The 72089-nt window shown below is 36.3% G+C and overlaps 1 long non-coding RNA gene across 1 annotated transcript; it reads right to left on the bottom strand.

The window, feature by feature from the left end:
• Positions 1–13823: 13823 nt before the first annotated feature.
• LOC141410215 (uncharacterized) lies at positions 13824–44131 on the bottom strand. The gene is made up of 2 exons (XR_012434424.1): positions 43946–44131; positions 13824–15467 (listed from the first exon to the last, which is right to left on the bottom strand). It is a non-coding gene; the product is annotated as an uncharacterized lncRNA (long non-coding RNA).
• Between the last annotated feature and the right edge of the window lie 27958 nt (positions 44132–72089).

Here is a 72089-nt window from a genome sequence, read left to right on the forward strand (position 1 = left end):
CAATTAAGGAATACTTAGAAGTTTTAAATAAATACATTAATTAAAAATATAAGTGTGGGTGGGAGGGAATGGAGAGCAATTGTCAACAGGAACAGAGTTTTAGTTTGGCAAGATGAAAAGACTTCTGTGGATAGATGGTGGTAATGATAGCACAACAATGGAAATGTACTTAATGCCATGTAACTTTACACTGCAAACCACCATGGCACATGTATACCTGTGTAACAAAACTACGTATTCTACACATGTACCCCAGAACTTAAAGTTTAATAAAAAGATAGTTAAGATGGTAATTTTTATGTTATGTGTATATTATCAGGATGAAAAAAAACAAACGTAGGTGAAGGCAAGAGTAAAGGAAAGAAGAGGAAGATTGGATTGGGCCGGGTTTGGGTTATGCATTCCTAATGAGCTTAATGGTTAGCAATTCATTTTGTAGCAGAGACACCACCCACAGTTTACAAAGCGGACAGCATTTTGCTTCTATTTGAGACGTTATTATTCCTTCAGTAGTTGCTTTTGAAGAAGATGTATTGAGGCACAGATGAAAACCTTCTGAATTACTTTTTGTCAGTTCTTTTGTGTTTTAAAGCTGCTTCAGGCTACCTTCAGACCTCTAGACCTGGTACTAAATACAGCAAAGCTGTCTTGTCCGCGTATGGATTTAACCCATATAGGATCCTACATCGTGAAATTCACACTTTGAAGATAATTTTGTCTTTGTTTTTGTTTTTCCTTTTTCTTCTCCAAAGTGGTTTGTTTTCTCAATCCTAGGGATTGATCAGTTACAACTAGAGGCACTTAAGGCTTTGTTTTTAGAAACCCCAAAATGGATACTTGTTCATCAGGGGTCCCTAGTGTAGAGAGTGAATTGATTCTGACCATGAAGGGAAAAAGGATACCTACAGCCACAGATTAGTAAAAATGACCATTCCAGATAGGCGGTGGGGCCAAGAAGCAAAGAGAATCTTGTAGAAATCCCATGCTGGAGGCAAGGTGCATGTCTCTTTCATTCTGAATTCTTCCTAAGATTCCTTTCTCTGTTAATGTAACTTGAAAGTGAATTTATAATATCATCAGATACATATTTTACAGAGAAAACATAATACACAGATTCCTTGTTTGGAGTAGCTGATTAGAAACTAGCTCTATTTAATAGAAATGAAGAAAAGTCCCTAAATATATCTTTTTTTTTCAGGGTGGGATGAGGAGGCAGATTTGTGAAGCCATACAGAGTCCTTTAACTCCTTAATCATTTAGACAGGTAGTCAATTTTCTCAACAGAGGTCATCTTTTGCCCTTAAATTTGTAGATGGGGTGGGTGATCAGGCAGTAAGGCCATAATCAAACTCTTTGCTCTAAGAGACGATGGATACAACACAAAATTTTTATAAAAGCAGAAAGTGAAGACAAGAAAAACAAAAAGAAATACTCGTCGGATATCCCAATCAAGTTAATCTTCCATTATATTTAACTGCATTACAAATAAAGGAACGGCTTGTGGATAACCGAAGTATTTTCCATGCATGCTTTAAACCATAGTTATAAAATATTCTGTATTTTTCTTATCCATACTAAATATACAATGCTTGAAAAAATGACTGAGACCTTATTATTATAAATATCTTCTAAACTGAGACTTCCCTAGTGCACGCTTTTCTAAGAAATTTTAGGATATACTAGATGCTCTGCTATCTCATTGAACAGATGGAACGCAGTATCATATCTCAGGTAGTGTGGCCATATTCTCAGTGCTGCATATCTGTTTTCATATCCACTGCCATTTCTTATGATTTGAGGTGGTGTGAAATTTTGGTTAGATAGTAAATTGGTTGCTTTTGAGGGTCAGGATGTACTTCTTGGAGTTTTGTCTTGGTTGTAAAAGTCCTTCAAATATGTTTACAAGGGAAAAGATGTATATTTTATGAAAAAAATATAGAAATCTGTTTGTATAAGTTCAAATACATTCCTGCATAAAAGCTTGATGAGGTCAGAAGAATTTAAACTTTTGTTGGACAATGGACACCTTTGGGAATCTAGGAAAATTGTGTAATTTATCTTACAAACCTGGACACTTTGAGAGGGTAAGTGGGGTCCAGTGAATAATTATGCTGAGAGAAAAGACGTAAACAAGATTTATCTTGGGAAAACTGGGGGATATTGTTGTTTGAAGAATTGGGAACAATGTGCTTATGTCTGCATACTACCTATGTTTTATACATCACTTTGCGGAGTTCACATCTTCATATTAAGAAAGCTTGGATTAGATGCACTCATCCAACATTTATTTGTTGCCTATCTACTTTGTCCCAGGCATTATTTTTAGGTTCTGGAGATACAGCACTGCACAAAACTGAAATATTTCCACCCTCATGGGATTTATATTCTACTGTGATAGTCTTACAACATGGGAGTGAGTCTGTCAAAGTAGAATTCTAAAAATGGTACTCAAGATTCCTATCTCCTGGCTAATCAATCAGACACAAATTATGTACTGCTGTGAAGGGATTTGCAGATGTAGTCAAGGTTAAGAACTTCAAAATAGAGGGAGTAGCCTGAATTACCCAGGTGGGCCCAATCTAACCACTTGAGCCCTGAGACTCAGAGAAATTTCTTCAGCTGGAGTCAAAGAGATGCAGCAGCAGAAGAAAGCAGGAGAGATGAGGCGAGAGGGGAAGTCAAAGCGATTCAAAGCCTGAGAAGGGCTAGATCTTCCCGTGATGACTTAGAAGGGGGACATGAGCCAAGGAATGTAGGCAGCCTTTAGAAGTTGAGAAAGACTTTGACTGACACGCAAAAAGGAGATGGAACCCTCAGTCTTATAATCACATGGAACTGAATTTGGCCAACAATTGAAATGAGTTTGGAAGTGGATTCTTCCTAGAGTCTCCTGATAAAAGCCCTGCAGCTGACACTTTGCTTTCAGCCTTCTGAGAATTGGAGCAAAAGAAGCACTAAGACCACTGGACTTCTGACCTACAGAACCGTGAGTTGATAGATTTGTGTTGTTTTCAGCAGCTAAGCTTGTGGTAATTTGTTGTGGTAGCAATAAAAAACTAGTAATGACAATAAAGAAAAAGAAGCAAAATACGTGCTAGTAGAATATAAATGCTAAGGAGTAACAATACAGCAAGCAAGGTATTAAATGAGGGAAGAAATGGTATTTTAGGGTTTCCAGGAAGGCCTTACTAAGAAGGTTACTTTTGAGAAAAAACTTGAAGGCCATGCAGGGCAAGCCATGAGGATATTGTGGGAAAGGCTTTTCCATGCAGAGACAGCAGTAAGAGCAAAGGCCCTGAGGCCGGAGCAGGTTTGTTTGATGTGTGAGAGGAGCAGCGGGGAGGCCAGTATGGTGAGGGCAGAGTGACTTTGCCAAAGTGTGTAGGAGATGAGGTAGAGAATGGGAGTCATTTTCCGAAGGCCTTATCAGTCGTAGCAAAGGCTTTTGCATTTATTCTGAGTGACAGGTGCTGTGGGAGGGTTTTAAGCAACGGAGGGAGTAATAGGATTTGCCTTGTGCCTCAGCAGTCACTCCAACTTGTGTGTTGAGAAAGACTTCAGGAGGCACGAGTAGAACCAGGGACATCAGCTAGAAGTCTACTGTAAAAATCCAAACAGGAGATGGTGTTGGCTTGAACTTAGATCTGGGTAGTGAAAGTGGTAAGAAATGGTCATTGCTGATTCGTTTTGAAAGTAGAGCTGATAGGATTTGCTGAATGACCAGTGGTGGAGGATGTGGGCTAGGGAGAAAGACCACCTTTCACAACTCTTTCCTAAAATGCAAAGTCAAGATTACAGAATACAGTGATCAAAAACAGGGGAAGTTGCCCGATGTTTTGGAATTTTAAAAATTATTTCATTATATATTTGTTTGGTGAACTTGTTCGGTAGATGTAATTGCATGTGTGTAATTCTGGAATGTCTATGTCGTGATTTGGTTCCTGTGGCAACTGCCCAGAGGTGCTGGAGCGTACGGTGTCAGGGCTCCCCACAGGACTCTCTGCATGCCTTCAGGAATGATCGAAGCTGCTGAACCCTCAGACCAGTACTGCCCCCGCAGAAGGTCTCGGGGGTGTTCCCCGAATAACACAGAGATGAGTCAAATGCCTCACAAAGTGGAGTAGACAAACAGAGTTGCGACCAAAAAAATAAAACACAGGCAGAGCAAGTTTTAAGCAGTTTGGAAACTCAAGAGCTGGAACATACGAGTAAGGTGGAAATGTCAGATAATATGAAACTTTTTAACCTGGAGAAGTAAAGTCACCGGCATAGTTTGATAACTTGACTGAGTATGCAAAGCATTACAGCTCAATAAATGGTGGCAGCTCTCCCCATATCTTCAGGAGATAACCCGGGGGATTTAGGTCAGCTATAAGGCAGGGCTTATTTGCAGCAAAGATTATTAAATAATGGAAGGAGTGCCTGAAGAATCTCCAGAGGCGTTTTTCAATACCTCAGGGACATATTTTGACACTGTAGTGCTGGACCTCTCCACAAGATGGCAATCATGGGTTGACTGCAATTTTTGTTTTGATAAAAATATCTATAAAGCTTACTTTGGCAGGAAAAAGTAAAGAACCGTGACTTATGCTTCGCTGTCATATTTCGTATTATATTATCTATGGATGAGTTATATTTTTCCAAACCACCATATTCACTTATGGAATTTTAAAACATATTGTTTTGTATGGCTGGGGGAGGCATGTTGCAATATTGGAGTGGCGAATATCTCTCTCTGTTCTCACATCCCAACATCAGAACATTGATCTTCTTCTTGGAAACATTGCACAACCAAGTTTCACATGCCTTAGAATTCTGAAATGAGGTTTGTTCTAAAACCTGGTAAATAGAAGAAAGTTGGTTAGAAACCTAGATGTCTCCTCAAACAAGAAATTATGATTTTGGTTAAGGGATATGGAAATAGTGCATTTTGCAAAATGATCTTAAAGCATTATTGCTGCTTTAAGAAGCAAGAATTTTTATTCTTTATATTTGACATGGAATATCTAATTTAAAATTCAGAGGACAAATGCCCTCTTCCTTTTTCTAAAAAGAAATTACTACTCATCTTGTGTAGATGTTTTAAAGCTTCAGGTCATGTAATCAAAGGTACCTGCTGCAACTTTATTCATTTATAACAAATGTATTCTCTATTTTGTACCTCTATTTTGCCTGATGGCAAAAAAACATGTTCATTACCCGCATATTTTATCAGTTCAGAATTTTGTCTCCCCTCTTTCTCCCTGGAATTAGTTCTGGATGTAGAAGCAGCCTCAGGATGGCAGGGAGGATATCTGGTTCTGGTATTTGTGCTGGTGGTGTCTCTAACATGGACATTCATATATTTGGGCCGGGAGCATGGCCAGTCCTTCGGGCTGGCATCCACTGAAAATCATGCAGTTCTCACTGCTTTCCTTGTCACATAAACCGTTACCTACCTCCTAGTACGGCATCCCCTCACTGCAACCACAAAGCCAATGTCCATGATCTTTCGTTGGCGTAGGATGCTACTCCACGCTACTCAGAGACCTGTTGAGAGTCGCTGGTCTGGTCTGGTGTGCTCTACTGGACTGCATCTCACTGCAGTGTCTCCTGTGACACTGCTGTTTTCCAGCCTGCACAGTTGGGTTGCTATGTGTGTTGCAGCTGAGGGGCATTTGGGTCCTGCCTTTATAACCTCCACCTGAGGACTTGAGGTTTGTGATGTCAGGAATACAGGTCTCTCTGATGCTTTTTTTGTTTTGCCTACCTCTCTCTACCTTTGTTGTTCATTGCATAATACCGGTATCTACACTGTAAGATCTCTATGTCAGTTTCAGCTACTGGCTCATCAGTTAGAAAATCTAGAAGACTGTGTGTGTATAGGCAGGGTGTTAAATTGATTTGTCTGTCTTAATGTATCTGAAGAATAGTTGGCAAACCAGTGTTGATGCAGCACACTTTGGGGTGGTGGGGGGTGAGAAAAAGCATAAGTTATGGCAGATAGCCAAGATACACTAGGATAGATCCAGGGTCCTCCAGCGACTAGCTGTGTGAGACCTTGAATAAGTCACTTAACCCAACTGAGATTAGGTTTCCTCATCCATGGTCTAGAAAGCACCATATGAGATTCAAAAGATGTATTTGATATCAATTTGTGAAAAGTAAATGTATATTATACCTTTTTCCTGTTTAATTTAAAACTAAGTAGGTAAGAACTAAATTAGGACAAACATATTTAAAGCTTTGATTTCTTTTTTCTAAACTCTGAGGTTTAGGGGTATATGAGCAGGTTTGTTATTTAGGTAAACTGTGTCCCAGGGGTTTGGCATATAGATTATTTCATCACCTGGGTACTAAGCTCAGTATTCAATATTTTTTCTGATCCTCTCCCTCCTCCCCTTCTTTACCCTCAAGTATACCCTGCTGTTTGTTTTTCTCCTTTTTGTGTCCATGTGTTCTCATCATTTAGCTCCCACTTATCAATGAGAACATTCAGTATTTTTCTGTTCCTATGTTAGTTTGCTAAGGATAATGGCCTTCCGCTCTATCCATGTTCCTGCAAAGGACATGATCTCCTTGTTTTTATGTAAAGCCTTGATTTCAATAGCTTAATTTTATAAGGCAGTTTATGTACAGTTGATACATGGTTTGAAAGAAGTATGTAAAATTTGCTCATTTTCAGTGGCCTGAATATAAAAATTATGTGTATAAATAAATTCAAGGATATCCCATATTATTTTACATCTAAAATTAATGTCATAAAACTACCATGTTGAAAAAAAATACACTTTTTATTTGGCTAGGAATACTATCAAATCCCTCTTCATTAATAAGGGTTTTAAAAAAGGGAATAAAGAAGAGGGAAAGGGAAACATGGATAAATTTAGGCAGAATGGATGAACAAATGTTATTGGAAACACTGGAAAAATTATTTCAGATGGCATCATAGATGTCAGAGGGTTTTCAATACAAGTATTTAAGTTTACATGAAATGCAGACGGCTAATAATACATCAGAATAATTAAATTATAGATTGCAAATAGCACTCATGTGGGTAACTTCCCAGTTGTTCTTTACACAGCATTTGGTGCAAATCTCTCCTTCTTTGGGTTTGAAAATGTCAACTTAGGTTTCAAAAAAATATGCCAAAGGGGAATTTCATGTGTGCTTTGCAATATGCTGGTTTCCACCGCAGTTCCCTTCCCACTGTGGTTATGCATCACATGTGTGCTTCCCTCCGTGAGTGCATTGGAGCTGCAGTGGTGAGGGAGAGAGTTGCCTGCCCAGCTTGAAATAAGTGGCAGCTCAACGGGGTTTCACTGGAACATTTATAAAGTTTTAGATGGTGGTCACTGCCAGCTCAGAAGATAATTATAATAAGTGAATTTTGTCTGGAAGCCAGGGAAAGAAAATCTATCTGGCGTTGTGATGAAAGAAGATGACTTTATTGTTTTACCAGCCCCTGTACTTGCAGTTGGAGTCTGTGGCAACGGTCGGGGATGGAACTCAGGCTCTCCCTCTCATGCCTTTCTGAACCCAGAACAAAGCAATTACATTTTTAGACAAAACCATTTAGAGGACAACCAATTTCACTGCAAGCATCCTGGAATCCAACAGCTTAATATGGCTCTGGTTGGAATGACATCTCTAAAATCGTATCTTTGCTACTGTGTGACTCCTAGTGTTTCCTATAATTTGGTAGCAGAAACCATATGACTTTGTGCCTACTGTGTGCAGTCCCCTGTGGCGGGCTGCTGCCATCCTAGCCATGTGGCTGCCTGTGATAGGAAGTAAGCCTCAAAGCAGGCTCCTCTAGGAGGCAGGGAGAGGATGAGTGAGAAATTTCTTACTAGGTAGAGAAGTGGCTAAGCTCATTATATGGCTTCGTCCACTGTGTCTCTTTTGAAATGAGATCCTCATTCTTTTAAGCAAAAGACCAATTTTACTAGTAAACGAGATTTTCTCTGAAAAGCTGGTCTCAAGCAATGACATATAAGTAGCCCTGTATTAAATTCTGATAACTTAATTAAAGCTAATGCAATATGCAATTTCAGTGCATTGTCAATCTTGGTCGAATGTGTGCTTCATTCTAACTGGCAGTGCAAATCACTTGTGAGGGTACAGGAATAACATGCAATCCAAAAGAATCCACATAGCAGCAGCTTTTTATTGATTTGAATGGAAGTACAGCATATTTTGGTGGGGCTATATATAAAACCCTCATTTTAAGGGTAATGAGAATCATTTAGATATCACTATAGATAAGCAGCATCAGATATTCATGTGTCTGAAAAGTTGTCTGTTGTTTTAATTCTTATAAAGTAAATCTTTTCCACATCAATTTGTTTTATGATCTTGTGTTATTGCCTGAGTGCTCAGTCTTAAGATAATTTTACTGGTTTAAGAATTTTAAAAAATTTACTATTAAAAATATAAAATGTACAAATATATTTTCTGTATTTTTTTACATGGCTCTTTTTATGACAAAATCCAAACATAAGGAAAGAGGAAAATATCTGTGAGAAGTGAAAGAAGTATTATTGGAGTCACAGACCCTTCACAACACCCAGGAAAGCACACTGTTAGAACTGCATTTACTTCACCTCCTGGTGTGTCACATACAATGTCAAGAAGATATTTTTATGAAGTAAGTCCTATCATTTTCACCATATTACTAAAGTTTTCCTGAACTGCTCAATGGGAATGTTTTAATTCTCACGTAGACTTTCTATGGCCATCTGTGAAATTGGAAGTAGGCTGGTAAAAGTACCAAGAAACAACACCTGCTCACAAATATAAGAGCCAGCCTGCTCCTCCCTGCCCATCCCCAAGTCCGGAGCATGATCTAATAGTTTGAGTGGTATCACATTAGAAACAGACAAGCTGTTTACATAGACCAAAGTAGGCAGTAGGTAGGATGAGAGCAATTGGTCATTGGTCGCTCATGGACAGATTTCAAAAGCAAAAAGTTAAGAGATAGATCACATAGGTGGTTCTGTTTCAATAGAGTCCATTCTTGCTGGATGAGACAAAGAACTTTCTCAATAAAAATTAAGGGCCTCACAGGATAGGCAGAGGCCTGCAAACCACCCCTCCAAGGAGTGACCCTCCAACCACACCTAGGAGCATTTTTAGCCAAGTCCTTGCTGCTGTCTGGGATGGATCTATACACAGAGATTAGGTTCAAAAAGCTGTGACCCTGAAAACCAAATAGCTCTGCTGTCATCTTCACCAAAAGTGAAACATGCAGGGTTCCTGCTTTCTATCCCCTGTCTTTCATATTGAAGCGAACCTTGTGGTTAACTTGGAGGCAACAAAGTCTAACAGAAACCTGGGCTACCACAGGCACATACCTACCTTGACCTTGCCAAAACTCTACAGTCCTATTTCCTTCCCTTTCTCCCTTCCTTCCTTTGATGGAGTCTTGCTCTGTCGCCTGGGCTGGAATGCAGTGGCACAATCTCGTCTCACAGCAACCTCTGCCTCCAAGGTTCAAGTGATTTTCCGCTTCAGCCTCCTGAGTGGCCGATATTACAGGCATATTCTCGCCCTGTCACCAGGCTGGAGTGCAGTGGCGCGATCTCCGCTCACTACAACCTCCGCCTCCCAGATTCAAGCGATTCTCCTGCTTCAGCCTCCCGAGTAGCTGGGACTACAGGTGCGCACCACCACGCCCAGCTAATTTTTGTATTTTTAGTAGAGACGGAGTTTCACCATGTTGACCAGGATGGTCTCAATCTCCTGACCTCATGATCCGCCTGCCTCGGCCTCCCAAAGTGTTGGGATTATAAGCCTGAGCCACTGCGCCCGGCCGATTTCTTGTTTTCTTAAAAGGTTTATTATTATTTTTTAGTGTGGAACTTTAATAACAGTTTAGTATTTAACAGTATGTAGAAATTCTTCACATACTATAAGAAAATTCCATTTTTATATATGTATTTTTTGGAAGTCGCCTTTTCATTTATATATGTTATTTTAGAAACAAGTTAAATGGACAACTTAAATAATTTTAAAATGCCCTATTGTATAAATGTTTAAAATATAACTACAGATAGCTTTAAATACAGTGAAGACCTGTTTTATAGAATTAGTAATTATGGTGTTAAGAAAATCAGTATAAATTCTGTAGGTTTATGTTCATATCAAAATCTTCTGAATACTAAAACTCATTGGCCAGGCGCAGTGGCTCATGACCATAATCTCAGCACTCTGGGAGGCCAAGATGGGAAGATTCCTTGAGTCCAGGAGCTTGAAGCTGCAGTGAGCTTTGACAGTACTACTGCACTCCAGCCTGGGTGACAGAGGAAGACTCTCAAAAAAAAACCTCACAAAACAAAAAATAAGCAAAAGAGAAAAACATAGCTCATTTTCTATGGTATACCTTCATCCTAGATAAAATTTACTGATAGTCAGTATGAAATACTTACACTGGAATCTCTCTCCTTATTAGTGAATTTGGAGGGATGTTTGATGCAAAGAAGTTTCATGGCTCCATGCTTTGCCATGACGGAGGGAGAGAAGATGGAAAACTCTATATAACCCTCTTCCAAGAAGCACAGATAAAAAGCACGAGGCAGCAAATAGTGTCTGCAGCAGAAAACACACATGTAGTACAATGAGCACTCTGAACCACAAGAGCACAGTGGGACTAAGCCAAGGATATAAGTTGCTTGTGCTTAGCCAGCAGAGCAGGAAGTCGGATTATTTTAGGGCATATTAATGCATTCATAGAACCCAATTTATTTCTGTATTTAAAGTAAATGTAAACACTTGCAGATGAAAAAGTCAATCAGTTTGTACAAACAGAAATGAGTTCCTAAATGGACTAAACAATCAATAGAGAAGAGTAGAGGATAAGAATATTGTGGGATGTTGGATTATAAATAAGAGATCTTGACTATGTAACAAGTTCTTAATAGACCAAATTGGATGAATGCTTTCTCCAATTTCTAATGATAAACTGGAAGTTCATCTTGGGATCCAGAGTATGGTACTTTTTAATGTACTTATTTATTTAAAAATAGTTACTAAGCACATCTTTGCAAGGTAAAGAAAACAGGTAATGTCTTGAGGAAGACAAATATTAAGTAAATGAACCTATCACATGTGTGATAAGAACGCTGAGAAAGAAAACCGGCTAATATGTATAGAATGGGTATGTACCAAGGACAAATGATCATAACTGATCAAAAGAAGACACTGGGAGGCCGAGGCAGACAGATCTCGAGGTCAGGAGATTGAGACCATCCTGGCTAACACGGTGAAACCCTGTCTCTACTAAAAATACAAAAAATTAGCTGGGCGTGGTGGTGGGCACCTGTAGTCCCAGACTTGGGAGGCTGAGGCAGAAGAATGGCATGAATCTGGGAGGTCTAGCTTGCAGTGAGCCGAGATCACGCCACTGCACTCCAGCCTAAGTGACAGAGAAAGACTCCATGTCAAAAAACAAACAAACAAACAAACAACAACAACAACAAAAAAACCGTAATAAATGAACGTATCACATGTGATAAGAATGCTGAGAAAGTAAACAGGCTATATGTTTAGAATGGGTATGTACCAAGGACAAGGGATCATAACTGGGCAGACAGAAATCTGGAAGAGAGGAGGGAGGCTCCGGGATCTCATTGCACTAATTTTGCCAGTGTTATAAAAGCAGCCTTTTATACCCTAGATCTTTCTCCTTCTCTTCATACACATCTCAAACAAGTTGTGGCAGACAGGGCATAGAGAGCTTCGTATATTTGCCATGATCTCCGTTCTTCTCCCTTTGCTTATCTCTTGAGTATCTTGTTTAATTAGGGATGTCTGGTGACCCTACTGTCCTGGAGAGAATAAGGATTAGTAGAAAGAGTGCTTCTCTTTCCAGTATTGATCTATGTGCTAAGGGGATATTCAAAGTCCTTCCAAAAGAGTCAACTTTATTTATTCTTACTTCCCATCTCCACTCCCACCTTAATGCCGATGCGTGTGAAGAAGCAGAAATGGGAGGAAAACACAGTTAAGGACAAAACTAGAATGGAAGCAATGTCTAGATGCTTGGTGCACTAGGAAGATTGTGAGGAGTCTAGTGTGACCAAAAGATGAATATGATTTTTTAAAAAATCACCTTATTTTACTATAAAATATTTGAATTTTTTATTTGGATGGTAAGATTTTCCTGGATCTTTCATATTTGGGTGACCTCATCTTATTGATAATTTATACTCTAAACATCTTTAGCGGTATTATAACAAATCCTTGAATTTACTCATAGTAACCTTAACAAAAGGTATACAGTACTTTACCTCTTTAAGTTTATTTATTCATAAAATATGGTAAGTAGCAGATACTGTGCTAGACCCTCACAAAAGTGAGTACAACAAAAATGACATTTTCCAATTTCTTTAAGCTCAGAGTTCCCTAAAAACAAAATAAAACACCCCAAAAATCAAACAAGCAAAATAATGGAGCAGTTGGATATAGACTTTACTCAAATGTTATTCTGGAGTAGGGGATATTTACTTCTTTTTAAGAGATCGACCCAGAAATCTCTTGATTTTATTAGCCCAAGAGATGAGAACAAGAAGAGAGATCACTGGCTATGGAAAATTTTAGCGTGGTATCCATGCTGGTTATTTGTTCAAATTCTTCTCTCAGTTTCTACTTGTGGGCTCTATATTGCTGTGGGAGGAGTTGGTCCAGCTGTGTCTGCTTGTCTCTTGAGTTATCTGGTTTCCGGCTGGCTCTGGCCACTGGGAGACACTGGAGAGAGAGCTCTGAGGCAGTGAGGACAAGTCAGGGTATTTCCCCCCACCTCATTCTACCTCAAGTGGTATCTCCAGCAGCAGCTGCATCTCTTCTGTAGCTCCAACGCCTACAAGTCAGCCCGCTTTTCCACAATTTAGGTTTTCCTGGGTAAACCGCATTACAGTTCTAGCCCTTGCTGGATGGATTTGACTTCTGTAGTCCAGCCGTACCACCTCTGCTGTTGCGTCTCTAGAGAGCTGTAGAGATGACAGTCAGCTTGCTGTTGCTAATCTTTGGGTTGCCTGTTCATCCCCTATTTTGCTTCCTAACTCTTTAATTACTGGGAAGCCAAATCCCTGTGTTAAGTGTCCCCTGTTTGAAATGCCTCAAGTGATGACTAACAGAGTATCCAATGCTGTCTCAAAGCACTGTGCCTTTCCAATGAGTAGAGACAATATTCTAGGGTTGAGAAAATGGACCTTCAAAAGAAGCTCTGCCTCTGGCAGAACACTTTGAGCAATGTTATTTCTGTACCGTTTGAACAGTCTTCTTGATTTTTTCCTTTTGTATCTTCATCAACCCCTGCTGCCTTGTCCTCAAAATGCTCTTAGACTATGCTTCTTTTACTTACCTTTTCTAAAATATTACTTTCCAATTGCATCTCCTACTGACCTCGGTTTCATATTTATTTTAGCCAGCTGAGACTTAGATGGCCTGTCTCCACTGTTTCTGGGATCTGACCATAGTCTCCTTTCACCTTTGGCATTCTCAGTGATAGTATTAGTATTTGGCTGAATGCTTTCCTGCTTCTCTACAGATCCTAAGTGTTGATACAATAAAGACAAAAGACTGCTTGATTAGCTCATGAGTAACTCAGTGCAAATCTGCCTACTTCTTATAAGTTTGCAGCCATTTTAGTGACATTATCATAATGTATATGGTAGAAGGAACCCAAAGCATGCTGTGGGGAGACTTACTTTCCTGGCTCTGTCTTTGAACATATGTGATATGTACAGAAAAAAAGAACCATGGTACCAGCCCTCCCACCTGACTGAATTTTTCAGAAGGCCAAATAAGAGACTCAAAGTGTAATAAAGTTAATAGTCAGCTGCTTGATTTAAACATGTGTTACTTTATTCCAATGATTCTGTGAGGTGGTTATAATTCCAGCTGAGAAAACTTAGGCTAAGGCCAAGTGACTTGTCCAAGGTCGTGTATAGAATAAGTGGCATATCCAGAATTCTAACCCTGTTTGCTTACCTTCAATGCCCATGTTCTTTCCATTCTACCTGCCTCTGGATATGAAAAGATTATTAATCAAATTGCTTTAGGAAAAAAAGTGTTATATGTAATACAAATTCTGCAGCATACCAGGAGACGTTATCCTTTTTTGAATTAAGGTTGTTACATATCAGAGAAAATAACCAACACATTAATTGTTCTTTCTACACAGCTGATGTACTTAACAACCATCTGAGCTATTTCATTTCTGAGTGAAAGCATTTTATTTTTTAAAATAATCTGTGTTCATATCTCTGTCTTTGGCTATACACCCTTTCATCTTGAACCTTTAGCTATAGATCCTGGTGGCAGAAGGAGTGCATTTGATCTCTTGAGCCTGCATAAAGACCCACAGTGCTGTGAACAAAAAGTGATGCATGCAATAAACAGTGTTAGCTGGCAGTTCTCTGCAAATTAAGGTAATCTAACTGTCGGCTGTTTGCTTTAAGAGTCCAATGAAATGCATTGGTTTAAGTTTCGCTTTTGTTGTATCACAAAAAGGACTCTAAGAACTTTCAAAGACATGCTGAAACAATCCTTCAAATATTTTCCCCATATTTTTACTGCATTCTGAGTGTTCTGACAATGTGTTATGCTGCATTTTGCCACATTTTGACTATCATTCTGCTTGCTCCATGTTATGTTTATTGCTGCTCATTCAGATTACAGATTCAAACTGAAGTGCACCATGCTGATGTCATGTGTAGACATTAAAAGAAGGAATATTTTTCTTCCCTGGATTTCTGACATCGATGAAAAGATTCTAATTCTGTATATCTATCTATCTTTTTCTGAACATGCCGAGAAATGAATAAAGATGACCTTTTAGCACAAAATTATGGAGGATATTTGGAGTTTATCCATGACTATGCACTGTCAAAAAACACCTGCCTATTTTGTGGCAATAAAGAGCATCCTAGCTGTCAGCCTCAGCTTGATAAGAGCACTCTACTTGCTTCTTCATTTGCCAGGGAGGGAAAATAGCTGTAGATTCAAGGGCTCTGTAATAAAACATGGATTTCGTTGGGACATTTATTAGCACAGTCAGCTAGCGACGATAAAATTGCAAGTCTCTTGAACACATACTTATTTTCTTTTTGTCTTTTGTTGGGATAGGGTGAAACACAATTATTACCATTTTCCAGTCTTATGTATCATTAGGAGTTTTATCAAAAACTTTGTGTTCATGCAGTGAGGTTCTGAAGCAGGATGAAGGGGGCTGCAGAAGGGAGCTGTGTGGGCATGAAGCGTGGACAACTTATTTTGAAATTCTGTTGAATAGTCCTGGAAGTGTCACGGCTCCACCTAGACATGTCGAGTGCATTTTGATTTATCTTCACAGGTGACCAAAGCAATCATAGGATCTGAAGTGTCCACTTGGCCACTCCTGGCTGACAAGATGGCAAGTTGCCTCTGGAGCAGTCCCTCTCCAGCTGCTGCACAGGAAATAGAGAGATGAAAAAGGCAATGGTGACCTAGAAAGGCAGAAGGAAGCTAGTGAGAAACTGTAAGGCATTTCTGGAGTGATTGTTTAGGGAATAACAAAGAAGCCACCCTCTAGAAGCAGATAGTAGCTTAGCACAGGGGCTGGCAAACCATTTCTTAAAGGGCCAGATAGTAAAAGTTTTAGGTTTTGAAATTACAGTTTCTCTGTTGCAACTGTTCAACTTCATTTTCATAGCCTAAAAGCAGCCATAGACAATACATTATCTTTGGCAATTAGCAGAGTTTAGGTTTATTTTTTTTTGGTAAACATTTTCTGTACACTTATATTAGACTGTTTAAGGTGGTAGAAACAAAGGAGAATAGTGCCTAATATATAGTCATGTACCACGTAATCACATTTTGGTCAACGATAGACTGTTTATACAGTGTTGGTCCCAGGAGACTAGAATTGAGCTGAAAACTTGCTATTGCTGAGTGACATAGTAGCCACCATAATGTCATAGCACAATGTTATTCACATGTTTGCAGTGATGCTGGTGTAGAAAAACCTACTGCATTACTGGTCCTATAAAAGTCTGGCACATAAAAGTATGCAGTACATAATAGTTGATAATAAGTGATTGTTATTTGTTTAAGTATTTACTACATTTTAAATTATTATTTAAAAAATAAATTCCGTCTACTTATTATTATATTATATTTATTTATTTATTTATTATTATTATACTTTAAGTTCTAGGGTACATGTGCATAATGTGCAGGTTTGTTACATATGTATACTTGTGCCATGTTGGTGTGCTGCAGCCATCAACTCGTCAGCACCCATCAACTCGTCATTTACATCAGAAGTTAACTGTAAAGCAGCCTTAGGCAGGTCCTTCAGGAGGTATTCCAGAAGATGGCATTGTTATAAGAGAAGATGAGAGCTCCATGCATGTTATTGCTCTTGAAGATCTTCCAGTGCAACAAGAATATGGTGGTAGGACAGAGCAATATTGATGACTCTGACCCTGTGTAGGAGTCATAGTTTTTAGAAAAAAAATGTAAAGTTTAAAATTTTAAAAATAGAATAAAGCTTATAAAATAAGGATATGGAGAAAAAATAGTTTTGTATAGCTGCGCAATATGTATTTTAAGCTAAGTGGTTTTACAAAGGAGTCAAAAGTTAAAAGTTTATGAAGTAAAAAAGTTATAGTAAGCTCAGGTTAATTTATTATTGGAGAAAGAAATTAAAAATGAGTGTAGCCTAAGTGTACAGTGTTGAAAAGTCTACAGCAGTGTATAGTAATGTCCTAGGCCTTAATATTCACTCATCACTTACTCACTGACTCACTCAGAGCAACTTCTAGTCCTGCAAAGTTCACTCATAGTAAGTGCCCTATACAGGTATGCTATTTTTATTGTACCTTTTCTATGTTTAGGTATTGTTAGATACTCAAATACCATTGTGTTACAATTGCCTACAATATTCATACAGTAGCATGTTGTACGAGCTTTTCTCCTAGGAGAAATAGGCTATACCATATAGCTTAGGTGTGTAGCAGGTTACACCATCTAGGTTTGTGTAAGTGCACTCTATGATGTCTGCACAAAAATGAAATCACCCAAAGACATATTTTTCGGAATTGTCCCCATCATGAAGCAACACATGACTGTATGATAGTTCCCCTAGCTACTTTGAGTGGAGGTTTGGCAGTAGACCTACCACATCCTAAATCATGAGTGATGTGGGTTCTTGTAGTAGAGTGATGTGAAAGTTATAGTCGTTTATTGTTAGAGTATCCTATTTATAACACATTCATTAATATGCAATTTATCCTTAAATGGTTTTTTTCCTGTTTTGTGCCTGTCTTCCTGATATCTCGTATTGTTTCCAGAGTTTGAGAACTGCTCCTGCTATATCACTTGTCTGCTTTAACCTTTAGTGTATCTTTATTGCTTAAAGAATAAAATATAATTTCCTCAGCCTGTCATTCAAAAACTTTCCCAATTTGAACCCAAACTATTTTCCTAGTTTTGTCTCTACCTCTCCCCTGCATCTTGTGTTCTTGCCATATCTTATTTTTGCCACTGCCCTGAGCATAGCCTGACTTCTCCATCTCTGGGCTGGTATCACACGGATCCCCCTGTGCCTTCTGCTTTATCTCCCTTTGAGAAGTCTACCTGTGTCTCTTAGTCTCCAAAGAAGGTAATGATGCCATAATGCCACATATAATTACAACTAATTTTTAAAAATATTAGGAAAGTTATCTTTTCTTTGCAAATATAAAAAATTTTAGGCTTGTATTTAATAATAAAACCAGAGAGCTTCAAATGATAGCAATTTAGAGTGTCAAATTTGGCCCAATTGTGCTCAGAGGGTATAATAAAGATATCATGCCAATTTCAGCAAATTGCACAGTTTATATCTATTAACACCTTCCCAGTGTGAAACTACCTTCTTGTGAGGTCTATTAGCTCTTTCCATAAATGATTCAGACTGTGGAAGATGCAATATTACTGGTATTTGCAGTTTAAATAATGGTAATAATAATATCTAAAATATAGCTATATTGAGCAACAACACAACCAGAAACATGTAGACCTGTGACCATAAACCACCTTATTTCTGCAAAACAAATTTGAGCTGATGATAGATCCCTCCTTCTCTTCTCTTCCATTTTTAAAAAGCCTAAACATACAAAGGAATCCCAAAGAACAAAATGTTAGCATTGAACTCCAGTATCTGTTGTAACATGCAATATCCCTTCCCATGTAGCTAATATAATTTTGATTTTTAATCTACACATGACTCAGTAAAGTCATGATTGAAATATTTATTATACTAGGGATGGACTGTCCTGCCAATTTGAAACTAAACTTTAGTCCATGGGACAGGTAGCAGAAATCAGGCCTCATGTCATATCTCAGTTTCTCCCTCGCTTAAGATGTTCCTAGTAAGAGCAGTATTTATTTTACTATATCGTTTTTGTATAAAATATGATAATTTATGTAATTTGGAGTAATATATGAATACCATCTAGGATTTATCCAAGATAATGTACTAAGAAGTATTTTAACAAAATATAGTGGCTGTAATAAAAGAATAAAATATAGTCCTCCTATTTCCACGTAAATTCCAATCAGGACAGCAGCTATCAAAAAGCTAAGTTTACTTTAGCATTTGAAGACTGTGCCTTAGCCTAAGCGTCATCATTCCTAGAAGACCCTGGAAGTTTTGGTCAAAAGAAGCATGTGACTTTGATTCTCAGAGCCTTGGAATTGTTAAGATCTGCTACTTCCCCTCTGCAGTTCACCAGTACAGATGAAAGGCTAGGAAGCTGAGACTCTCTGAAATTGGTAATTGAATAAACCTGCCTATATCATTTTGCCAGCAGGATTTGATTTAGAGGTGAGCAAATTTGTTTAAAACAAAATAACATTTTTGTTTAGACAAACCAAGGAAGGTATATTGTATAATCATATTTTTCCAATCTGCCAAAGGGCATAGTTTGAAGGAGACAGTTAACATAAAGAGATGGCTAAACTGCCGAGCATAATATGTAATAAGCATGTGATCACTGGGGCAACAGGTTGAGAGAGGAGAGGGAAAGACAGAGGCTTGAAAAACAGAGTGGGACCTGATGGGTGGTATAGATGCGTGTTGGGATGGCTAGTGAAGCTTAAATGTCTGTATATTCTTTCTAGCGATAGATCTTTTTTGTTCTCTGTATAGAAGGGTAGGATATCAGCAGCCCGGGCTACTATTCCCATGACACAGGCCCAGTAAGAATTAATGTTTACCTCTGGCCAATCAACTGTAGCTAGGATGTAGGGTAAAATAGTATTGGTAACATTGTCACAGACCCACCCTTCATACAATGATGGCAATTTTGAAGAAAGGAGGTTGTTCTGATCTGGGTACATACCTCAAAGCATTTCTACAACAGTTCTACACCTAAGATAATGACTAGCAAATAGAAAATTCCCCTAATTTTAGAAATGATTGTTACTTAAAATATTAGAATGAAACTGATAGTTATTGTAACATTCTTCCTGTAGCTTTCAATGTAGCCTATTACATACATGTTTCCTATAGAGCAATCTTCAATGGTTTCTGGATCTAAAGGACAAGAAAGCCCTGGAAGCCTCCTTCAGGAAATGGTATGAAACAAATTCATGTGTAACTACAAACAATGGCTATAATGGCAAGAATTATAGGGAAAAGGGGCATGTTATAGAAGTTTAGCAGAGGAAAAATATTAAATCTATTTGTGATCAATTGGAAAAAGCTTCATGAGTGTGGTACCATTTGAACTGCGCCATGAAAGATGGCTTATGTGCAGAAGCAAACAAAAAGGTAAGACAAAAATTGGGAGAGAGCATTCTAGGTGGAAGAAACTGCATGGGTAAGGATGTGAATGCAAAAAGCTGTGAAATATGAGCATAATTTAATAAATGATATAGATATACTAGATCATTGACTATGTAATACAATGTTGAAAAAGGATATCGGTTTGCAAAGTTTGGGAACTAAATTAGGCAGAGCCTTAGATAACAGGTTTTGAAATCTAAGTATGATCTTACATTTTGTATGTGTCTTCTTGTCTTTATTTTGATTTAAATATAAGGGAAAGATGACACCTCATGGAGAGAGCAGTTCCAGAATATGTCAAAGAAAATCTACTCCTGCTAGGTTTTTTCAGACCCAGCTGAGTGCTCAGGCATTCAACAAGGACAGAAGATAATAAATTTCGATAATACTTGACAGACAGAACACATGATATTATTGATAAATAGTAACTATTGGCTGGGTGCCGCGGCTCTCACCTGTAATCCCAGCACTTTGGGAGGCCGAGATGGGTGGATCACAAGGTCAAGAGATCAAGACCATCCTGGCCAACATGGTGAAACCTCATCTCTACTAAAAATACAAAAAATTAGCTGGGCGTGGTGGCTTGTGCCTGTAGTCCCAGCTACTCGGGAGGCTGAGGTAGGAGAATCGCTTGAATCTGGGAGGCGGAGGTTGCGGTGAGCCAAGGTTGTGCCACTGCACTCCAGCCTGGCGACAGAGTGAGACTCGGTCTCAAAAACAACAACAACAACAAAAAACCCTATTGATACCAGATGGCAGGGTCCCCATAAAGTGTTGTTTCCAAGAAACTTCAAATAGCATATTTCCACCTAAACTTCTCAGAAGGAAAGTTTTGTCATGTTTTGTTGTAATATAATTTTATATCAATTAAATAGAATACAGAAAATAAGAATACCTCAAAGTGCTGTTTAGGGGAAATACAAAAGGAAAGGTGGAAGAAGCATTTGAGTCTCAGAACATTAGGTGGTAAACTTTCTCAGAAGGGGTTGAAGGCTGCCCTCAACCTGTGAAAGAAAACATCCCAGAGAATATCCTGAGTCCCAACTCATGTGTAGGAAAACAAACCAGGTTTGATGAAAAGGAATCTTTCTAGACATCAGAATACCATGTAATTGTTCTTTGGTTTAACGCAAATGCCTTAGATTTATTGAGAATGAAGATGGTATAGAATCAAACACAAGGGGCCATGTAAATGATTAATAGAACATCATCATAAATGTGTTTGGATCAAGATTGTCATGATTACTGTGAACTTTTATCCCTAACTCTACAAGTGTATTGTTTACACTGCTTTTTGAGAGAAAAACCTTGGTATTAGCATTATTATAGTCAGTACCTAAGTAATAGATACAGTTTCTCACAGATTAACTGTGCAACATTAAATCATTGCCTACGGGTCTCAGCATCACACCACCAAAGAATTTATGTGAGTTTGTGAATACACATTTGAAGTTGGTTTTATGGGGGCATTTCAAAGGTTGCTGAACCCACAAATTTACCTGTCAGGAAGGGGCCATAGCATTGATGCCATTGCTTTATTTTGTTAGGATGTAGGTGATATTATGACGTAGCGTAAATGATGAACGGTAGGGATAGAAGCTGGAGGAATGAAGACAGATGTGAGGGAGATAACACTAAAATTAAAATGTTTTTAGGAATGGAAACAAGCTACGTGAATTAATATTGATATATAATACTATTAAAGTTATTATAAATGAGGAAACCTTTAGCATACTGACATTCAGGTGAAGCTCAACTTTGGGTATACTACAGGAAAAGCAGAAAGTTAAAGAGTGATGATTTAGTAGACAAAAAGTTTTCCTTATATATGAAAGAAATAGGCTGATATTGACCATGATCAAGAAAAGTAAAGAGAACATTTAAAGGTAAATAAACTATACGTACTGTCATAAATGTCTGTAACTTTCTTAAAAATCTATTGATAACTAACTTACAATAAAGAATACTTCTAGATCATGGGTCTGATTCACTAATCTACAAATGAGAGAAGGGAGGGAGGCATTTCTAAGGCTTAATTTATAGAAGATTTTAACTTATATCTCGGAAGAGTGCAGGATTGGCATTGTTGGCTTCATTCCCACTTTTAAGAGGGGAGAATCGCCACTGGAATGCCACATAGTTCTGAAATTGTGACATTAGCTCCATTGCTAGCAGGACCTTGAAAGTCTCACATCTCCTTCTCAGTGACTGATCACAGCCTGAGTTTAACCATATTGTATTTCATTTTAAAATTTTTATTAAAATTGACAGGTTATAGTTGTAACATATTTATGAAGCACAAAGTGATGTTATGATTTATGAATACAATGTGGAATAATTAAATCAAGCTAATTGACCTGTCACCTCAAATACTCATCATTTTTTTTGGTGGTGAGAACATTTGAAATTTAGAGAATTTTGAATAGTGTACATGCACTATTATAAACTACACTCATCACACTGTAAATAGACCTCAAAAAACCCCCTTAATTCTTCTGAGGCTTTCTACCCTGTGACATTCTCCCCATTCTTCCATTCTCCAGTCTCTGGTAACCACCATTCTACTCTGTGCTATTTACCATATTTTAGGATATGGGATGCTGTCAGTAATGAGGCATTCCAGGATTCAGCCTCCAGATAACCTTATAATAAGTGTGGTTCTTAAATTGAGGTCTAATTCTAACAACAGGGTTTCCATATTGTTCCTGTGACCACATATACACTAGTATTTATTCTGGTAACTGGAGTCCTCTGATGTGCCCCTTTGTCCCACTCTTTAACTCAATAATTGACTCAGTCCTTCATTCTAACAATTGCCCACAGTGTTTACCTTACTCTTGCAGGATTTTTTAACCCATTTATGCCTGAGGTTGCAATTTTTTTTTGTATTTTTGCAATCAGACCTTGAAAATGACCTTGAGCAGTAGGATATAAATAACTCCCACATGCTTAGCGTTCCAATAATGGCACATGAGGCATAAATGGGTTTAATAACCACTACGTTATGTAGGTAAACCTCAGCTGCAGAACCTTGAATCAGGTGTAAGTATTAGAGCTAGGGAAATATGGCAGATGAGTAATGCAAAATCTAAAGGCACTCTACAAGGGGCTGGCTTGGTCATCTTCATATGTCCTGTTGCAGATATCATTGAGTCTGAGCTTGCCTGGCTTTCCTGGACACATTCCTTTCCCTCTATTCCTACTGCCCTCTCCAGAGCCATCTGATCATGTAGGCTCTGACCAAACCAGAAGCTGGCAGAGCTGATTATTGTCATTCTTAGTTTGGGCTCCTCTGAAAGCAAAGAATGAGACAAGGACTTGGATACATGTAATTTATTGGGAGGTGACCACAGGTCGCACGTGTGGGAAGAGCATGACGGAAGATTGATACATTTCTGATGTTGCTGCTGTAGCCAAGATGAGCTCTGTTTCACCAGAGCTCTGCAAAGCAAAGAGCATGCTTTTGGAAAATGTGTGTGAGAACACGAATTTGAGCATTAACCTGCAGTTACCATCCCCATAGGCTAAGATGTTCCCATTCTCCACAAAACTTTCTTTATCTTTCCAGGCTGCCCTTAGTCACTTTGGAATAGTTTTGGTTTCTGCCTATTATTTTTGTTGGTAGCAATCCCTCCAGCTCAACTGTTTGAATCATAAAAGAATCATTCAACAGATTGATGGCCCTGTTTTAAGTGCCAGGGACTCTGCTAATATCTTTTACTAGTTTTTACATTCACTTTAATCTGTTCATTTTAAAGTGTTTATTTTCAGGGTCTTTCAGGAAGGAAAAGATAAAATGGTATCCTTTAGGTCTTTGCATCCTTAAAGATTTCTCTTTCTTTAAGACTTCCATGGCAACAAATGCCAGCCAACTCCAAGGTCTTTACGACTATACTTTTGTTTCATATTGTTCAAGTACTAGGATGACTGTCTAACTGAATGCTCTTTCCTCCACTGTGTTCAGGGACTTGGTCATTGTGATGCTACAGTCCCCACTATGATTACTGCCACCAGCATTTAATAGATGTTCTTGTCTATCTGGTGAGTGATCTAGGTCGAGAATCCCATCCTGAGGCATTGCTTTCTGGATATTCTGGGAATCAACTGTCTTAGTTTGAGTTCCTTGGAGAGTAGAGCCTGAAACAAGCACTTGTGTGCAGGCAGTTATTTTGGAAGGAGCCACTTTAGAAAACAGGAGTGACCAACTGGAGAAAATGAGGCAGGAAATATTACCATATGGCTGTGTTATTGAGGACTCTGCTATTGGCAACAAAGTCTCAGTTCTGCAGGTACCATGAGTTCATACAAAGCCTACAAGGCATTTGAGTTGGCTAATTACTGCTAAATTGTATTGAAAACCTAGATAATGATAATAAAAGAAAAGAACAGTGAGATGCTGAGAGCTATTAATAATCAAGCTAAACGTAAGAACCAGAGAACTTCCAAGGTTGCCTAGAAAGATGTCTTTATTACCTGTAGTGGAAAGGCAGACACTGCAGGCTGAAGACCTAATTGGTAGGGTTTCGGAGTTCCAACACTTGAATGCTCAGAGCAGGCAGGTGTCTCATGGAACCAGTGCTGTACCAGGGGAAATCTGAGAACCTGAATCATAGAGGACATTTGGATGAATACCTCTGAGGATTATTATGCTAAAACATCCTCAAAATTTTCTGGGCATGCAGAAGTAGTCCAGATAATTCCTGGGCAAGGGCTAGCACTTCTGCTGTGCTGGTAGGTGCTGCCAATCCTGATCATGCCCTACATTGAGTAGAAGTCTAGGCTGCTTCCCCACAACCTTCACTAGTGTAAAACTTGCATAGCAGTCTGATGGCTCTCCCAATCTTACTTGGCTCCTTTTTTGATATAGCGATTTTCTCCAATAGAATATTTGCACATTTAATCCTGTCTTGGTGTTTTTTTTTTTTCTTGGAAGACTGGTCCTACTACACAAAAACTGATAAGAAAAGAGAGATAATTGAGAAAGAACAAAATCTCATTAAAACAAGATAAAACAAAAACCTAAATAAACTAGAGCAAATTGTTTCACTCACTATCCTTTAGTAGACATCAAAAGAAGAAGACAGTTACAGGTAGAGAGGAAGAGTTGAAAGACAACAACAAAGTAAAATGATAAGGAAAATGATCATGAACCCAAATCAGGAGGATATTAAACAATTTAAATGGAATAACAATAAAGAGAAACAGGACGTGACAGGAAAAAACAAAGAGGAGCATAAAAAAGCTGGTGCCCCTAAAACAGTTATGTTTTATGGAATAGGGAATTGGTGATTCAATAGAAGGATACAAAGGGCATGCAGCAGACAGGGATATGAATGACCAATTATTCATCTATGAAAATAGAATTGTATACCTGTAACAGTTCAGTCCTTTGTGTGATTTCCCCATGCTGTATTTAACTCAAACTAGAAGGATATACTTCTGAGCTATATATAATTATATCTGAAATTGATATTTTTTGTTTACATCCAAAGTGGCACATGGGTAACTGTTAGGATTAAACTTGATTGAATCATTAAGCAGTTTTGTTTTTCTGGGAATGCTTATTCAGAAAGGTGAAAAACTGTATACATCCATAGCATGTGTGCATTGTTTGTTTTATCTCCTTAACTAAATAAATTTGCTTACATATTTCTACAATTTAATCGTTGTAGTTATAGAGCAATATAGGGGATAATATTGGTTGCATATACATAGTGGAATTTCTAGAATTTTCATTCATTTTAATTGTGGAGAACATAGGGGATTATATTGGTTGCATGTATGTACTGGCAGGGATATCCTGGATTTTATTAAAATTTTAAGTATATGATCTACTTATGTTCTTGTTTGTTGATATGAAAATTAACATTGTTAGAATGCAGGGAAGCTTTAGAAGACATATAACTGTTTAGCCATGGGGCTAAATTTTGTGTAGTTTTCATACAGCTTTGAAAGATTAAATGAAAAAGTCTCTGGTAGTAACAGCATATTTTTGATGCTATTGTTAGTTTTCATCGACACTACCAATGAAAGCTATCTGAACACTCAGGTTCCCTCTTTAAAATGAAGTTACAACTAGTCCTGATTTTTAAATTTGGACTTTTCTTAATTTGCTTTAAGAATGGTATTGAAAACGAAAGGATAATGCATTTTGAATTTACCTTTGCCTGCTTTTATATACAAGACAAATCTTGACAATGAACTCTTAGTTGATCTCAAGTTGCATCAAACTAATAAATGTGAGTCAATGATAAAATTGAGAAAAGCATTTTGACTGCTCTTTTACATGTAAGCCACAGGCACAAAGAATGACTGAAATTTCTTTTTCTCTTCCGTATGCACTTGTTCATTGGTATCTATGAAGGATTGATTTCCAAGACCTGCCACCCCGAAAGATAAAAAATTCATGGATGCTCTAGTCTCTTATATAAAATGGAGTATCATTGACCTTCTGTATCTGTCAACCCTGACTATATTCATTTGTGACAGACGAGCCCAATGTTTGATCCATCAAGTCCAGGAAGTGTTCGCATCTAGAACGTCTTGTAACTTCATTTCAGAGTTAACTCTATTACAGGGCTCAATAATATACCATTGAGGCACATCTCTAAGATCCTTTTGTCCCAATATATCAGCTTTCTACTCCCTCTTTCTTTTAGACTAGAGCCCAGATGTCCATCACAGTTGAAAATAAATATTGCCTCCAAGTAACATATTTTCATAATGTTGACTCTTTGGGGGAAAATCTCCTGACCCAGTAGTGTTTGTCTGGAGTGGAAGGGAAAGGTAAGGGGTGCCTATACCTGAAAGGAGATTATTTTAAGATTGATCCAAAAATAGAATAGAATGCTTCCATTCCTTTAAATTTTTTTTTTTTACGTGGGAAGTAAAACAATTATGTAATCAATTTCAAAGTACAGTAAATAATTTATTCTGTGTAGTAAATTTGAGTACATGTGCAATTAATCTAAATCATCAGAAGAATAATACAAATTCCTATTCTACCAGCAACAGCAGTACTTTGGCCAGTCCTTCTTGTGTTAGCAAAGAAAGTGAATAGAATTACATGTTGCTTTTGACAACATGTAAACTAGCAGCAATTTCAGAGAGTAAATAACTTCGTTCTTTTTTTTTCTATGTGTGACTGAACAAATATGCAAAATGAGACACTAGACATGTCAAGAGAAGTTTGTGAGAAAAAGCAATGTCAATGGATTTTCCATTCTTGAAAAAAGTGCCTGAAAATGTTGGAACCACTCATCCATTTACAGTATAATACACGGAATCTTTAAGAAGGTCAGACATTTGGTGCGTTCAAATAAACAATTAACTATCAGAAGGGTGGCTAAAATTTTTAATTTAGACAAAGGTATATAGGCATTCTTAAAAGTAAAACTCAGAAATGAGGCAAGTTGTACTTGTATTTTGTACTAAAGAACAGGCAGAGAAGTCTTCCCATTAGGTACATGGGAAGGTGTATAGGTATATGCTGTCTTCCCTGAACCAAGCTGTGAAACATGATATATTAAAACATAGAAATCAATGGTAAAACATGTCCTATCTAGGATGGTGTGGAAAGAAATTATCAGAATTGGAGTGGAACATACACTATCCCTGCCCTAAGCAAAAAGGTTACACCAAAGAATTGCCTCTGAGTACAATGTGGACTCGTTTTTTTGATACCGATGGCTTCGCTCATAAAAAATTCAGCCCACGAGGTTAACCTGTCCATCAGGCTTATCGTACAGAATTCTTACTGTGTCTGAGTGCTCTGTGGGTGTGATGGCCTGCACACACCAGAGAGCGTGGGCTCAGTTGCTGCGCCCTTTCTGAGAACACCGCAGAGCCACAATGAGAGAACTGAACTTCGTCAGCCGTGCGGGGCTCCGCGCCTCAGACTCTTTGAGTAAGCCCACCCCCAATGATGTAGACTTGTTGCTCTGAGAATGTGCTGCTGGCTCTGAAAGTAAACCTCACAGAGCAGTTCCAAGACAATTTTTGAGCAATTACAATAGCATTAGAATAAGTTTTATTTTCTCCCAGGGCAGTTATTTTGAAGGGGACAATACTCATTTAGAGGGATAGTTTCTGATACATTTGCGGAAAGAAAACCCTCCAAAATCTCACTCGAATGCACTCATAGAAATTAAATAAATATACAAATTACCCAGGCTTAAATATGGTTTGAGTGAGGTGAATCTGTGTTTATTTTACTTAGCATCTGCATTTTTGAATTTATAAAGCATCTTTGTGTTGCCTGTTACTTTTTCATTTGAATTCCTTGGTCAAGCTCCAGTCATCATTTGAACGACAAATGTAGCAGTAATATAATGGTTTTTAAAAGACTGTTATTATGCTGTCTTTGAACTCCAGCCACATGTGCCTTTCCCGTGATTATTTTCTTTTTTCTGCATAATTTGGAAAAGCTTCAGATGTGAGGTTTTTTTTTTCCCTAAAAGCACAGTGTTTTCTCAGTTCCCATTTTAACTGAACTCTGTGCAATGTCAAGAGCTTATCCTGAATTCCTCTTTCTCCCTCATTCCCCACATCAACAAGCCCCGCTGTGCCTATATCCTAAACATCTCCCCCAAATCTACTGCTCTTCACCTCTGTCTCCACTGCCTTTGTTCAAACCATTACTGTCTTTCAACTGGTTTGGAATCTTGCGTGGCCTCCTCAGTGCTCTTCCTGCTTCCCCCTTACCCTCTAAAACCCTCTCCGCACAAGCGACCTGCTGTATGATGCTCTTGAAAGTAATTCAGGTCATGTTACCCTCCCACATAAAACACTCCTGTTTCTTTTCATTGCACTTGGAAATAACATTTTTCTCTCAGGATGCTGCTCTCTATCAATCCCTCCAGTCTCATCTTAAGCCATTTCTCCAATGAGTTGCTCACGATGAAACCAACTACACTCCTCTGTCTCTAAACTTGGCCTGGTTTGCTCTAGTTGGGATACTCTTCCCACTGAACTTTTTATGGCTGGCTACTTCTTATCCTTCAGATACCAGCTCAAATGACACCTCTTCAGAGAGCTAATTCCTGGCCTTTTAATCTAAATTAGCCACCAATTTACTCCATTATACTGTCAGATTTGAATTCTCTATAATACTTATTACTCTCTGATATTTTTCTTCTGCACGTGTGCATTTCTTGTTTATTGCACATAAGATCCATAAGAGCAGAGATAATGTCACTTTTACCTCTGACTCCCCACTGGCTACAACGGTGCTTGCCCATGGTCAACATTCAACAAACATTTGTTTGATAAATGGACAAATATTAAAGTCAAACCTATCTTTAAAAATCTTGCAATTTTCCCTCTCTGATCTCTTGGATTGCTACTTTGTCGGTCCTATTCCAGTGCTATTCTGTGTCAGGTCCTTTCTGAGCCTCAATCCTGGGACCGCCACTGTTATGTGCTGCATCTTTATATGCTACATCCTTTAAGAATGGTTAAGAGCATGGGGTATTAATCAGACCACGTAGGTTTAAAATATGTCTACTCCTCTGTGTCACTTGGGAAGGCAAATTAACACTTTTGTATTTTCTTTTCCAACGTGTAGAGGAGGGCTTGTTTCCAGTATTAAATGAGATAATAATTATAAAATGTTTAGAATCATGCCTGACATATAGTAAGAAGATAGTACATGCTACGTATGTATCTTTTATTTTCAATTTTTCTGTGATAGTAATTTTCTCTAATCTGTTTATCCAATATGTACTGTAGATTCTAGTATATTTATTATTGATAATACCACCATCAACTGGAAGTGTAGCAGATTTGGTAAACTGGAGACTTGGGTTAGCATTAATTAGCTGGGAGATTTTGGGAAAGTCACTATATGTTTCTGGGATTGAATTTTGTCCTGTGTATAATGAATGATCAAATTATACTCATTGTAAAATTATAAATGTTTTAAAAATTCTAAAAAATTAGCAGGTAAATCATTTTGTAAGCTTACATTGAATTCTATTTTTAACAACAGCTAAAGCAGAGATTCTCTAGTTGAAAGAGTTCAGTCACAGTCAGGATCTGCCTGGTTTGTCCTTTCCTTTCCTTCCCTGTTACCTCCTGCAGCCCCTGAGCACAACCTCAGAAGTTGTGCTTTTCTCTTTATCTTGTGAACATTTTTGATGGATATTACTTTAGCATTTTATTTTTAATCACTAGCCAGGACAATTTAATTTTTAATCCATTTCTATTGTTTATAAACTGCCACTTCAACTTCTGTAGTTCAAAGCTGTAGGCTTCATAGCTGGTATAACTCTTTATTCTGTATATGTGTAAAGTTGATTTTTACCCACGGAGTCATTCAGTTCTCTGTGGTTAACTTTGCTTTGGTCCTATTTGTTGGAATATCTGATGATAATGACAGTTACCAAGAGTGCGGTTTCCAGTAACCACTCTTACAATGGAGAAATGTTATATGTATCTCATATGGTACATACATATTAAAATAAATGTTTGATAATATTCACCTCTCCATATTCTGTGTGTATATCTACAATATCTATAACCTGCAAAAATTGAGAAAATACATTTCTTTGTACATATTTTGGTACATGAAACAAATGTGTATAAATGATTCTGGCATGTGTTCAGTGCTTTTCCAAATCCTTATATTAAATGTCTCATGTCTAGAAAAATCCTTGGCTTGGCAAATTTTCATCTGTTCAGGATAGATACCCATTGAAAATTCTGTATTTAAAGTAATCCTAAAGTGACTCTTCTAGAGCAAAACGTTCTTTTATTTTTAGCATAAAAAATCACTCCCTAAGTTATCTGATTTGTGGGGTTGAGTTCTTATGTATTGTATTCAGTTTTCTCAAAGCAGGTATACCTGAATATTAAGTATTACTTATCTCTTTCTTTTGCTTCTGACCTTAATTCTTTTCTTATGATTGGTAGAAGCTGTGACTAATGCGTTGCCATCACAACACTATTATTTTTAATGTAGTTCTGAATTCTAATTATATTTTACTTTGAAACTTTTTACCCTCCAGTTCTATATAGTTTTTAACTTTCTTTCATGTGCACAGGCAAAAGTAGAAGGTAAACATTTCAGCTAGAAGATTGACTGCTCTTAGTTCTCTTTAATTCTGCTTATAAATGTTTATGTTCTGTATAAGCACTTATGTTTTTTCCTTATTATTAAAGTATACACATATTTATGGAACACTATGTTCTAGAATGATGAATCTAGGAATCTCTGGTTGGTCTTACAAGATCCCAACTCCTCTAGCCCAATAAATGTTTATGTTCTGTATAAGCACTTATGTTTTTTCCTTATTATTAAAGTATACACATATTTATGGAACACTATGTTCTAGAATGATGAATCTAGGAATCTCTGGTTGGTCTTACAAGATCCCAACTCCTCTAGCCCACCCACAACATTCCCAGTCTCACAACTATACCATCAAGAGTATCGTCGTGACACTCTCCCCTGTGTAAGTCAGTGGCCTCAGGTGTCAGACTCTAAACCAGGCATGGTTCCATCAGAGTGAGTCACATTTCCTACTCCTTGCTCTCTGCCACTAGGATTCAGTCTGTCCCTTTTCTGATATTTTTCATGTTTATTTACTCTTATATATTTTACTTACACATTATTACACCATCCCCCTTTTCTCTATTAGAATATAAGTTCTACATGCGTAGATATATTGTCTGTTTTGTTCACTTCCCTATCACTACTTAATAGAATATCAACAAACACATAGCAGGAACTTAATCTTTGTTGAAAGAAAGAATGAATGAATAAATACATCCCCAGTTGTCTATTGCTCCCCCTTTTAAATCTCCCTTTCCCTGAAGCTCTCTAAGTATTTCTTTAAAGAGAAACTGTATATTAGTTAAGGTAATGTTAGCTGCTCCAACAGATTAAACCCCCTAATCTCAGTGATTTGGCAGGTCGTATTACTATAATTTTTTCTGTAAGAATTCCATAATGAGTCTAAAATGAGTGTTCATGGTCATCTGACACTCCCTTCCAAGCAGTGATTTGGCAACCCAGGCCCCTTCTGTCATTGAACTCTGCCCTTAACACAGGCTTCCCAGGTTACTGTGCTCATCTGTGTCAAACCAGCAGAAGGAGGAAGGCCACTGATAATGGCATGTGGCATACATGGCCTCTGCTCACAGTACATTGGCCAGAACCCAGTGATAACCCTCCTCTGCAGGGAGTAAGAAATGTAGACCTTCTCTAGGCCCCAGGAGGAGGAGAAACAAGTTTGATAATTAGCTAGCCAATCTCTATCAAAAATGGGCACATCCCATTTGTAGATCTTGGAGAATTACACAACACCTGCCTAAACCACCTCAGTACTGTTCTAATAAGATTCTATTCCAAAGAGCTTAGGAGAAGAGTGCCAAAGGGCCAGCCTTATTGGTGAGCCTAAACAAACTCCTGCTCATGACAGTGTCTCCAGTAATGCTTCATAGGTTCCTCTCTTCCCCTTTCATCTTCTCCCTCTTCTATCTTCTTCTTATTTTTTTTTTTTTATAAAGAACTATGAATCCTAGGATGTCATAATTTCAGAATCCAAATTGCAAAAATTTCTTTCTTCTTCTATGTCTAACACCTGGACACATTTTAACTTTTCTGATTTCACTTAATATGTGGCTAAGTAGTACCAAACACTTAATTTTGATTTTTTTTTTTTTTGATGGAGCAGAGAGGGGACAGGGTCTTGCTCTGTTGCCCAGGCTGAAGTGTGGTGGTGTGATTTTGGCTCACTGCAACCTCTGCCTCCCGGGTTCAAGTGATTCTCCTATATAAGCCTCCTGAGTAGCTTGGATTACAGGCACGAGCCACCATACTCAGATAATTTTTGTAGTTTTTAGTAGAGATAGGGTTTTGCCATATTTGGCAGACTGGTCTCGAACTCCTAACCTCAACAATCCTCCGGCCTTGGCCTCCTAAAGTGCTGGGATTACAGGTGTGAGCCACAGTGCCAGGCCTTAATTTTGAATTTTGGAAGGCAAGAGTATGTGGTGCTAAATTAAACTCCAGTGTTCCCACAAAGTGAATTCTGCTCAGTAACAGTCACCAGGTTTGGGAATAGATGCTGGAGTTTTAAATTGTCATCCAATATCATGCCAAAACAGAGTTAGATAATTACTACTTATTTCAAAATGCTAAGTGGGTAGGCCAGATGTTTGCACATGGGAGGAAGTATTTTTAAATGACAGCTTTCCAGTGACTATTAAACTACGAGGAAGTAAAATGTTACAAGAGTATTTATTCAAACAAATAGTAAAAAAAAATATATATATATTTTTAGGCATGTTAATCAGTGAAAAAGAGAGGACAGACACCTTAAATGAAAGTAAAAAATTAAGCATTAGGTAACATATTCAACGACCTAAAAAGAGCAATCACCATCAATGACACAGGGCAGTCCTGAAAAAGACCAGGCTTTCCTGGAACAGGAGGTTTCTAATTCAGAGACACCTCAGGGAGGTTTCATTTTACATGAAAAGAATATTAAAGCTAACTTTGTCTTCTCATTAGGGATATAGGGTGGTGCTGGAATCTGAGATGCAGAAATGTAGATGCAGGCAGCTTTTATGCGGCTTCACACATCTTCACACATAACACGTCTTACTTATTTGACAACGTGGGGACTAGAATGAAGCACCACTCCTTATTACTTCCACTCAAATGTGTCATTCAACGACATTATAGACCCTGAGGATCCAGAGATGAATAAGATAAGGTCTCCCCTATGGAAGCTTGTGCCCTAATAGGAGGCACACACATCTATGAGCAGTTATAACATGAGACAGAGGTCCAGATAAGAGCTAGACTCAGAGGAGGTACCTATCTAGGTGGTGTAGTGTGATGGTTCACCCACCAGGTCGCGTAGGGGTGAATGTTTGCTGCTAAAACTCTGAAAGCCAGTTGGTGAGCCAAGACCATGGTGACCAGCCGAGGAGCATGCGTCCCTGAGAACCCAAACCATCCCAGAAGGTATCTGGGAACATACCAAGGAAAAGAGTCTTATTGCTCACAGTAGGCAAAGAGCCAGAAAATTAGCTTAAAAGCAGCTTGGAGATGGAAGGGGGCACCGATCTCTGGAGTTGTCCTGCTGTCACCCAGGAATGCCCGTATGTAAGTCGTAATAAAATCTACACACCAAGCTGGACTTGTCTGAGTCATTCTTTAGTCTCTTGGCTCCTTCCCAGTTTGAAGGGACATTATAGTCCCAGGTTTTTCCCATAACAGGTGGCCTCACTGGAAGGCTATCTCTCCTGGACTCTGGGCTCCTGGAAGGCAGAGGCAGAGTCATTCTCATTTTTGCATCCTGGGTGCCTAGGAAAGGGCATCAGGAATAAGAGATGTCTGCCTCCAGGGTCTGAAACATTGTTTTATTTCTCCTAATAGTTTCAAATAAAATGGACTATTGAAAGGGGGCAGCTATAACGAGAGGAGAAGCTGTCATGCCCAGATTTTCCAGCATTGGTATGAATCTTCAGTCTAAAACAGGACTTCTCAACCATAGGACTGTTGGCATTTTGGATTGGATAATTTTTTGTTGCAAGATGTGCTGTGCATTATTTAGCAGCATCCCTTGCCTCTAGGTACTAAATGCCAGTGGAAGCTTCCCATTCCCTAGTTATGACAAAAAAAATCTCCAGATATTGCCAAACGTCCCTTGTGGTGCAAAGTCATTCCTGTTTGAGAATTCCTTGACTAGAAGATATTTCTTCTTTCTAGACTCCGCCTCCTACTTTCTGCATATTGATTATATATATATATTTTCTTTTTTTATTATGCTTTAAGTTCTAGGGTACATGTGCACAACGTGCAGGTTTGTTACTGGATTAAGAAAATGTGGCACATATACACCATTGATTATATTTTTACTTGCTGTAGGATACTTTTATTTTACACCTTCACATAAATATTTAAGCTTTCTCATGTTAAATATCTCAAATAATATGTAAAATAGAGACAGGGACCATATTTGCTTTGTGCATGCATACATGTGCATGCATGTGTTTATTGTACTCATGATGCCTCATACCTTCTGTGGGGATCACAGAAAGAATTTGGTAATAAAGGAGTGAAGTTTGGTAATGAATGAATGAACTTGGCAATGAAGAACAATTGCATGTTCTTTGCTTCCCTGTATCTACATCCAAGCAATGTGACTTCACATTTGTCCCATAAAGAGGTGATCTATTTCCCCACCCCTTGGATCTGGCCTAGGCTTATGATTTGACTAATGGAGTAATAGAAAATGGAATGTAAGGTGAGACTTGAGAAGTTCCCTCACACTGAGGCTCATTCTTTTGCTTTTTGGAACTCCTGGAGCTAGCCTGCTGGAGGCTGAGAGACCACATGGGGAGAGGTCTCATCATTCCTAGATGTCCCAGCTGATACCATCATAGCCTAGCCAGGTGACCTTTAAGGTTTGAGAGAATCCAGATAAAATCAGTGGAGCCCATCCAGACTAGAACTGACTAGGAGAACCCAGCTCAATTTGCTCATCTGTAGAATCACAAGCTGAGGAAATGGTGGTTGTTTTGAACCACTAATTTTGGAGGTTGTTTCTTATATATTAAAAGCAAATTAATGAATACTTCACATCTTAATTCAGTGGAGCTCAGGACTGTTTTGTGGAGAATGGGTAAGAGTGATGTATAAGTGTTTTAGGGCTGTAACAAATCCCCACAAACTGAGGGTCTTAAATAAAAGAAGTAATCTCACAGTTCTGGAGGCTGAAAAACTGAAATCAAGATGTTGGCAGCGTTGGTTCCTTTTGACAGCTGTGAGCGAAGAAACGGTTTCAGGCCTCTCTCCTTGGCTTGTAGATGACTGTTTGCATCTTGATGTGGCTTCTGTGTGTGTCTGTGTCCAAATTTCTCCTTTTTATAAAGACACCAATCATAGTGGATTAGTCTACTCCAAAGGCTCATCTTAACTACATGTGCAATGACCTCATTCCCAGTGAGGTCACATTCCAAAGTAGAGGAGTGGGGAATGAGTACTTCAACATATGAATTTTTGGGGTACACAATTCAACCCAGAATAAATAGGAAGTTGGTGGAAATTGAACTGGTAATAATGCCAAAATACTCGTTGCTATACTGCCCTGTCTTCCTAAGGAATTACATTTTATTGGTATTTATGTTGAAAATAGAGGGCCTCTAAAATTCTTTACAGAAGTGCTATTATCCCATTATAATACTTCTACTACAGAAAAGAAGAAGACTAGCATGAAGATTGTGGTGGTAAGTGGTCCAGGAAGGAAGCTATTAATGGAATTTATTGTAAAGACCTGGGCTCACTCCATGGAAGTGGAGAAGAGATAAGAGACACGAGCTGTTTCAGGGGCTTTATTACTGTAAGTATGCTGTGGCTGTCAGTGCGCACCTGAAAGTTGTATTCAGTTCTGGACATCACCCTTTAATGGGGTGATAGACAAGGTAGGGCACACACAAGTGAGAGTGGTCCGGAGGGAAGGGTTATGATAACATGTCATACCACTTAAGCTAGAGAGAGGGAAAATGCAATGAGAATGATAACTGCTTTCAGCTGTTTGAAAGGTTGTCATGTGGGAGAAGGATTAAACTTGGTCTTGAGTGGCCCAACACAACTAGGACCAATGAGTTAAAGCTTCTGGCAGACAGCTTTTAGCTGTAATATATGGGTTGAAATTCTTTAGTCAGAGTAATCCTAAGAGGGAACAGTCAGGGATGTTTCTTCTAGTCCTGTGATTTCAACTTTGGCTGTAGCCAGTGCAAAAAGGAACTACTGTGTCAAGGTCTTTGTGGCACCTGTGATATTGTATGACATTTATGGCAGTAAATCAGCTTTCTGTCACTTGATTGGTGAATGGATTAAAAACACACACTGCAAAACCCCTAAATGGTAAAGCAATATTCTAATTGTTACACAATCAAATTACATCAACATCTTTTTCATGAATTAACTGAAGCAAAAGAAAACAATCCCATCCCCAAATCTATAAGATGTCTAAAACCAGCTTTATGTTTAAAGAGTAACTTTGATCTCTTCTTTTCTATTTTCAACCCGTAGTTTGTCCCTTATCATATGTTGCCTTTTTTCTAGTTATTGTAGTATCTGAATTTATAAATATAGCCTATAACTATATATCCCACAAAACATGAAGCTTTATTTTCCTCTAATTGTTCTCACTCTAGTCCTTGACTTTCTAGCTAGATTTTAAGTTGCTTTCGAACAAGGACCAAAGGCTTCATGTTTTTTGTTAAAATGGTTTATGAAAGAGCTTTCAAGTGATTTTCTCTGGTCTGATAAGCATCATAATATGACATAACTGGGATATGTTTTTCCTTCATTCTTGAATTATTTCATAAACAGAGGCAATACATAGATAGATAGGTACATTTATTAAACTAACACAGTAGTAAAGTCATCAATAATGTTTATAAAGGGTCCACTCTGTCTGACAGAGTGTTAGTACCATGGGGAATAGGAAATATCCTAGGATCCACTTATTCAGAGTTTAGCTTGGCAGGAGAACTAACATACCAGATACATTAAGTTCTCAATGGCTTGGTGATATGAAGAGAGATGAATGCATTAGTAGTTAGGGATATTTTAAAAACCAAGTCAGCTATGAAGGATGGGAAGAAAATTACAGAAGGCAGATGAGAGGGGAGAATTTCAAGAATATGTAGCTGTTTGAACAAAAGCCTAGTTTTTTGTGTTAAATCATGTCCACAAAAGATACGTTCAAGTCCTAACCCTCATTGCTTGTGAATGTGACCTTATTTGGAAATAGCATCTTTGCAAATGTAATCCAGCTAAGATGAGATCATACTGCATTAGAGTGGGTCCTATTCCAACGACTAGTGTCCTTATGAGACACTTTTTTGGACACAGACATGGAAGAGAATGCCATGTGATGAGAGAGGCAGAGATTGAAATAGTTTGTCAAGGAGCCAGGAAACACCAAGGATTGCACCAGAAGAGAAGCATGGAGCAGATTCTCCCTTATGTCCTTCAGAAGGGATCAACATTACTGATACCTTGATTTTGGACTTTAGAATTGTGAGACAATGCATTTCTGTTGTTATAATTCACCCAATTTGTAGTATAGGTTGAGCATCCTTAATCGAAAAATCCAAAATCAAACGTTTTGAGCATTAACATGATGCTACAATTGGAAAATTTCACCCCTGCAGCCAAAGGCTGTTGAAACTTTGTTTCACACACAAAATTATTTAAAATATTGTATAAATCACCTTCAGGCCATGTATATAAGGTTCATATGAAACATAAATAAATCTTATGTGTAGTCTTGGATTCCATCACCAAGATGTCTCATAATGTATGTGCAAATATTCCTGAATCTGAAATCCAAAACACCTCTGGTCCCAAGCATTTTGGATAAGGAATACTTCACCTGTACTTTTTTTTTTAATTTGGATTTATTATACAACATCAACATGAGTCTAGAATAGCAGTATGTGTCAGGAAACAATTAGTTGATTCTTTATGAAGCTTCAACTTCGATATATGAATACATGCAATTAGAAGATTTTCTAGGTTTATATAGTTGGAATACTGACTAAGATCATTTCCAATTAATCCCTATTTTCCTTAGCTATATTTCTCTTATTTCAATTTTAAAATCGTTGGTTCATTCTCCTTTTATAATTACAATAATCAGGAGAACACCTGATGGTCTGAGGTATTCAACTTTGCTCCCCAGGGGACCCTTTGTGCTCTATTTTGCAAATAGTTTGAAATTTGAATTTCCCCTCTATTATATCATGAAATATTCATCCATCTATCTATCTATCTATCTATCTATCTATCTATCTATCTATCTAGATATTTCTTTTTTTTTCATTTTTTTTTTCAATTTATTAAACTTTAAGTTCTGGGATACATGTACAGGTTTGTTACTGAGGTATACATGTGCCCTGCACCTATCAACCCATCATCTAGGTTTTAAGCCCTGCATCCATTAGGTATTTGTCCTAATGCTCTCCCTCCCCTTGCCGCCACCCCACAACAGGCCCCGGTGTATGATGTTCCCCTCCCTGTGTCCATGTGTTCTCATTGTTCAACTCCCACTTATGAGTGAGAACATGCAGTGTTTGGTCTTCTGTTTCTGTGTTAGTTTTGCTGAGAATGCTGGTTTCCAGCTTCATAAAGTCCCTGCAAAGGACATGAACTCATTCTTTTTTATAGCTGCATAGTATTCCATGGTGTATATGTGCCACATTTTCTTTATCGAGCCTATCATTGATGGGCATATGGGTTGGTTCCAAGTCTTTGCTATTGTGAATGGCACTGCAATAAAAACATACATGTGCATGTGTCTTAATAGTAGAATGATTTATAATCCTCTGGGTATATACCCAGTAATGGGATTGCTGGATCAAATGGTATTTCTGATTCTAGATTGTTGAGGAATCACCACACTGTCTTCCACAATAGCTGAACTAATTTACACTCCCACCAAGAGTGTAAAAGCATTCCTATTTCTCTACATCCTCTCCAGAATCTGTTGTTTGCTTGCTGACTTTTTAATTATCGCCATTCTAACTGGCATGAGAAGGTATCTCATTGTGGTTTTGATTTGCATTTCTCTAATGATCAGTGATAATGAGCTTATTTTTCATATGTTTGTTGGCTGCATAAATGTCTTCTTTTGAGAAGTGTCTGTTCATGTCCTTTGTCAAACTTTATTATTATTATTATTATTTATTATTATTATTATAGTTTAAGATGGGTGCTGACGAGTTGATGGTTGCAGCACACCAACATGGCACAAGTATACATATGTAATGAACCTGCACGTTATGCACATGTACCCTAGCGCCTGTACTTTTTAAGGCAGCCCTGGGAAACTATTACAGCTAGAGACAGAAAAGTAAGTGGGTGTGGGGGCAGAGAGGAGACCTGCTTACATGAAACAAAGGGTGAAAGATGGGGAAGAGGGAGCAAGGCATGAGTTGAATTATGTAAGAACTTTCCAGAAATAACACTAAATGCAGCTAATACTTTTCTATAGCACATGCTATCTGCCAAACATCATTATAAATGCTTTGTATATATCTCATTTAATTCTCACAACAACACTTAGAGGTAGGTACTAATATTATCCTTATTTTACAGATAAAAAATCTGAGGCAAGATGATTAGGTAACTTGCCCAAATATATGTAGCTAGTAAGTAATGTGATGAAGTCAGGATTAGAACCTAGAAAATGTGGTCTCTTGATCATACCTCCATTTGAAATGGACTGAAATACAGAAATAGTGTCATCTTATGGGTGTGACACGAACAGTTAAACCCGTTATGTTCCCTTCATCAACAGTCTTCTGTTACTTAAAACACTTTTATTTTTCTGATTAGGTTGTTAAAAGCTCTTTGGATGGTATAGCAATTTGTTCTATAACTGTTTATAAATCAGAACTATTTCCTCTCACCACATTACATTTCATTTTCAGACCAATGTCTAATAGTAAGTTAATTCTTCTCTGTTGGGTCACCTAGTCACCATAATTTTGCTGATTTCTTTACTCTTCTTGTCCAAAGAGTATGTTAATTGCTTCAGGAGTTCTGTTTTTCTCAGCATGGTTATAATTAATCTAGAAGAGAAGGCCTGGATGACAAAAGCAAAATTACTTCTTGTTGTCCATAGTAATTCCCCCCTACAGATTTTCCCAGAGTGTTTCTTATTAGAGGAAAATGAGCAAACACATTAGATATACCCAAATCTGATGGCCAAACATTTCTTTAAATTGACTTAGTTTAAGTTTTAGTTTATAAAACAATTTAAGAGATTTTAAACTTATGGAGATATGTGGCAATAGTTTTGTATGCTATCTTAGGAATTGAAAAAGAAAAATGATGAATGTTATAGTTAATTTAAATATGATAGGGCAGAAACTGATTTTTCATAATGTTTAATGAAAATATATCACAAATACATATTATAAACATGTAGTTAGAAGGATCGTTTACCTAAAGCTGGTGGGAGAATCCATATGACTTAAGGATAATAGAGCAAAGAAATGAACAATGGAAAGGAAGACAATAAGATACTTAGAAAGGAAAAGACAAGAATATTATTAAAAAAAGTTGTCTTTAATTTTAAAATTATCCATATGCTGCATATTATAATTAATTAGAAAACAACAAGAATAGGAACTTTCTGATATGTTTACCTCATGATTCAGTGCAGTATTGAGAAGCAGATATGTAAGTATAATTTCTAACATCTTAATTTTGATTGCTCATAGACTGCTAAGATTGGGAAGGTAATATCAATAAGTTACTGGTACAAAAAGTCTCTTGTTTATTAGCCAATTGGCTTTCCTTTAAGATGAGAGGAAAGCCTTTGGATGTCTAGCCAAAGATAAATTTTCTATACTAATTGACATAAAAGAGTTTTGGTTGTTACACCAGCTATGGACCCACCTTGTCAGTCACCCTTATGAGGAATTATTTGCAGTTGGACTGTAGATGAATGAAATGTACATTACCACAAGGTCAAATTTTCTGGCATCTATTTATGAAAATGGTAAAGATGATAGTAACTTATCTTTTTGTAAGCTTCAAATAAGGGGTTCTGAATTATCATTTGTCAACTTTAATCTTCTTTTTCTTTTTTTTTTTTTTTTTTTTTGAGATGGAGTCTCCCTCTGTCGTCCAGGCTAGAGTTAACTTTAAATTTATAGGAGAAAATAACCTATTGTTAATCACTGATATTTAAGGAATGCCAGTATGCATTACTTGCTCATGCATTAGTTGTGGCTGCCAGTAAACTGTAATTACAGCAAGGATGGGCACTGAACTGGAAGATACATTCTTACTTTTTGAAAGATATAAAACATAAACCCCTGAGACAGAAGGAAATTAACCTTCCCTAAATCATATACTGAGTGGTCCACCTGAGAATGGAATCACACCCATGAAAGCTTGGATATTGGGAGAAGGGCAGAGATGTGGTGGGTGATGGAAAATGTATTGAAAAGAATGAGAAAAATCTGAGTTTTCTTTCTAACTCTCTTGTATGCTAACTAAAATGTGGCCAAATAATTCTTTCTCACACAGTTATTGAGTACTTGTTCAAGGTGTGTTAAAGGTTTTTTAATTTTGGGGGACTTCAGTTTTCTATATTATCAATTTAGAAGAAAATAAGATGATTAAGCTCTCAAGTACCTCTCAGAGCTAAGATTTTTTGACTTTGTAAACATCTAGTTAACACTTTGGCCTGTGGAAGATTTTTTGTCTGAATGTGCTTTCTTCTAATCCTTTCAATATGTTCTAATAAAATGTCACCACCTTTAAAAGTTGGACCTGAAGGATCATCTCAGATTCCAGGTTCTTGAACTTAAGGTTAATCTCAATGCTAAGACATAGGAGAGCAGCCATAGTGCTCTGTGGCTAAAGCCTTCACAGAAGACGCACTAAGAAAAAGGACACTGGAGTGAACTGCAGTCAGGAAAATTACTGTGCAAACCATATTTTCCATTGTATCAAAATTGATCATTTCCTACAACAAACCTTATAGTATCATCTACTTCAATAAAAGGCAGAAGTACCATCAGGTCTGAGCAAGAAGCGTTGCCTTTTTGAGTCCCATACCTTTCATTCCTCTCCCTTTCTTATTCCCCTTCACTAATGCAGTGAAGTAGCACTCCTTGGACTGTCTACCCCACTATTTGGTGTGTCTTTCTCTAGTTAAAAGAAGTATAGTTTTTTGCTATGCACATTTTAGAATTTCTACTAAGAAGAATATGGACTCTTCACATTGTTTATTTACCCCAAGCTGAGAGTATTAATGTTAGAAGAGAGAAAATGTAGAAAACTTGCTGAATTCTGGTAAAACTCTGGTGTAATCTGAATCATAATCATGTCTGGGATTCAAGTTCATGCCAAAGTAGTATATTTATTTGTGCTTGGGCTAGATACAAATGTTTAGACAGTAAATGCAATATTTTATTCCAAGTTTCATTGTATCTACTTATGTTAAGCCATCATTGGTGAACTGGGGGAAGAGAATATGAAACTACCCAAGCCTTACATTAGGTTTTGAATGTTAAGATATTAGAATAAAAACTATTTCAATGCCTCATAGAAATTGTATTCTGAAAATCCTTGGCAATGCAAGTCCATCATTGTCAAATTATCTGAAAGTGAGCTATTAATAAATCTCTATTTTATTTATATAAAATATAAACCTCATAAAGTTTTAGTTACTGATAAATATTTTTAATAATACAAAATAAGTAATTTATCTTTAAAAAAGTGTGGTTTATATTTTCCAAATCGTTCACCAGCAAAAGAAGAATTCTATTCTGTATGAATAGTATAATTGCATCTATACTGACATCATGTGGACTCATACTCATGATTAAGAGCTCTATGGGCATATAGGCTTATGTTGCCAACATGTCCAGCTCTGTGGAGTTCTGAAACTCATGAACGACATTTCTAAGTTATTTTAAAAGGTGGCTCTTTATATAGAGGAATCTAATACATGGAATTTTCTTCTAACTCCTTCTCACCGGAGAAAAGTGATTCTAATTCCAATGTGCATTCTATACCCATCCATGACTTCCTTAACTTTCATACCCATCAAGAATTGCCCAGACATTAGAATAGCAGCCAAGCAAAGTGAAGTGGTTAGTGCTCTTGTCATCCATGTTGGAACTGACATTTTCCCAAAATAATTTATTTTCCATTTTATGCTATTCACAATAGGTCAACATGTTTGTTTAAAATTTTTGCTCTAAAAGTTAACACTACAGCTATTTCATATATTGAAGTTTTCCATTCTCTCTTGATAAAAACAAGACTAGATTTATGTAACTGAGTTATATTTAACTTTTAGTTTTGTAAAAATCTAGATTCTACAAGTTAAAAATAAAAGACATATGAATGAAGAGAAGATGTGATAAAATTTATTTTCTCAATGACACTATTACTACTTTTGTTTTCTCTTATTGTTATAATAAGTGATTGGTCATTTGGTTTTGTTTAATTATGTTCCAGGCTAGGTCACAATTGCCTTGCTGCTTTTCCTACCCCTACTTGTTTAAACCCTTTGGATGATAGTCTGCCTTCTTTAAACCTAAGCTGCTCCAAAGTAGAAAGAAACATCCTGATATCATCACAAAAGAAGTTCAACTTACCACTTTCCTGGGAAATACTATTTTAAAACCTCTTCTTATTCTTCAGACTACCCTCTTTGATTTATCCTGTTTTTCACCTTCAAAGTTTCTGTGTCTTTCTCCTCATCTGCCTCTGTGTCAGCACAGCGCTGTCACTAGAATCTGTATCATCATTCTTTTTCCCAACCCATGTGTCTGGGTCTGACCTCTGCTTCCCTCATGTCTTGGTCTTTGTTAAGCATTTCAGGATCAAATTAAATTTTATGACAGCACCCTTCTGGTATTTTTTTTAAAAGACTATCTGGTTAGGAGGTATATAGTTTTTAGCAACATTTAAACTTGACAGCAATCTGTATATGATTTATGTAGTATGTTATTTCCCTGTGAAGAAAAGAAAATCTCTTTATAATCACTAAATAATTTACTACCACAAGAGACCCTTAAAGAGAAATAACAGAAGAATCACTGTGTTGAGAGGACTCATCAAAGCCCACCTACCTCCTGTCCTTTGGGTGGGACTCTTGTCCTTTGGGAAGAGAGTCTCATTCTTAAACATTTCTGGGGAAGGGAGATTCCACATTTCTGCCTGTCAGCATGTTTCAGTGTATCATGTGATTTTGGACTTCAGCAGTAGAGGACACGTTCTGTCTGTCATTTTGTACTAAATATGAGTTTAGGAAATGAAGAATAATAGTGGCTTACAAATGGAACTTTGTACCATGGGAGATGATTGGTTGCCAAAATAATTGTGATTGTGAAACAGACCTTCCCTATAATTAACTGTGTTCCTATGATCACACAGTTCTCAAGAAAGCAGACTGGGGAAGATGTATGTTCAAGGCTTCTATCTTAGGTAAAGTAGGAAGAAAATAAAAATGCCTTGAAGGACGGACAGTGGTTGAATACCAGAAAAAAACGGTTGTGTTCACCACTTACCACCATCATTATTTCTGTATGATTTTCTTCCCAATGTCCTTGCTTCTTTGATGTCATCACCATCTGCACTCCCCATCTCTTGTATTTCTCCAGTAATGCTCCTCGTTGCTATTGAAATTCACTAGAAGTATTCTTTGTGACTCTTTCTTTGCCTGGAATGGTTTTTACCCAACATGTGCCTATAGTTGGCTTTCTCATCTCTCTCGGATTTTTATTCCATGATCACTTTCTCATCGATCCAAAATTGCATTTGTGCCTGGCACACAAATACATATTCCCTACCCAGCTACTAGCTTAATTGCTCTTTGTAGTGCTTATTCCCATCTAACATACTGGATAATACCCATGTTTATCATGTTTATTGTCTCTCTATTACCTATAAAATATCAGCTCCACCATCGCAGGGATCTCTGACTACCAGGCAACTCCCTTGTAATGTTAGTAATCCGTTCCAGAAAATCATATGTTCTGTGTGAAAATGTTAACCAGGAATCAATTTCCTATTAGTAGTAGTAGATAGAAAATAATGTATTACATATAAACCCAAAACCATAACCAATTTCCCAACACATATATAAAATAGTTAAACATTTATAAATAAACTATCAAGCAAAAATGTAAAATGCATGAAAAAATATATTTTGGTGCTTCAAACAATCTACTTATTAACAAGCAGTTATCTTATTTATAGGAACATGCCACTTCTTAAAGCCAGAGGCACCCTAGACATACAGTTTCTGTGCTGACACCCTAATTTTCAAAATATCTACATGTAACTTTGCTGTGTTACAATTTCTTTCATGAGACTAGAGACACTTCATGCATAATGTTTAGTTAAAACTCACATTTGAGTTTTAGCAAAATGTTTTTTTAAACTCATTTTTTTCTCTAAATTATTGATTCTAAAAATATTTTATTGAAAGATAATAGGTATTTTCTATGAAGTGTCCGTATTAAAAGCCTAGAGGTGTTCCACCCAGAAAACATCAGCAGGGAAACAGTTGGCAGGGTATGCCAGGATTTTGTTCACTGTTCCCTCCACAGATCTTAAAACATACTTGGCATGTATTTAAGTGCACAATAAATATTTGACGACTGAAGTAAGAACATTTAGTGCTTACTGGGCTCAGGTCTCTGGATCAAGTGGCCATGATACAGATCTCAACTGTGTATTGCTACAAAAGCTTGGGAGACAAGGTTGTCCCAGTAAGTAAGTAGACTTTTCTAACCACAGCTTTGTTAATGAGATGTGACCCATGGCATGTGACAGCCTTCTGGAATCCAGTTTCTCCTATTGAATAAAAGGATAGAGTAGGACTTCAAAATCCTTAAGATACATTTTAATTTGAACATATTACCATGCGTAAAATAGAAACTAAAATATTGCTTCTTGATAGAATTTTCCATTGGATTAAATGAAGATTGCATTTAAATCACATAGCACATGGTTAGCGCTCAATGAATGATAGCTATTATTATTATTTTCATTGTTTGATCTATACTTAAAGATGCATCTGTTCACTTAATTTCCAGTTTAGCTTTAGCTACTGTTGAGCCTAGAATGCAGTCAAGGGTAGCTTTATAAATAGTTTTGGAGAAGATTTCTGCCAATTGTCTACAAATTGAATAAGTGCATAGCCACCCAAGTTATTGTGGTGAGATCATTAAATTAATTATTTGTCTTAAGTGAAATTAATTACAGAAGACATAAACCCTCAGACTTGGAAGCTCCTATTGGACCTTCAGTAGAATTATAAATCGTTTTAGTTTATTCATTTTTGTATGTCTCCTGCCCTCCATTAGCATGAATAATTAAGCATGAACTGTACAAAATTTTCAAACAAGGAAATTCTTTGATCTTGAGGCATTTCTTGATTCCATCCCTATTTCTTTTTATATTACATTTAAAGAGAGTTGCATTTTTTCCCCTCCTACCTCTCACTTTCCAAATTGAGATTTCAATTATCTTATGTTGGGAAAAGAATATTTCTAGGTAGGACTGATAATATGCGTGCTTTAACCTTTTCATACTTTATTATAGTGAGAGGTGTGACAGTAGCAAAGAATAACTACAGAAGACAGCATCCCAAAGTTTCTTTAAAACAATATCTTGGAAGTATCCAAAAACATTTGAGGATGAAGGGGGAGAGGCTTAAAAGTATAAATACCAATAAGCATGTGTTACTTTGATAGTCAGGAGGAGTTTTTAAAATGTAAAAACATGACGATAAAAACTTAAACTTTTTCATTTATGAAAAACACAGGGAAAATTTGAAAGGTTCAGTTGTTAAGAGTATTTTTTTCCATTTGCATGATCACTAGCTTTAATCAGCTCATCAGCTGATTTCAGACCATGGCAATTTCTTTTGAATGCTGGACTCTTTTTATGAAAGTACCAACAACAGGTGAACATGTGTAAAATAAAATTCTCTTTTATTTCCAGGAAAGTATGACTGCTGCTGTGATAATATAGATTCATACTGTGATAACATTCTTTTTTAACTTTAAAAAGATTTTATTTTTAAATTACATGTAATAATTGTGCATATCTATGGGGAACATTGTGATGTTTCAATACATACAATGTATAGTAATAATAGGGTAATTAGCATATTCGTCATCTCAAACATTTATCATTCTTCGTGTTGGGAACATCCAATATCCTTCTATATATTTGAAACTGTATAATATATCTGTATAATATATTACTGTTAACTGTAGTTATTCTATAGTGCTATAGAACACAGAACTTATCTCTCCTATCTAGTTGTAATTTTGTATGGTTTGAAAATTCTCTTTTTGAAATGCAAATCAAAACCACAATGAGATACCATCTCACACCAGTTAGAATGGCAATCATTAAAAAGTCAGGAAACAACAGGTGCTGGAGAGGATGTGGAGAAATAGGAACATTTTTACATTGTTGGTGGGATTGTAAACTAGTTCAACCATTATGGAAAACAGTATGGCGATTCCTCAAGGATCTAGAACTAGAAGAACCATATGACCCAGCCATCCCATTACTGGGTATATACCCAAAGGATTATAAATCATGCTGCTATAAAGACACATGCACACGTATGTTTATTGCGGCACTATTCACAATAGCAAAGACTTGGAATCAACCCAAATGTCCATCAGTGACAGACTGGATTAAGAAAATGTGGCACATATACACCATGGAATACTATGCAGCCATCAAAAAGGATGAGTTTGTGTCCTTTGTAGGGACATGGATGCAGCTGGAAACCATCATTCTCAGCAAACTATCGCAAGAACAGAAAACCAAACACCGCATGTTCTCACTCATAGGTGGGAACTGAACAATAAGATCACTTGGACTCTGGAAGGGGAACATCACATACCAGGGCCTATCATGGGGAGGGGGGAGGGGGGAGGGATTGCATTGGGAGTTATACCTGATGTAAATGATGAGTTGATGGGTGCTGACGAGTTGATGGGTGCAGCACAGCAACATGGCACAAGTATACATATGTAACAAACCTGCACGTTATGCACATGTACCCTAGAACTTAAAGTATAATAATAATAATAAAAAAAGAAAATTCTCTTTTTATCACTCCTTCCAGCCTCTAGTATCTTCTGTTCTACTTTTTACTTCTATGAGATCAACATTGTTTAGCTTTTGCATATGAGTGAGGAGAAGCAGTGTTTAACTTTCAGTTCCTAGTTTTTCTTTTTTAATTTTTTTTTACTTCAGTTTTTTTGGCTATGTAATAGATGTACATATTTTGGGAGTACATAAGATTATTAACTACATTAATATAATTTGTAAAGATAAAAATCAGTGTAGTTGGGATGTCCGTCACCTTAAATATTTGCCTTTTCTTTATGCTAGGAATATTCCAATTACTCTCTTTTATCTGTTTTGAAATATGCAATAGATTATTGTAAACTATAGTCCCCTTACTGAGTTATCAACACTGTCTTATTTCTTCTATAAAACTATATTTACACTCATTAATCAACCTTTCTTTATCCCCCAACCCACCCTTCCCAGCCTCTAATAATCACCAGTCTACTGTCTTTCTGAGAACCACATTTTTAGCTCTCACATGTGAGTGAGAACATGCAACATTTGTCTTTCTGTGCTTGGCTTATTTTACTGAACATAACAAGCTCCAGTTGCTTGTAATAGCATTATTGAGAGTATCCCAGGGGAAATGAGAGGGGGAGAATAACTTAATAAATCATAGAAAAACCTGAGAGTTGGAAAGAGCTAGTAACCTGGGAAGAAGGCAATTGTTGGTTGTGCACTTGTATGTTTGCGTAAATATTGATACTGGCATTTTGTAAGTTAATGTACAACATTTTGAAATAAAGGTCAAAGAATCTTGCAAAAGTGGTGTGGACATTACTCTTACACTGCATCTCCTATTAATAAAAAGTAAGAGGCAAAAATATATATACACTGGGGAGGGCCTTATGTATCAAGGGCTTGGCCACTCGTTCAGTAGAGGAGTTGTCACCGCTTTCTGGTCTGCAGTTGAATGAGGGAGCTAGAGAGATTCTTTGCACTGGAAACCATAAGTTACTCCATTGTCTAAAGCAGAAGTTGGCAACCTATTTGCTGTGCCCCCAATTTGGACTGCCACATGTTTTTGTATGGCCTGTGAGCTGAGAATAATGTTTACCTTTTCAAATGACTGGAGAAAAAAAATTCACAAGGAGAAAATTTTATGACATGGGATAATTTTACGAAATTCAAATTTCAACATCCATAAATAAATTTCAGTTCCAACAATTGTATTGGCACATAGACATGCCCTTTTGTTTGTGTTGTCTGTAGCTGCTTTCATAGCACAGTGGCAGGGCTGAGTACAGGGACAGTATGACTCACAAACCCTAAAATATTTACTAACTGGTACTTCATGTTTGCTCACCCCTGGTTTAAAGGAATACAAAGCCTTTGAAATAGAATTTCAAATATAAGGGCTTTGCTTTGCTTGAATCTTCCCATTTATTATTAGAATTCCCCAGGCACTGGGATTGGTTTTATTCTTAGGAAGAATTTAAGAGTGTATAACTAAGTAAGAAGTGAACCTTGCTATTCATGTTATAGATCTTCGACCATGATTACGGTAAAAGGGTTCTTACCTGCCTTAGTTTACGTGATCAAGTCTCCTCCTTTTACTGCAGTTTAAGTACCTGTGAGTCTGTTTTTATTGCTGTGTACTTGAAACTTTACTATGAAACCCTGCCATCATTCCTGACCTCCGGAGGCCAGGGTTGTGTCTCAGTCTTACTAGGTCTTCTTAAACCCGTAATACTTCCCTTGTATCTTCATTTCAGTGATTGACTCCATGCCAACTACTGTCAGACTACCCTAATTCTGCCTGCTTTCCTGCTTGAGTTTTAGATGATTGCCTGAGGCCAGTTTCTTTTATCATTAACTTCCTGACTTTCCTCTATGCCAGGTAGGGGCTTTCTCTGATGACTCTTCCTAGTTCTGTGAGTCTAGTTCTTTAACATGACTATCAAAACTTTGCTTCTGATAATTTTTGGCCATTAGAAAGAGCTGATAAGTTGTTGTGAGCCTTTTGGGAAGGATGGCCTTGTTGACCTTATCATCAAGGCCACATGAGCTGCTAGTGAATCTAACTCCCCAGGCTTGAGAACAGCAGGTAGAGATGCAGAGGGGAAAACACAAGTCTGCACTCAGTGAAAGAACTGACCAGAGATGTACTGAGAGGGGAGAATCTTTCCAGATTCAGCTTGGGCCAATCAAAATCTTTGAGACTAGAGATTGAGTAGTGTTGATAATTTGCTGATATCCACACAGACAGAATTAAGCATTGAAAAGAAGTCAGAGGGCCAAGCATGGTGGCTTGTGCCTATAATCCCAGCACTTTGGGAGGTGGCGGCAGTCAGATCACGAGGTCAGGAGATTGAGACCATCCTGGCTAACACGGTGAAACTCTGTCTCTACTAAAAATACAAAAAATTAGTCGGGCATGGTGGTGGGCGCCTGTAGTCCCGGCTACTCGGGAGGCTGAGGCAGGAGAATGGCATGAACCTGGGAGGTGGAGCTTGCAGTGAGCCAAGATTGCACCACTGCACTCCAGCCTGGGCGACAGAGCAAGACTCCATCTCTCTCTTTTTTTTTTTTTTTTAAAGAAATCAGAGAAGATTAGACTGTTTTAACTATGTCAGGTTATGGCCAGGTTTAATTAATTTATGATTTACAAAACACATGTTTTATTCATATTGACCATTTCTAGAATTTTACAAGTGTGGCTTTATGCTATAGTTCTCAAGCATGAAGAGTTATAGGTTCCCGAATATGTATTCTGGCTCTGCGAATGTGAGCTTAGGTAACTACTTTCACTTTCTAATTGTCAATTTTCTCACTGGCAGAATAGGGCAGTACTTGGTTTATTATGAACACTAATATTAAATATAAAGTGACTAACATATTGCTATTGTATACAGGTAGGCAGGGAAGGCTTCATGGTAAAATAATGTCTATCAGAGACCCGAAGAAAATGAAAGAATGAGCCATGGACATTTCTGGGGAAAAGTATTCTAAAGAGGGATAGCAAACACAACGTGGTATGTTTGAGAAACCACAGGGAGCCTGCAGAGAAGGGCGAGGAAAAGTGGAGGACATTAGGGAATTAAGAGGTTGTAGAGGCCTGGATCATTTACACCTTTGTAGCTGATTGAAATAAATTTGGATTTTTAAGTAAAATGAGAAGTCATTGGAGGATTTCAAATACTGGAGTAACATGATTTGGCTTATGTTTTAGAAAGATTGCTCTGGCTGCAGTGTCTCTACACTGTAGGAGAACAAAACTAAGAGGAAAACCAACAAGGAGACTATGGCAGAAAACCAAGGGAGAGAGGTCAGTGGCTTCAAACAGTGTGGCAGTCATTGGTGGTGTTCAGATGACAGATATATTTGTAAAATACAATTGCCAAGATTTATGGAAGAGTTAAATGTGAGATGTGAAGGAAAGAGGGGAGTTACATTTAGAAATTTTTCTGCTTTCATGTATGTCAGGGTAAGATCCTACCAGATGAGCTTCCTCTAAGAAACAACTATGAAAGATAAAAGTAATGCAAAAAGCAACTCTCGAAGGTTACTCGCAGTGAACAGAAGTTGACTTTAGTGAGGAGAGCATGTTATTTTTGGAGGAGGGGAGATGATCAGCTATGCCACTAAGTTCCCTCTTCATGTCCTGCATAAGTCCACCAAGTGACACAGGATACACTTATGGTGACAGAGTACCATGGGCAGTGGCAGCAAGAGCACAGGTAGAAAATCTCTTGTTTTTCTGGTCCTGGGGACAACAAAAGTGAAGCTGGTAATCCATGAATGCCGAAGAGTGTGGAGAATCCCAGAAGGTAAAGACCTAGGGAGAGTATCTCCAAATCGGTCTCCCTACGTCTCTGACTTTCCCCTGAATGCTACACAGGCATACTTCATTTTATCTTGCTTTACTTTATTAGGTTTCACAGACATTGCATTTTTTAAAATTTTTACAGTTGAAGGTTTGTGGCAACCCTGTGCCAAGCAAGTTTATTAGCACCATTTTTTTAAAAAAAAAAAAAACAGAATATGCTCACTTCCTTTCTGTGTGTCACATTTAGGTAACTCTAGTGATGTTTCACATTTTTAAAATTTTATCTGTTATGGTGATCTGTGATTAGTGATCTTTGATGTTACTATTGTAATGGTTTTGAGGTTCAACAAACCACACCCAAATTAGATGGTAAACATTGTGTGTGTCCTGACTGCTCCATCCCCCTATCTCACTTCATCTCCTCTGGCCTCCCTCTTCACTGAGAGACAACAATACTGAAATTAAACCAAATAATAACTGTATAATGGAATTTAAAAGTTCAAGTGGAAGAGTCATACATCTCCTACTTTAAATCAACAGCTACAAATTACTAAGCTTAGTGAGGAAGGCACATTGAAAGCCAAGACAGGCCAAAAGCTAGGCCACCTGTGCCAAACAGCTACATTGTGAATGCAAGGAAATGTTTTTGAAGGAAATGGAAAGTGCCATTTAAGTGAACACATGAATGACAAGAAAGTGAAACAGTTTTACTGCTGATATGGGGGACATTTTAATAGTCTGGATAAAAGATCAAACCATTCTGTTAAGCCAAAATCTAATCCAGAGAAAGCCCTAACTCTCTTCAATTCTGTGAAGGCTGAGGGAGGTGAGGAAGCTGTAGAAGATTAAAGTTAGCAGAGGCTGATTCATGAGGTTTAAGGAAATAAGCCATCTTCATAATATAAAAGTGCAAGGTGAAGCAACAGCGCTGATGTAGAAGCTGCAGCAATTTATCCAGAAGATCTAGCTAAGATCATTGATAAATGTGGCTACCCTAAACAACAGATTTTCAATATAGACAAAGCAGACTTTTATTAGAAGAAGACGCCATTTAGGACTTTGATAGCTAGAGAGGAGAAGTCGATGCCTGGCTTCAAAGGACAGGCTGACAGGGGCTAATGTAGCTGGTGACTTTAAGTAGGAGCTAGCGCTCAGTTACCATTTCAACAATCCTAGGGCCCTTAAGAACTGTGCTAAATCTACTCTGCCTGTGCTCTTTATGTGGAACCACAAAGGCTGGATGGTAGCACATCTGTTTATAGCCTAGATTACTGAAATTTTTAAGGCCACTGTTGAGAGTAACAGCTCAGAAAAAAAAAAATTCCTCTGAAAATATTACTGCTCATTGACAAGGCTCCTAGGTACCCAAGAGCTCTGATGGAGATATAGTAGAAGATTGCTTTCATGCATGTTTTCACACAACACCCATTCTGAAGCCCATAAATTAAGGAGTGATTGTAACTTTCAAGTTTTGTCATTTAAGACATATATTTTGAGTAATGGAGATAAATTTATGAAATATCCTAAAATCAGTAAAACCTCAGTCATTTGGCACATTGGAAAACTAATCTTTCCAGATTTAACTTTCTGGGATATTTTAAATGTCAAAGGTTAAACTCATTTTTAAAATAGAAATATTTTGAATGTATCTTAAATATGTTTTAGCTGTCTTTTCTTTTTTAAATCAACTTTTAACTGTCAGGGTACATGTGAAGGATATGTAGGTTTTTATTATTTTGGGTTTTATATTTAAGTCTTTAATCCATCTTGAGTTAATTTTTGCATGAGGTGTAAGAAAGGGGTCCATTCCAATTTTTTTTGCATATGGCTAGCCAGTTCTCCCAGCACCATTTATTAAATAGGGAATCCTTTCTTATTGCTTGTTTTTGCCAGGTTTGTCAAAGACCAGATGGTTGTAGGTGTGCGATTTTGAGATCTCTTTTCTGTTCCATTGGGCTATGTGTCTGTTTTTGTTCCAGTACCATGCTGTTTTAGTTACTGTAGCCTTGTAGTATAGTTTGAAGTTAGGTAACCTGATGTCTCCAGCTTTGTTCTTTTTGCTTAGGATTGTCTTGGCTATTTGGGCCCTTTTTTGGTACTCTATGAATTTATCACAGCTTTTTCTAACTCTGTGAATAATGTCAATGGTAGTTTAATGGGAATAGCATTGAATCTATAAATTGCTTTGGGCAGTATGGCCATTTTCATGATATCGATGCTTCCTATCCATGAGCATGGAATATTTTTCCATTTGTTTGTGTCCTTTCTGATTTCTGTGTGCAGTAGTTTGTAGTTCTCCTTTATCTCCATTATTCACTAATTGAACTAAATAACAGACAGGTAAAATATATGACGTCTTTGTCAAAACCAAAATACCTTAAAATTTTACTTAGGGCTAGATATTTTTATATCTAATGAAAAATTTTAAACCTCAATTTTTTCTTCCTCACAATATACCAATTAATATTGATGTATGCATATTAAAAATGAAACATTTTATACAAAATTAGCAAGGCATGGTGGTACATGCCTGTAATCTCAGCTACTTGGGAGGCTGAGGCAGGAGAATTGCTTGAACCTAGGAGACGGAGGTTGCAGTGAGCTGAGATCATGCCATTGCACTCTAGCCTGGGCAACAAGAGCAAAACTGTCTCAAAAAAAAAAAATTAAAAAAAATCACACCAATAACACTCTCAAATGTATAAACCTTTAAAGTATGAAGTACAACAAACCTTACTTTAGACAAAGGGTCTTGTTCCTTTGTGGAAGCTTATTTTTCTAATCTTGAAAACAAGATGAGTATTGAATATTTTGTATATATGATGATAAAATATGAAACAGTACTTTTTCTGCATACCCAAAATAATTAAAATGTAGATGGAAACTAATGTACATTTTGTACTATAATAGTAAATTGGCCTCTGTAAATGTTTTAAGATAAATATTAAGTGTAAGAGAATACAGAGTAGATTGAATAAATGTGCTAAATCAATTTAAAACAGAAATAAATTTGATATGGCTATAGCTGCCATAGATAGTGATTACTCTGATCTGGGAAAAGTTAGTTGAAAACATTTCAGAAAGGATTCATTATTCTGGATGCCACTAAGAACAATTATGATTCATGGGAGGAGGTAAAACTATCAACATTAACTGGAGTTTGGAAGAAGTTGATTCCAACCATCAGTCATCAGGGGTGACTTTGGGGGGTCCAAGAATTCAGTGGAGGAAGTACCTGCAGATGTGGTAAAAATACCAAAATAACTAGAACTAGAAGTAGAGCCTGAAGATGGGAGTGAATTACATTCTTATGATGAAACTTTAATAGATGAGGAGTTGCTTCTTACAGGTGAACAAAGAATGCGCTTTCTTGAGATGGAATCTATTCCTGGTGAAGATGCTGTGAACATTGTTAAAACGAAAACAAAGGGTTTAGAATTTTCCATAAACTTAGTTGATGAATCATCAGGATTTGAGATGATTGACTCCAAGACTGAAAGATGTTGTACTGTAGGTAGGTAAAATGCTATCAAATAGCATTATATGCTGCAAAAATTTTGTGTGTGTGTGAAAAGAGGAGTCAATGTATGTGACAAACTTAATTGTTGTCCTGTTTTAAGAAATTCTCAGTCACTCCAGCGTTCAGCAACCACCACCCTGATAAGTCAGCAGCCATCAACATCGAAGGAAAATCCTCTTCCAGCAAAAAGATTACAGATCATTGAAGGCTCAGATTATTTTTAGCAATATTTGCCAATAAAGCATTTTAAAATTAAGGTATGTGCATTTTTAAGACATAATGCTATTGCACACTTATAGACTACAGTATAGTGTAAACATAGCTTTTATATGCGCTGGGAACTAAAAAATCCATGTGACTCTCTTTCTTATGATACTCACTTTATCACAGTGGTCTGGATCCAAACTTGCAGTATCTTGAGGTATGCCTGTATGTGCAGACTACACTTGGAACAGCTTAGAGAAAAATTAGACTGAAGTGAGACTTGAGCTGTTGCCCAAGGAATAGGTGTTGTAGTACATGTCTAGTTGGAAATATTACCTGCTGAACAAAGGAAACAATACAAATGGAGAACAATAGCAGAATTCAGAATCTTCACAAATTAACATATGTAGCATTAAAGATGAAACCTAAAAGTACTTAGCATACAAAACCAACAAAATGGAACTCATTCTCAAGAGAATATAAACTCTACTAAGTCTAACTCAAGGATCAATAAGATGTTGGAAATAATAGACAAAGATTTAAAAGTCATGGAAATACTTATCCTCTATGAAGTAAAAGTAAACATGTTTTCAATGAAGAAAATTTCAGCAGTGTAATAGATACAGGAAGAAAATTAGATATAACTTATAGCATCAAATAATGTAATTTCTAAAATAAAAATATTAACTGGATAGGTTTAACAGCCGAATGAAAATGACAAAGGAAAGAATAAATAAAGATAGATCAATAAAATTATCTAAGGTGAAGAATGGAGAAAAAATTCAAAAAATGAGCAGAATGTTGGTGAGCTGTGAGACAACATTGAGCAGTCCAGCATATGCGAAACCGGAAACCCAGAAAGAGAAAGGAGAAACAGGGGCAAAAAAAATATTTTAGGAAATACCAAAAATTTCCCCAAGTTACATGAAAGACAGAAAGTGTGTAAATACAAGATGTTAAACTAACACCAAGCAGAATGAACACAAATAAGCTTGTCTAGAAACATAGTCAAACTGTTGAAAGCCAAAGATAAAGAGCAAATCTTGAAAGAAGAGAAAACTGACATATTACATACAGGGGAACCACAATCTAGTAGCTGCCTTCTTATAAGAAACTACGAAGTCCAGAAAGAATTAAAACATATTTAAAGTAATAAAAAGAAAAAAAGTCACAAAACCTGTCAACTCAGAAGTCTATTTCACTGAAGATGTCCTTCAAGAATGAAGATGAAATAAAGACATTTTCAGATAAAATAAGCTAAGACAATTTGTTGCCACCAGACCAGCATTATAAGAAATGCTAAAGGACATTCTTTACTTTTAAATATTTTTTGTTTGAATTTTATTTTATTGTGTTAAAGAACACAATATAAGGTCTATTTCTTAACCGTTTTTTAAAGTACATGATACATTGTTTTTTAATACATCTCTAGAGCTCATTCATCTTGCTTAACTGAAACTTTATGCCTATTGATTTGTCATGTTCTTTAGATGTTCTTTAGAATAAAGAAAAATGGTAGAAATTTAGGTTCTCAGGAAAGAATGAACAGCATTAGAAATGGTTAACGTCTGTATAAAGCAAATGAAAATTTTTGTTTTGCTTTTTACCTCATATCTTTATAAACTATGTACGCATTTAAAGCAGAAAGTATAACTTTCTATTGAGGGGTTTATAATGTATGTAGGTATCATAGAGATACAACCATTATAACAAAGGATGAAAGAATCTGAACCTCTAACTGTGCTAGGTTTCTATATTTTATGGGAACTAGTAGTATTAACTCTACTGTCTGTGAAGAGTCAGAGATATACATTGCAATCCCTTCAGTCAACAGTTGAAAAGGTTGGAAAGAAGAGTAGCTAAAATATCAACAAAAAATTAAAATGAAATTCCAAATACATTGAAACACCAGCCCCAAAAAGGTAGGAAAGGAGGAATAGAGGATGATTATGTAGAAAACAAAAATTAAAATGGTAAACCCATACTTAATCATATCAACATGACATTACACTAAATGTTAATGGACTAAACAGTCCAAATCAAGGTTGATATTGTTAGAATGGATTCAAACAAACAAAATGTATAAACAAGACTCAACTGTATTGTATAAAACTGATGCATATTAAATGTAAATATACAGGTAGGATGGAAAAAAGATATCTATATATGCAGTAAGCATAGGAAGGCTGACTTTGCCATATTAACATTAGATAAAATAGATTTGAAAACAAAATAGTGTTAAGAGAAATTGTTCATAATGATAAAGGTTCAATTCTTCAGGAAGTCGTAGTTCCTGTGTCCAAGACCCACGGTGGCTCCCGTGTCAGGCCCAGCTGTGGCTCTCTTGTCAGGTTCTGCTGTGGCTCCCGTGTCTGGGCCCCACCGTGGGGAATGTGTGTGGGCCCAATAACAAAGATTCGAAAGACAGGAGGCTAAAGTTGACAGAATTAAATGGAGAAACAGGCAAGTATGCCATCATTAATAGTCCCTCTCAAGAGCTGAATGAACAATTAGACAAAAAACAAAAGACCATCAAAGACATAGACAATCTGAACAACACTATCAATCTCTTTCATTTAATTGATATTCACATGTCAACACAGCCCCAGACAACAAAACACTCTCTTTTAAAGTGCACATAGTACTATACCAGAATAGATAATAATCTGGCAATAGAACATGTGTCAATAACTTTAAACATATTGAAATTATACTGTTCTTGACAACAATGAAATTAAAGGTCAATAATAGTGAGATAACCAGAACCACCCCCACCAAACCCTGTGCCAAGAACATACGTAAATTAAATGAAAGACATCTAAGTGTGATCATTTGGTCCAAGAAAATATCACAAGAGAAATTGGAATCTGTTGGAACAGAATGATAACAAGCATACCACATCAAGTTTGTGGGATGCAGCTAGTGATGGAGGTGGCCTTACAGGTCTCCAGAAGTATTGAGTAATCCATTATCCACAGATGTGGTAGGAAGAATGGTTTTATGCTCCCGAACAGCTCATTTTCATAGTCCTTTCTGCTCTGCACCTTGGTCCTGTTCAGGACAGATTTTTCTTCGATCTTAAACTTTGAATTCCTTCTGAGTTTTTAAGTTACTATTCTGCCTTTTCTCTTTCCTTATCTCAGGCCATCTTAACTCAATTCTCAGAGGGAAAATATTAGCCTGGCAAATAGGTCTCAGAGAAGGGAATTATTGCTTTGCAATTAAGTCAGCAATTCCTTTGAATGTGTTTCTGCACTTTGGTGTGGGCTGGGGGAAGGAAAATGGCCCTTGGGGTGAAAGAGAAAGTATGAAGTGGTGGAGCAGAAAGTTAATGGAGCCTAATCTTGAAGAGGAAGGAGCAGTCAATAAAAGCACATTGAAAGATTCACTATTTAAATGGGAGGGAGTAAAAGATAGAGACTTATCTTCCCTATACCTTGGGGAGAATGAAGAGGCTAGGAGAAATCTTTGGTAAGAGATTTCAAATGATTCTGTCCGGTCTTCTCTCTGACAGGTACAGGGCCTATACCTTCATTCTACCACTACCACTCTAGGTGTCCAAGGCCCCATTCACCAATCGCAGAGCTTTCCATGAGTTTTAGCAAACTGAACTGGGGTTGTCCACACAGTATGTTTCATATAGCTGCTGGCGGCTGAGGGGAGATGTTGAGTAAAGTCTGGGAGCACAGAGGTGCAGCATGTCCTGCTGGATAGTCATTGGATGACTTGCTGACTTGGTTTAATGGTCTTTACCGAGTGGCTAGAGATGAAAGGGTATGGGCTTGTTTCTCTGATGCAGGACTTTCTATCTAATTTGCTCCTGTTGCTGTTTTCTCTTGGATTCTCTTTTCTCTAAACTGTAAAGTCTTTCATCTTCATTTGGAGTGCCACATAAAGGCATTTGATTCAGTTTCTTACTTTATATTGAGTGTGTGTTTACTTCTACAGTGGCCCAATTCTGATAGCCATGGGAAAGTGAATCATTTCTAACTGAAAGTAAGCCTGAACTTGAATCTTGGCCCTCTGAGTACAAGAAGTCAAACATGACAGGAGATGAGGAAAGGAAATTGGGAAGCACACCACCTAGAAATGTAAAGTATCATCCAGCAAGGAAAACAAGTCTAACTAAAGATAGAAAAATGGAGGTAAAGGGAAAAGAGGTTGGGGCTATTTAGGCAAGGTGATTGTTTTCAGTGATAAACCAACCAAGGTCATCTGTTGAGTTTAAGAGAGCAAATGAGTTATAATAGTTTCCCTTTTGCAGTGTTATGCATATGAAATCTAAAAAATATTCTATTTTTGTGAGGATATCTAATGAAAGAATGAGATAAACACTTTCCAATGGAAGATAAACTCATCTACAGCATCTGCCAAATAAAGAACATCAATGGAGAATTACAATAAAAAAGGATAGTTTACTTTCAGAGTTTAATAGCATTAAAAGTGCTTTTAAAAATGAATTTTAGATTCCTTAGAGGAAGAAAAGAATATACCATGAAGTCAAGCAATTTAATCTGAACTCAAATTATAAAAGTACATGATGTTTTGCCATCAAATTCAGTTACATGTTCTCACTCATAGGTGGGAACTGAACAATGAGATCACTTGGACTTGGGAAGGGGAACATCACACACCGGGGCCTATTATGGGGAGGGGGGAGGGGGGAGGGATTGCATTGGGAGTTATACCTGATGTAAATGACGAGTTGATGGGTGCAGCATACCAACATGGCACAAGTATACACATGTAACAAACCTGCACGTTATGCACATGTACCCTGGAACTTAAAGTATAATAAAAAAAAAACAAAAACAAAAATAAATAAATAAATAAAATTTGTACATTCCAAAAAAAAAAAAAAAAAAAACACGCTGATCTGAGGTTGTTTTGTGCATTGTGACCAACAATACCTCCTCTTCTCCTTTCTCAGTTATGCCACGCTGCTCCATTTGTGGAGCTCCATTTGCTCCATTTGCCTTAAGGATACCAGAATTCAGCAGCAAGGTAATATTTAACTTTAGAAGAAAAATTGCTGGACTTTATAGCTTTCAAAGGACCATGTGTCACGATGTTACGCATGAAAAGAGTTTTCCTATAGGGGAACTAGTTTTATAAGCAATGAATGACCACAGGGAATAAACCATAGTTATTTTAGAAAGCATTTGAATAACTCTAACAAATTACCATTTTATACTTCATAATATACCTCCTTCCTAAAACTTGCCAAGAAAGCCTCAACCACTGATTTTTACAGTCATCGAATGTAGAGAGTATCTTTGGCTAACACCCAACTGCACTTGGTGGCTGATTTTATTCCCCTTACTCTGTTGTTCTGCTGGGTGAGGGGCTTCATAGAAAGCAGGTTTCAAGAGAAGAAAAAACAGATCCATTCTTCTCCTTTTTTTCCTGATTCTTCTATGTATTTTATTTTTTTACAGAATGCTTTATCCGATGCTTACATTATTAAAAATATATTTTATTAATAATACATTCTAGATATATTTTTAGCTTCAGAAAATACATCCTTTATTCAGCCTTCTTCAAAAGGTGGATATAACACATAAGTATCTCCAAGATCCTTTTTAACTAAGAAAAGGTGTTTGAATTGGGATATCCACCAAGTAAGTTTGCTTTTGTGTGTCTACTTCCCAGATTGCAGAAAGAGTACCAGCCGAATTGTTCAAAAGTTAAGTTGTATATTGGTCATAATGCTCTGGAGATCAGTCATATTTAGGAAATTGATTAACACTCATCATAGTTGCTTGTTGAAAAGTTACTAGGAGAGATAGATGAGTAAGAAGGCATTGATTAAGATAGTTTTCTGTTTTATCTCACTGAATTGACTGTCAAGAAAAGTTGGCCATTTTCAATTACAGCCATCTCTACATCCTGGGGCCACTAAACACTGAAGATAATTTATATATAATTCAATTAGTCATTAAGAAGTTTACAGATAATTGAATGTTTGCTGTCATGCAGATAAAGATGGTAATTAAAGTGTTTAGTTCCCATCAGCATACTAGATATCACAGATACATAATCATAAACCAGGTTCAGCAGTCTTTGCAACAACAAAAATTGAGTACCTTTTTTTCCATCCAAAATCTTTTATTCCTTGCCTACAACTCACTCATTTTCGCTTTAAAGTGTCTGTGAGTAAGGTTATGGTGCTTTATATTATATTCAGGTTTTTCTCCTTCAGTTGAATGTACATGGTGCAGACTGATGCTTGAGCAGCTTACATTTTTTCAGTATTTAATTCAAAGTTATAGTGATTTTTAAAACTTTTATTTAAATATTGACATAATAACATGTATCTCACAAAATTAATATAATTGTATATGACTTAATCTTTAGTTTCAAAATTTATAATAGTTAATATAACTATGCTTGAGATATTTTTAATTATATTATATACATTATCCAAGTCTTATGTCTACATGAAGTATAAATTGATTATTGAATACTGTAATTAGAGAAAAATATTTGTTTTAGTATATCCTTTGAAAATTCATTACATTTGCCTTTAAACATGTATTATAATCTTAAAACAATATTTTAAGATGTTTTATTATCATTTTAAAACAATGTTTTAAGACATTTTATTATAATCTTAAAACAATGTTTTATTATAATCTTAAAACAATGTTTCAGAAAAATATACTTTTGTTCATATAAAATATGTATTCTATTTTATTCTCTTGCAAAACAATAATAAATTATATTCTACTTTGGAACACTAATGATTTAAAATAAATATCTAAGTTCAGATTGATATCATGTGATGTGGTTTGCCATGAAACTGCTTTGAAGAAAGCTAAGACTTCAGAGACCTTTTTAAAATAAAAAATGGCAAAAAATCTCATTTGAAAAGACTATTTAAAATTTTCAGATGAGATTTTTTTTGCATTAATTACATTTTTAAAAACTGCCTTTAAAAAGCTGGTAGTATTTAAAAAGCACATTTATTCTTTGTAACCTTTCTGAAGAACAAAATGCTTAACAACCTTTATCGAACCTCTTCCATAATTTGAGTGTAGTCAAAAAAGAGAAAATAATTCCATGATTTCTGCACTATTTCATGAAGACCTTATTAGAAGTTTAATTCTGAAACACGATTCATTTGTAATCCATTGTGAACACTGTATTAATTAAGAGTGCTTATTCCCTATGGGAAAATTTGAGAAATAACACCTTAACCTTTAACATGAAAGGAGCTAGTGTCAATATTTTTTTTGAAATGAGAATATAACTTCTTTTGGTAACACTAAAACTATTTTTTTATTCAATATTTATTTTTTAGAATCACTTACCAAGATCACATTTCTTTTACACTTACAAATCTTGTGTTATGTGAACACTCTTTGAGGGAAAAGAAATGTTGAAGGCTGTTAGCTTTAATTGCCCAGGTTTTTCTCTGTGGCTCTCTGGACACTGTCTCTAGAGCATAAACTTAGGAAATAGATAACTAATATTGTCTCATTCTCTGCCAAAAATATTGATTGAGATGGTTCTTAAACATAATTATCTCACTACTTATGGAATTAATCTTCAGATTTTAAAAAATCATGTTTATTTGGCCTCTTTAAATAAATTTCACCTATGAGTCCCATTTGAGTTTATTACTTGACTCATAATTACTTCATACATTTTTTGTGGTGTTAGTGTTCTCTTAACTTAGATATTTGAGTATAAGTATACAATTTCCCCCCCTTTCATATCCTTTCAGAACAACTAGCATAGAATAAACTATAGCTATTGTTCAATGAACAGGTACATATATGATGTGTGGTTTTCTGTTGTGTGTTCAATGGCAATCAAATTATGCAAAGCATGCTTCAAGATTGATACCATTTTGACTGTTTGATACCTGGAAAAAAGTGTTACACAACTGACATGAGATAAAGTAGATAATTTTTCAAAGTTAGTCAATAGTACTGTAGTAGACTGTAATAGATTTGTTAACCTGTTAATAAAATGAAATCCAACAGGATTTTTAAGTGACTCAAAAGACAAGAGGGAAAGTTATAGTCTGGCAGTGACAGCTGGCAAACTTGCCTTACATGCTTTTAAGAGCAAAATTGATAACATCCATGATTGGCTACAGTTCAGGGTACCCAATTCCAATGTGCTGTCAACCGTATATTTTTACTATTGATTAACACTCTAGCTACATTCTCTTCAGAATTTTGATGTTGAACCGTTATCTTAGGAGCAGCAGCCATATGTTTTTCTCTCAGACCTGTGATGAAAAATATGAAAAAGAATCAATTAATATGTTCTTATGGATAAAGTTAGTGTTTCCATTAATCATATTTTATAAATCTAAGGAAACTGTTTTAAAGTCAAAGAAAAATCAATCAATTTTAGTAAAAACATTTGAAAAGAATGTGCACACTGCTAGGCTCAGTACCAAATGAATATATTCAAATAATGTGACTTTCCAAGTAGTATCCACACACTTGGATCACATATACAATATCAGATGAATTCAGCATAAACGTTAATGTCCATTCCATAGAACTGCTTAATCCTCAAATTTCACACATATGCATAAAAGAAATCTAAACAAATAAAACAACCCTGTTCTCTAATGTGTTTAGAAATGTGTCTCATTTATAAAAGAGTTCATAAATTTTTTTCACTTGACAAATATTTATTGAATATCATATATGCTATGTATTGTTCTAGGGATATGGTAGATAATGGAACAGACAAAAGCCTCATTTTTATGAGTTTCTGTTCTATGGAAGGTGACAAGATAAGACAGAAAATGTATAGTCAAATAATAAATGCTTTGGAAAAAAATGAAGTAGGGAGCGGGCATAGGACAGGTAAACAATATAGTTGTCAAGGAAGGCTTTTGTGAGAAGTTATCTGAATAAAGACCTAAAGAAGTGAGGTAGTAGGTCATGGAGGTCAAGGAGAAGAGCATTTTAGCTGAAGAACACATCTTTTTGAGATGAGAGCCTGATGAGAGCAAAGTGAGCCAGGGGTGTCTGGTGGGAAGAGGATGTCAAAGGGATAATGGGATTGGAGGACAAATTGTTTAGAGCCTTCTAGGCTACTATAAGGATACTTGATTTTTACTGTGGGTGCGATTGGGAAACTCCTGAAAGGTTTAGGAGAAGAGTGTCATGTTCTGAGATTAGGCTGTAGGAATCAGGGATTGAAACAGGGCAACAATTAGTTGGATGATCGAGTGGTGTTGAGACTGGTGTATTTGATTCCAAGGCTACTTGAAATATGTACAGGGACATAAGTCTCTAATACATGTCCAGATCTACTAACTGTGAAACATTTAGCTGCCTGGTAATGAATCTGGGGTCAAGGCATTGTACCTAACTCGTCCCATCTTCCATTTGACATCATCTTTCTCTTTCAAAAGAAAGCCTTATTTCTCTTCTATTCTAGATTTTACTATGATGCATTTTCCCAGGGTGTAAAAACTTCTAGAGTGAAAAATGAAGGGGCAATTTCAAATATTTTTATTTGACATTCTCACTTCTTTCACCTACCTTCTGTCACTAGAAAAACTATCATTCCTGTGGGAGATACCTTTGAGAGCAAAACAAACTGAGATTTTATCGTGTCACAGATTTATGACAAGGCTCTCTGTTTTATTCATTCACTTATTTATCTGTTCACCTACATATCCATCTGAGAATTTCGATTTTTGAAGATGGTTTCCACAAGAAACTTTATTAAAACGGAAAAAATCAAGTCAGACTATTCTAATTGTGTACAGCTGGTTTGATAATAAGAACTGATTTTCCCATTTCCTTTCACATTTTCCTTAAATTGAATTCAGAAAGTCTGCAGCTCTATAGCTTTAAGCAAAAATACATTCAAAGCCTGTGAATAAGACATATTTTATTCAATAATCTGTTTTGTAAACCATTTAGAAAATAATTGTATTTTGATTTTTCCTTGCTGTTTCTAATTGTATCTTGTGAAATAGTTGTCTGTAAGTGAAAGAGTAGTAGGTATACTGAATAGCAGTTTAGTAAATATCAGTAATTTTTCTGGGGTATACATTTCATAAATTTAAAAATTGAGTAACTTTAAATGACTAGACAAATAAAGGTAAAAGATTAATAGTATTTTCTATTTGACAAAATTAAGTATTAAAGTTAGTAGTTGATAGATTATGAAAATAATTTTTATGAGAGACTACTATGGATTTTTGTTATAAAACTTGGATAGAGTTCAATTAATTTGTAATATAAAAAAGTCTGTTCTAACTTATTTATGTGAAGTGTCTCAGTACTTATATCTATACAGGAAAATAAGAAGTGTAAAATGAATTGCTGTTAAAATGTATACAATGAATAAGTTTTCATCTATGGATAGGTCAACTAATTGGGGGTAAAAGTCCCCATCTATCTTATTAGGGTGTGCCAGTCCAATAAGATGTTATGTTTCTTATTTTTTCCTTTAGTAATTACAAAGTATTCCAAAATTTGATGTCATTTTCATCAATTATATTTCACGAATAATGGAAAAGACGACTTCATTCAAAACATATTTTAAAATTTTAGGATTTATGGGCCTAGGAAATAAAAAAGGTATCAAATTCTAGACATTTTTATTGCAGAGAAGTTTGTTAGGTGATCAACAGAAGAATCAGCACTATCCAATACAAGTGTAATTTTAATAGAATTGCATATAGAAAGCACATATATAATTTTAAATACATATTGAAAATAAAAAGAAATAGGTGAGATTCATTTTAAAACATAATTTTTTATCCAACACACAAAAATATTTCATTGTCATGCCATCAATATAACATTAATGAGATAGTTTATAAAATAGAAAACATTATAGTTTCGTATTGTGAAAATCTGAAATGTGGTGTGCATTTTACCTTATAGCACATCTCAATTTGGACTAGTTACATTTCAAGTGCTTAGTAGCCACACATGGCTACTGACTAATGACTACTGGCTGATACTCTGTACAGAACAACTCTAAATTTCAAATAGATGTGTACATACATACATATATTACAAGTTTAATTAGAAAAAGAATTAATTTAACATTTCCACTTGTTAAAAAATGCTTATTCTGTATATTTTTAAGTGGAAGATGGTGGGGTTACATCAATATGTCATTTAGATTCAATGGGATTACGTAAAAGAAAATTTATTATTTGCAACAACTTAAACTCATAATGCAATTTTTAGTTCTTGACTTAAAAATGTTTAGAGGAGCATGTGGGCAAACATGTTTGAAGACTGCTAGGCTATTCGATAATACTGGCAAGAGATGATGATAACTTGGGCCAGATACTGAAACTCAGTTGAATTCTGGATATATTTTTAAGCTTCAGGTCACTATCCAAATTTTTTAAAACAAACAAGGTAGAAATGGTAGATTTTAAACCTGGAAAACTTTGCCAGTGAAAGGATCCTTTAGGTTCTCATCAGGAATATACAAGGTTTAGAAACCACAGTACATTACAGAGATCAGTTTTTAAAAACAGAACCTCATCCCATGCCTTGTTACCCTAGAGAGACTTCCCATGATTGTTGTGTCTCAGTGCTACTGGGACCACTAATAGTGTTTGAAGTGTGATAGCAAATTGTCTGTGGTGGTTTGGCGGGACTTCAATCTGTAATTGTAAACATTTTCTCCACATCTTTAGGATTGCGTCCATTATGTTTGGGACTCTTTCTAAATTACGATTCGGGACTCAGCCTGTCTGATAGGTATTTTTCAAACACTCAATCCCTACCACAGAAAATTGGAGACGATACACACATCAGATAATTCTATCTGATTCAACTTTGGATTTCTATGGATAGATGACAATTTAAACGATTTAAAATTGGATTCTCATCCAATTTTTTCAGGTTGAGGGCTTGTAAGTCAGCTCCTTCTCACCAAAGCCTCTGAGGAAAGATTAGAGAAATCCCTTTCTCATCATTTCTGTTGATCTTTTTTCTCCCTGTGGAATTTGTGGTCTTGGAAGAAAAGCTATCTTTAGGTGGTGAAGCTGTTTTTTATCTTGGTGTAACTGAACTCAGATTTTTTTCCACCGCCCTATGTGACACTTCCTTGGAAGGAGTACATAGTTTCACTGTATCTATGATCTTGTTCTCTTGCTTCAAGATTCTAGAGAGTCTTATATTCTGTTAAATAAGATCTTTGGGCTTTTTGTAGTCATGAATTATAGCCATTTTTAAATTTCCCTTAATATTCATATTATTTCTACCAGAGTAGGCCTTTAGCTTTGAGTGAACAGAAACTCCTTGAGAAAATTTCATTATATTGCTGCTATTAGCACCTTCCTTTCAAAATATAGAGTCAAGTAGTAGCTATATTCATTGAATCTTTTCATATATATATAAAGTCTGTTAGACTACTTATAAAATAGAAGCTTTCATGCATCTTTTCTTAAAGCAGTTTGTCAGGGTGGAATGAATCAAATTTGATATTTTTAGCCTTGGAGATGAGACATTTATTGACAAGTGGTATGTAGATAGTGTTAAAGCCACTCAGGTGTGACAGGCAGTCCTCTCCATGAAGTGTGCAAATAAAACATGGGATTAGACATGAACCTTTGACTAGAGATTTTGGGCCGTAAAGTTTTGCATATTTTAAACTTTTTATTAGATAAATGATGTGTTTTCCTCAATTGCAACATTTCCAATAGGAGCAAAATCTACTGATTTAGGGATAACACATTCTTAGGAATTTAAATTTCAATTTGTTCTGGGGAGATTTTCTTTCTACTTGTCTTTATTTGCTTCTTAACTCTCTTATGATTTGATTGTTTGCTTCATATGTATACATAGTATAAACTATCAACATACCACAAGACAAATATATGGTCTAAACTATATAAATCCTCTGTATATAAATTATGTCTATGTCTATTATATACATATTACTCAGCATATGTTTCTGCATATAAATTATATTTTGTGTTTTTATACCTATAAAGTATCAGAAAAATTTAAGTTAATGTATAGTTTAAAACACCTTATTAGCTGCAATTCTTGAGAATTCAATAGTACTCGAACAATGATAACATTGTACAAGAATGCAGAATGTGTTTTGTGTGTATGTGGTAGGGGTGAACTATATTCATCTTCATAACCATGTGAAGATTGAGTTTTTCTGGTCAGAGTATTTATTTTTATTTTGTCATCACAGTTTATCTGTATGAGAGACTGGATAAATATTTGAATGTGTTTTTATTTTTCATCTTTTAGAATATTTGGCTAGAATAATTTCTAGATGAGAAGTTTGTTCATTATATTTCAGCTATTTGACAAATACAGGATTTCTTATAGAAATCATATGGATAAAGGTTATCTTTAGGTCAGAATAGTATAGAATTTTGGTTACATTCATTCATAATATAGTCCACTGTATTATGCGGATTCTGCAAAATTATTTATTTTTTCAGTTGTCCACCTCCTCAATCCACATTTATTTAGTGCCAACTATTTGCTAGGAACTTTGGTAGGAACTAGAGATATGAATTTAACCATTTTCAAAATGAACAAACTTGATTTAGAGAAAAATATTGCCATATAAGCTGATTACTATATTTACTATCAAATTTTTTCTATAATATAAGGTACAAGGTAGACATCATGTCTTCATATGCACAGTAACTCATATTATGTTTATTCCAATATTGGTATAGATTTTTGAAATTGAGAATGGCGTTGAAATTGGTTTGTAAGCATTATCAGAAAATGAGTATCTTTGTAATTATGGTTTTTTAAATAGTCTAATTTCGTTCAAAAATATCTCTCATGATTACAAATATAATTCACCAGATTTGGATCTGAGTGGCTCTTGCTATTTTAAAAATCAAATTTCTTCAGAAAGGGAAAAATGATTTTGCTTCAGTTAAGATGATTAAGAGGTAACTTAGAAAAGAATCTTCCAAAATATTTTAAGCAACATACCAAATAAAATCTCAACACCATTTCTAAAAATATAATCTAAGAACGAGCCTCCAGACATCCATATACACATGTGCCTGCATGTGCAGTCATATCTCCTGCAATAATCATTCAGTATCATCTGAATCCCAAGTAGCATGACCAAATCTGGGCATCATAAAACTAGAATTATTTTCAGGAGTACTTTCCATGGACTGCCATTACTAGGAAAGAGAATCATTTTCACAATTATTTTAGAAAGACCAAGAAACATGCTGAAATCTATACTTACGTATCTATCTAATTATAGCTCATTATATAAACCAATATGTGACACTGCCAGAACATGTTTCTACTTAGGAGGATGCTGAGCCATTTTTTTTTATTGCTATATAGATACCTTTAATCTCATGTGAGGTAGAGATCTGACATTTGCCCTAACTCAATGAGTTTATTGTCTGTTCTTTCTATATTTTATGTAAAACCAAGTTTTCAAAAGGTTATACATACTTTATTTCTTTCAGTTTCTTGATTCATTACAATTGATTGAATTACCTTTTGCTACAGTCATTATGATCAAATGTCATATGTACTTTGCAATGTTATGATTTTACTTGTAAAAGACATTAACAGCTAATCACTATTAAATTGGTTTTAATGAATTTAAAACTTCAGTAGGTTAGAACTCACAGATAGAACACATGTAAACCACCCTAAGTGACATTATTCATGGGGAATGATATTTGGAACTCTATTTCAGTTTGTTTATAAAATGTTCAGTTCTAGCTGTTCATCGTAACACTTAATATTACTAATATATGGCTGCTATTTATGGCCCTCAATGGGATACTTTCAAAAGCATGCATTGAGATGGTTGTAAGCCAGCCTTAAACAATGATGACATACAAAGGCTATATGGAATTTAACAAAATGCATACAGTAGTGAAGTCAAAGTCACAGGTCACATGTTTCTCTGTAAACACTTTTATGAAAGTTCTTTTTGTTGTCTTTAGTGTTGTGATTTAAATTTGCAGATGGAATTTTTCATAAATATAGAATCCAACTAAGATCACTGATACTAGTTTCCTTTTTCCGAGGATACTTGTTTGCTATTCAGTAAAAAATATAAAAGGCAAATTTCTAGAGTGTCAAAAATATTTGTTTAGTATTTACAAGGCAGGAGAATATCCCAGGTGTCTACGTTGGTCCACTTCTTCATTCTTTGTATGGAGATTAGATTTTTCTAAATTTTATAGAAAATACAGTCTTTCAGATAAACTCTCCAATCCCTCCTCCTGTACAGAGATGCTGGTGCTACTACTGATAAGACATAGGGACAATGACTTATTCACCTCATGCATTAAAAAAAAAGTTGTACCTCTCTAGGATTTCTCTATTACCTATTGAAAAGGTGTTTTATCTGAAGTAATCATTGTGATGTATCGTTGCTCTGAATTAAGAAAAACAATGGTCTCCAGTTTTTTGGTTATACTCTGAAATAGTGCTTCTAAAATTTTATCGTGTCTTTAGATTGCCTAAGCTTCTTGTTAAAGTACAGATTCCAACTCAATAGGTCTGGAGTAAGGCTTGAGATTCTGCATTTCTAACAAGTCCCAGGGATACCCAGGCTGCTTATAGAGGGACCCCATTTTGAGGAGCAAGATGCTAAAGCTGCTCAAGGTATTTGTAGAGCAGCAGATAAAGCAGACATGCAAAGAATGATTTGCTAAGATCCAAGAATAATTCCCTAGCAAGATGATTTGCTGCCTTTCTACTGTTTCTTTACTGCTATCTGCTCATGAAATCATTTTTAGTAGCTGATTTGCACTCTTTAATTCAACCTGCTCTATTGAGAAGAGAAATAATAAACAGCATGATGTCAGATCACAACTTCATAAATTTTGGACATTTTAAATCTAACAGCCAATAAGTATCTATTATAAATAATTCCAAATGAGCTCCTTTGCTTTTAAAAATGTACATTTTCCCTTTTAACTTGGAAATGGTTTGCTTGTGTGCTCAAGCTAATAGTCATGGGAAATTGGTGAATTGCATTTTTTTGGTGATACATGGACTGTATTTCTTATTTCCTTTGCTATTATGAAAATACAACTTTTAATGGATAACTTTAAACATTATTATAAGGATTTGGTTGCATTATGACCAAAATCTTGTAGCACTGGAACTTTTTCTCATTGAAAACAAGTTTGCATTCTAGAATTTTGCTGAAA

Source organism: Macaca fascicularis, chromosome 4 (assembly GCF_037993035.2).
Source record: "Macaca fascicularis isolate 582-1 chromosome 4, T2T-MFA8v1.1".
NCBI classification, from domain to species: domain Eukaryota; kingdom Metazoa; phylum Chordata; class Mammalia; order Primates; family Cercopithecidae; genus Macaca; species Macaca fascicularis.